The sequence below is a fragment of the Panicum virgatum genome, chromosome 6K, assembly GCF_016808335.1.
Source record: "Panicum virgatum strain AP13 chromosome 6K, P.virgatum_v5, whole genome shotgun sequence".
In the NCBI taxonomy this organism is placed as follows: Eukaryota; Viridiplantae; Streptophyta; class Magnoliopsida; order Poales; family Poaceae; genus Panicum; species Panicum virgatum.
In genome coordinates this window covers 38,590,371-38,660,646 of record NC_053141.1, presented here as the reverse complement: position 1 = coordinate 38,660,646, position 70,276 = coordinate 38,590,371, and the positions used below count along the sequence as shown (strand labels likewise).

Below are 70,276 nucleotides of genomic sequence, written 5' to 3'. Positions count from 1 at the left end.
CGTAGGCCCCGCTCCTGTTCACCGCCAGGCTCCGCTGCTTCTCCATGCCGCACAGCTCGAGGATGGCGCGCACGACGCCGGCCTCCTCCTCCGCCTCCGAGAACGGGCACCCCATGAACGCCGCGATCTTCCTCAGGTTGCCCGCGGGGTCCCGCAGCATCTCCTCGTACCTGAGGCACAGCACGCTGCCGGGGCGCCGCCTGCTCGCCTCCCAGTACTCGCGGGCGTGCTCCCACTGCGGGCCCAGCCCGTAGCGGCCCTGGCAGAAGAGCTCGAACGCCTCCTCGAACTTGGTCTTCTCCGGTGGCGGCGGCGCGCCGTTGGCGTCGCCGCCGCCTGGCGCCGTCAGCACCACGCCGGAGTTGAAGTGCCAGAGGGAGACCAGCGTGTCCTTGGGGTCCCGGATGACGTACACGATCCGGCACCCGGAGCCGTCCTCCGCCGTGGCGCGCGCCGGGAGCAGGGAGTAGGGCAGGTGAGTCCCGAGGAGGCGCGGCGCCTCGCCGTCGTCGTCCCCGCCGCCTTGCAGGAACCGAAGGGTGTCGATGGACCTGACGCAGTCGTGTGCGTTGCGGCGGAGGAGCGGGTGCCCGCCGTCGAGTGGCGGGTGGGAGGACCGGCGCGCGGCGGCGAAGCAAAGGGACTTGAGCCAGGTGGTGCCGCACTTGGGGAAGCTCGCGACGAGGACATCCGTGGGGCTCAGCGCGAAGCGGGCGTGGACCTCGGGGAGGCTCAGCAGGCTGATCTCCGGGATCCAGAAGCCGCGGTAATGGCGGAGGGAAGGAAACATGGAGCACTGCGGCCCTTGGGGAAGGGAGGCCACCACCTCGGCGAAGTTGGCCGGGAGGACGCCGCCGCCGTTTGTCGGGGTGGACTCGTCGCCCTTGCCGGCCGCCATCCCCTCACCTTTGCTCTCCTGGTGCTCCTTTGGATGCGTTGCCATGCTACGCGACTAGTTCACCGAATTTTTTTATGAGTGTTTCAGATCACTGTGAGAACTGGAGCACTGCGTTGATGCCTCATATAGGCCCGCAGCCCGCGTGATAGCGCGCAGACCCCGATGCTGGTTATGCGCGAAACGCTCGCAGCGGTCGACGCGCTGCTGGAACGCAAGTGGATGGACCCCATAGCAGCCACCCATTTACTCCTTCGGGAGATTAGTTCTCATCCAAGATTTATCCTTTCGTGTGTGGTTGGCGATTTCGATTCGGTGGCGACGAACACGTCCTATTCCTGATTGCCTTGTTGGGGTTGCCCGGTGTTGATATATGAGAAGTGCGCTGGAGATGGCTCGGCTCTCACCGTATGAGAGCCCGGCGGGGCGCCCACCGGAGAAATCGCCGGATTCTCGCCGGAGAACCGAGCGATGGGGGAAGGGGGCGCGGGAGATGCCGATGGACGGAGCGCAGGAGAGGTCGGGTGTTGGGCTGGACATGGGGGCCTATGATGCGGGGTTGGGCCGTCACTCCAATGGGCCTGGTCGACCATGGAAGACGGAGAACAAGGAACCTGCTCGGCCCAAGGGGGGCGACAACTTGGTGTTGCTGCTGACGAATCGCTCCCATCCCGTGCCTAATTCCACAGCGGGGGCGGCGCCGAACCCTAGCGGGGGATCTCGGGGGAACCCTCTACATTCAACCGAAGAGGCACAGGTGAGTTCGATCCCGGAGGATCCTTTGCAGTCACTGAGAGAGGATTTGGATTTGGACTTGGACTTGTGGAGCGCTTGGAACATCTGTGGAGGCGGAGCTGTACTGTGGGGGCTTGTGAGGCTGTTCAAGTCCCTGCATCGGAGATCAGGAGCAACGGACCCGTTCCCCTTTGTGGTTCGGGATCCAATCAGTGGTCTACATTGGGAGGAGACACGCGATCGTTCGTGCAGGTTGTGCAATCCAATACTAGGAGAATGGCTGGAAGAGGAGGTGTAGGGGATTTCAGAGGGGCAGGGAGAGCTGGTAGAGGGGGTAGAGATGAGCGATGGGATGAACAGCAAGACCATGGGAATAGGTTCATACATAGAAACTGGGCGGATCACAGAAGGGGGCAGTTCCAACCATCTCAATGGAGGTACAGAGAGGTGAACTGGCAAAATTTGCCTCACCAAAATAGGGGGCACAGTTCGACCTCAGGGACAATCTTAATCAGGGAAGAGAGCAAGGTAATAGGATGAAGGAAGAACTAAGGAAGCAGGAGAATATAACCCAAGGTGAGCGCAGGGAGAATGTTGCACAGGAAGTTGGTGGGACTCCTGAAGGAAGCAATGGAAGGGACTCTGATCAGATACTACAAGATGCAAGGCAAGAAATATTGCTGAAGAATGTTGAACACAAGCGAGCTGACGGCAGCTGTAACAGATGTGGCAAGATTGGACACAGGCCAGAGGCATGTCCATCACCTGTGATATGCGCCAGATGTCAAAAAGAGGGTCATGTCCCAAGGGTCTGCTCTGAGATCATGCCTTGGGAATGTATTGCTCCTTTCTGTGGTTTCACTGCCCCTGGACAAGGATTCCACTACATACACAGTGACAATGTGGATGTGGGGACTAAAGAAATGGCAAATTGTGGCCTGATAAAAATTACCAAAGGAGAAGTTAGTGCAAGATAGCTGGAAAATGAGTTCAAGGCACAAGCTGGTCCTAACTCAACTTGGCGGTGGTTTGCAAAGAAAATCTCTGATGGAACCTTTCAGATGAGATTTTCAACAGCAAAAAAAATTGAGGACTTGGCTTTTTCCCCTAGAATGCAAATGGCCACTGTGCCACGAGCTACCTTCAAAGAAGAGCATTGGAACGCAAATGTGGGGGCAAAAGCAAAGTTACAGACAGCTTGGTTCCGAATCTCTAGACTACCTATGGAAAAAAGAACGGTAAGGAAGGTAAGCTATATAGCTTCCTTTGTGGGATTACCTCTAGAAGTAGACACCAACAACCTAAAGAGATGGAGCTATGTTAGAGTCAAGATTGGATGCAGGGATATCACAAAAGTACCAGCAGTGGCTGAAGGGGTTTTGGACATGCATTTTTATGACTTTGTATTCCAAAGAGAAGTTCCTCAGGAAGGGTTCACAAATGCTGCTGGAAATATATGGACCAGGAATAATGACAGGGCCTCTGATGATAATCCTTCCCCAAAGAAACAGAAGCGGGATGAACATGGCACAGGGGAGGCGAGTGGGAAAGAAATGAAATCAGGGGAGGGGCCTAGTGATCATGAAGCTGATAGAGGGGAAAAGGTGGCAGCTCAAAAAGGAGACTTAGAACCAATGGATCATGATGATGACATAGGAATGCAGAACATTATAGACAAGGGGAAGCAAAACATGAACATGACAACATACAGTACACAAGAGAAATTTTTTTGTTATGGGTGATAAGATGGATGGTGAGGATGATGATAGTGAGGATCATGGATTATGCTTTGATGATATAATTTCCCCTGGGGGAGAACATTTAAACTTTGGTACCTTTCAAAACATGGAAATCAAGAAGTTGTGGGCTGTAAGGATGCCAGACAACAACTCCGTTGTTATCAATGAGTATGGTACAAATCTATTCAAGTACAAATCTGACTCCCTCTCCACTATTGAAGCAAAGCATGTCTTGAATTTTGGTACTGTACCAAGCATGCCCCATCCTCCTAAATGGGGGAGTGGTGTGGATACTGAAAAAACAGAAGAATGTAAGGTAAAGGAGTGTGATACTGCAGATGTGTTTATCCCTTCCTTCCCTAGTCCAGACATTGGGTCTCAAGAGGCACCGCTCGGGGACCTGTCCAGTCAGGAGGAGCAAAATGGCCTAAAAGAGGATCAGGTAGACACATAGGAAACTGAGCCTGTGAGGACACAGTCAGTGGGGGTTGGAGCTGGGGTATCCACATCAACTGAACTTGGCATGGGAGACCAAAATGAACATACCAGACAAGAGAAAGATATAATAAATGCCCTGGGAGAAATAGAAGCAGGGGACAAAGATGAAACGGAGATATCTGATGTGTATGAGCAGAGTGAACCGCAGCTGCTAACAAAGATAGTGGACCAAATAATCAAAGAAAACAATACAAGACAGAGTGAAAGGATCAAGAACCAAAGTCAGGGGGGCTTCAAGTCAACTGGAAAAGCAGCGGATGTGATCAAGAAGGGAAGCATGGAAGGTAATTTTTCCCTATCTGAAAACTCCTTTGCAGTTTTTAATAATGATGATCTAATGCTTAAGGCCCAAAAGATGGGTATTAAAACTGATAACTTAAGTTTGCAACAATTTGACATTCTCAAAGATCTAGAGCTAGCAAGGGCTGGTCTCAACATGAGAAATGACTCGGATCAAAATAAAGTTAGTACTGATACAAGTCTGCACCTCCCCTCTGAGGAGATAAAATTCATAGAATGGCAGTCAGATGAGTCTGATAGTGATGGATTTACTATGGTGTCGAGCAAAAAAATGAAAAAAAAGGAAAGTAAAAAGGAAGGTGAAGGTGGGGGAATCAGTTGAGAAGGGAACCCATCCTTTAGATGGGGGAGTCCAAGATAATATTACTGCTGGCACTCTAAGCAGAGAAATAGAGGCAGAAAAAGATCCTCCTGATGGGGGGAGACAAGGAAATGGAAAAAGGCATACTGTTATGGTAAGCACTCCTAAATACAAGGACTCCCAACCTCTAGATGGGAAGATCCAAAAAAGTGGAGAGATATCTAAGGTTTGCCCTGGATATAATCTCAGAAAAGTTTGGAGAAAACAAAAAACTAAAAAAGTTAATCAATGTTAGGAATTATATGGAATTGTGGAGGTATTAGTAAGAAGGGGATGGTCACTTGTGTTAAGAAATTTTTTTTATCTAGAAAGGCAGATTTTGTGGGTCTGCAAGAAACTATGAAAAAAAACTATACTGACAAGTTTTTTAGGCAAATTGACCCAGGCAGAGAATTTGAATGGCATTGGATTCGATCTGTAGGCAAATCTGGTGGGGTCCTCTGTGGTGTAAGAATTGAAAGATTTGAGGTCAAAAAAGTTGTGGTGGGAGAGTATACTCTGGTGGCTCATGTGTATGATAAAAAAATAAAAAAAGAAATGACCATAGCAACAGTTTATGGGCCTTCCCATGAAGACAAAAAAGAGGCCTTCATCACTGAGCTCTCTCAACTCTGTTCTTCTCAAAATCAGGCTCTGCTGATTGGGGGTGATTTCAATATTATGAGATTTAGTGATGATAAAAACAAAAGCTTCCTAGGAAATAAGTTCACTGATTTATTTAACTGGGTAATAAACACCCATGGAATGAGAGATGTGGACTTGAATGGGGGTAAATATACCTGGAGTAATAACCAAGTTGATCCTACTTTGGAGAGGTTGGACAGAGTTCTCATGAGTGACAAATGGGAAAAAGAATTCCCACTTACTAATTTGAGGAAAGCGCCGCGAGAAATGTCAGATCATAACCCTCTGATGTTATGCACTGATTGGGGGGTGAAAATGAATCTAGACCCTTTTGCTTTGAGACTGCTTGGATTCGACATTATGAGTTCTTACCAAAAGTCAGAACTATCTGGGAGGAATAGGTTACTGCTAGAAATGCTGTGGAGGTGTGGAACATTAAAGTCAAGAGAGTTAAAAATTTTCTAAAAGGCTGGGGCATGAGTTTAAAAGGGCACACTAGGAAATATAGGAGAATTCTGCAGGAAGAACTGCTGGTGTTGGAGAGGATGGAGGAGGATCAGATATTACCCAGTGATGCTCTAGAGAGGAAAACTTTTATCCAAAAAGAAATGATGAGGCTGCTGGAGGAGGAGGAACTATACTGGCATAAAAGATCAAATCTTAGGTGGCTCTTAGAAGGGGATAATAATTCTGAATTCTTTCATAGAATGGCCAATGGGAAGAAGAGAAAAAACACTATCTTCAGCATGGAAGGTGAAGGACAAGAAATAATGGACACTGATAAAATTCTAGAACATGCAACAAGTTACTACAAGACATTATTTGGACCTTCTGAAAATAATAATTTTACCCTTGATCCCAGTGGCTGGGGGGAACATGACTGTCTCACATGAAGATAATCAGAAGCTGGTTGCACCTTTTAGTCAGGATGAGTTTAAGAAGGTGGTTTTCTCAATGGAAAAAACACAGCCCCAGGGCCTGATCATCTACCTGTGGAATTTTTCCAGGCTTGCTGGGATATTATAAAAGGAGAGTTGGAGAACATGTTCACTGAATTTTAGAGTAATCAGCTGAAGTTGGAAAGACTCAATTATGGTCTGATCACCCTTTTGCCTAAAGTGAAAGAAGCTAATAGAATCCAACAGTATAGACCTATCTGTCTTTTAAATGTGGTGTACAAAATTTTCACCAAATCCTTGATGTTGAGGCTAGAAACAGTGATGAGCAAGATCATTAATAGATGCCAGACAGGGTTTATCAAAGGTAGGAACATACTGGAGGGTATTATGAGTTTGCATGAGATCCTTCATGACCATGTTATTAGCACGATAAAACGTTGAAACATTGGAGAGCAGATTTCGTCTTGTAAATGTTCAAACGAACATTTAAACGTCGTGACAAATAATATAGAAAAATATCAATATAAATAATTAATTCACACAATATACTAAGTTTAATACCAAACAACTAGTTAAATATCAAACAACCAATGTAGGTTCACATAATAATAGTTCCAAAATAACATGTTCACAACCAAAGCAATCAAGCAAACAACAAAATAAAATAATAGAATGACAAGTCCACAAGCACAAGTGCATAAGCAAGCAAATCAAATCCACAACCACAAACACAATAATAAGCACACAAGCATTATTCAATCTCCCATCTATGAGAACTCTCTGCAGATGCATTAGCTCGTCCAACATCGCCACTACTTGCCATCTGGACAGCACACAATAGCAGCATTAGTATCTCTCTTGCTGGACACATCAGGGAGGGCCGGGAAGGCGCGTACCTGTACCGGAGCCGGCGCCAGTGCGGGCCTGCGGGGCTTGCGGCAGTTTGCGCCGGGGTGAGCGCCGTTCGCGGGCGACGACGTCGCGTTCCCGCGATGCGACCGGCCGCGGCGCCGGAGCAGTGGAGTAGTGGAGGAAGGAGGCGACCGGGAGGAGGCGGCGCCGCCCGGGCAAGCAGAGAAAGGAAGGAGGCGGCGCCTGGGCAAGCGCAGAGATAAGAGGAAGGAGGCAGCCGCTAGCCTCAGATCTAGATCGTGAACAGAGGGGTGGAGGACTGGGGCAACTCCTAAAATGTCCATGTAGCGCCGTTTTACCAGATTTCACGAGTAAAAACGTTGAAACGTCTGAAACGAACGTGAAAACGGCATAAAACGTCATTTTTTGCGATTTTGGCAAAACGCTCGGGCGTTTCAACATCCTCCGGTGTTTACTCGTTTAAACGTCGTTTTCACGACGTTTTCATGACATTTTAATAACCATGCTTCATGATTAAAAAATCAAGAAGAAAGATGGCCTGGTGTTAAAATTAGACTTTGAAATAGCTTATGACAAAATAAGTTGGAAATTTCTGTTTTATTGTTTGAGACAGAGAGGTTTCTGTGAGAAATGGTGCCAATGGATAGAAAAAGTTGTTACCTGTGGAACTCTAAGTGTGAAGGTCAATGATAAGGTGGGGGCATACTTCAAATGTGGTAAGGGGGTTAGGCAGGGGGACCCACTATCCCCATTCTTGTTTAATATTGCTGCAGACACCCTAGCAAAAAATGGTGACTCTGGCTCAAGAAAATGGATTAATTGAAGGCTTGGTGCCTGATTACATCCCCAATGGTGACTCTAGTCAAATGGCTGAAAATCTGCCTCCCAAAAAGAAAAGGGGGCCTGGGAGTAGTGGACTTGAGAAGAATGAACCTAAGCCTGCTGTGTAAATGGTGGTGGAAGTTGGAAAGGGAAGAAGGCCTATGGCAAACAATAGTGGGACAGAAATACATGAAGAAGGACTGTATGTCTCAGCTACGTCCTAAGAATTCCAACTCACCAGTTTGGAACGACCTGCTAAAAGTAAGAGACATATATATGAAGAATAGAGTGATGGTTATTGGAGATGGAGAAAAGACTGACTTCTGGAGAGATGCTTGGTGAGGGAGCACTCCACTGAGAAGTATATTCCCAGATATGTTTGATATATGTAATGAACAAAAAATTAAAGTGGCCGAGGTGGCCAGGAGAGGGTGGAGGCTAACCTTCCGAAGATGGTTGGATGAGCGCAAACAAAACCAACTGAGAAAATTGTATGATTTATTATCACCTTTCTCAGTGTGTGGGGGTAAAGATACTCCAAAATGGCTAAAGGGAAAAACAGGAACCTTCTCTGTGAAGTCCGTCTAAGAAAGCTTGTGTAGCAGAGAACCAGAAAAACACATGAAATTCATCTGGCAGGCAAAAATACCCTTGAAAATCAAAATCTTCATGTGGTTGATTTACAACAACGCTATCTTGACAAAAGACAATCTAGTGAAAAGGAATTGGGTGGGAGATGAGAGATGCTCCTTTTGCTGTGAGCCTGAATCCATCTCGCACTTACTGTTTGAGTGTACCATGTCCAAATATGTATGGAGTCTTGTAGCCATAGTTGTAGGTGCCCTCTGCCGCCCCAGTTCGATTGATCAATTCTTGAGTTGGATCAAATTACACCTCCCAGGTGGAGGAAAATATTACATGCCGGGGCTTGCAGTGATTTGCTGGAGCCTTTGGATGGCAAGGAATGGCGTGTGTTTTGAAAATAAAATTGTTCGATCTCCTACTGAGATCATCTGCTCAACCAGCTCGCTACTATCTTATTGGGCAGGGCTACAGGAAGAAGGCGACCGGGAGCTGCTGGAGAAAGGGGCGGAAATCCTCAAGAACACAGCGCTACACTTCCCTCCTCAAGACGGGAGGGGGGGTGTTGACAGGATGCTCCTGCAACAAGGGTGATCGATCAAGAGAGCTAGGAGACATTCAATATGTTGAGGCGTAGTATACTTACATCTCGGCCTTGTCTTTGAGAAGCTGCAAGTTAACTTTTGTAGTCGTTCTAATCTTCGTTAAACTCTATGTAGAGGGTACATGATGCTGGCCCTCTGTGATAAATCCTTTCTCTGCTTTCGTGCTTTTTTGTTTTAGAACTCTGCTAGAACTAGCAACTGGTCCTGGACACGTGTGTAATTTCGTTGCGTTAAGTAATGAAATTCAGGGGATACCCCATGGTGGAAAAAATGTACTCCTTCGGGCCATGTTTGGTTAGAGTGTGAAAAAGTTTTTAGCAGCTTTGATCACTAATTAAAGATATTAAATGAAGTCTAATTATAAAACCATCTCCACAATTATGATACTGTAGCAGTTGTTGTAGCTAATGAAGCCTTTGACCGTACGATTAGAGGATGATTAGAGTATGGTTATTGTAGCATTACTATTGCAAATTATGGATTAATTAGACTCATTAGATTCAGCTTGCAAAGTTGCACCTATCTATCAAAAGGTTTCACAAATAAACTTCGTTTAGTACTCTATGCATACATTCGTCTTTTTGTAAAAAAAAATTATGGGGCAACCAAACATGGCCGTGGGCCGTGGCGGCTGGAGTGGAGGCAGCCACGAGAGAAGTATTATGGTGAGCTATAAACATGCTGAATGATGAGGTGGAGGAGAAAGAAGAGGAGAGAGAGGAGAAGTGCGTTGTAAGCTTACAGCCAGCTTTAACACAAGAACCAAGAAATTTTGTGAGATAGACAAGTAGATCATGTATTAATGGTGGGGAGCTAAATCACTATATAAGTGGACTGAAAAATGAGCTGTAAAGAGTCTTGCAGCCAGCAATGAACTAAATTAAATTATTAGCCTTAGCTCTGAGACGCACGGGCCAACGTGGTGGAGCACATGGGGACGGGGCATCTTCTCCGGCCCTGGAGTGGGGAAAGCTCTGATTCACGAGCTTTGCCTCCCAGGCAAATGACGATTGGTGCGGCGAGCTGCCCACGGTCTAGACGAGCTCCGCCAGACCATGGGGCGAGCTTTGGACCTCAGGGCGAGAGGCCCGGTGTGGAGAGGTGCGGCGGCCCGACGGTGGGAGGTGCGGTGAGTTCCAGGCTCTCGCCGCCGCCGGCGGGAGCGCCCTCTCCCCGGGCGCTAACCTACAATGGGGAGCAGGGTTTTTTTCCCCGACCGGAACCGATCCGGTTACCGCGGTAACTGGTCTGGACCGGTTCCGGTACCGGCCAGTTGCAAGCCGGCCCAAATTCAAATTTCAAGTTTGAATTCAAAAAAATGAAAAAATCCCAAAAAATTCTAAAAAATACTTCAAGTTGCGACGAATCTAATGGTATTAAAAAAATTTAAATATTCATTCATTTAGTATACTTTGCGATCATTTAAAAAAAATGGGCCGGCTCATTAAGTCCCAACGCAACTTGAAGGGCACTTAACCCACTCCCACGCCCCCAGAACCCTCAGACCGCTCCCCCCCATTTCGCACTCCCTCTCCCTCCATCCGCCGCCAGGACGCCCGACCGGCGCTCACCGCCGGCCAGCCGCTCGATGTGCGCGGTTAGCCGGCCGATAGCACCGGTAAGCCGGACAGGGCGCGGATCTGTCGGCACGCACCGGTTAACCGGCCCGGAGCGGCAGTAAACTGGCCGGGAGCACCGGTAAGCCGGAGGGGAGCGGCGGTAAGCCGCCGCAAGGTATGGTTTATTTTTTTCCTATGAGTTGATTTAGAATATTAGATGATTTATTTTAGCATTTAGGTAAGATTTAGGTGTATGACCTAGGTGTAGTTAGGATTTAGATAAGATTTAGGTGTATGACTTAGGTGTATTAGATGATTTTTTGCACTATGACTTAGGATTTAGGTAGATTTGATTTATGTTTATTTAGGATTTAGGTAGATTTGAATATTAAGGTGCATATATGTTTTTAGGATTTACGTAGATTTTATTTATGTGATTGATATGTTTTTGTTGTCCATTTATGCAGATAGAAAATATCAGGCAGAGATAAAGATGTTGTATGGGAACATGGCGAAAATCTTTATCCCGAATGGCGATGCAACTATTGTAATACACAGAAAGGAGGAGGTGGTGCGACTAGATTGAAACAACATTTGGCTGGGCGCGGGGCGGAGGTGGTCCATTGCAGGAATGTGCCACCAAATGGGCGGGAGTACTTTCAGCGTGACCTTGAGAGGGCTAGGAAGGCAACTGCTGATCGGGCTCGAGAGAGGTTGAGACGGCAGAAGGCTGCAGCGGAGGGAAGCAATCCCGGTGAAGAAGAATATGAGGAGGCTCAGCTGCAGCGTGCCATGGACCTATCGAGAGCGGAAGCAGAGTACCGACGGGGGGGGGGGGGGGTGGAACAGAGAGGAGGTGCGTACGAGCATGGAGGGGGTAGTGGTTCGACGAGGGGGAATCCTATGCAGAGGATGTTTCGAAGGGCAAGTTCGCATATAGAGAGTCCTGCAGTGGAGGACTATAACTTGGCATCCGGTGGGAGAAGAGGAATGACACAACCAAGGATTGATACAGGCTCCTGGATGCAGAAGGGTAGGAATGCAAAGGAAGCTATTGGAAAGCTTGGTCAAAGTTTTTCCATATTGCAGGAGTACCTGGAAGACAGGCTAACAATCCATACTTTGTCAGCGTGGTCAGAGAGACACAGAAGTGGGGTAAGTTTTCTTTTATTCGTATGACACCTATGAGCTTACATTCCCATATCTCATGCTTTCCATATGGTTGTAGGTGAAGGTATTGCATCACCCACTGGACGGGATATTGATGGCAAGTACCTTGATCAGAATGAGCAAGACTTAAAGACGAGGTACGTAAAGTTTTAGAAAGACTGGCCCTTATTTGGTGTCACGTTGATGTCTGATTCATGGACTGGGCCGACGAGGATGAGTGTCATCAACTTTTTGATATATTGCAATGGGGTCATGTGGTTCCACAAGTCTATTGATGCGAGTGGAAGAACTCAAGATGCCATATATTTGCTCAAGGTAGCCCCTAAACATGTTCCATTCACTTTGAGTATGTTTTGAAACTTACTATAGATTCTGCCTATTTTGACAGGAGATTCGAAAGGTGGTGGACGAGATTGGACCGGAGAATGTCGTGCATATAGTCACCGATAACGGCTCGAACTACAAGAAAGCTTGCAAGGCACTAGGAGAGGTGTATGAACACATTCTTTGGATACCTTGTCTAGCACACACCGTCAATTTGATGTTGAAGGATATAGCTCGAAGGCCCGAACATTCTGCTACGATCAAGCAATGCAAGCGAATTTTAAATTGGTTACACAATCATAGTCAGTTGAATACAGTGATGAAGAACGCAATCGGTGGTGAGTTGGTCAAGTGGAATGCCACTCGATTTGGAACCAACTACATGTTCCTAGAGAGCATCTATCGGAAACGTGATCGTTTCATGCAGTAGATGGCATCTACTAAGTTTTTACAAAACAAATGGGGAGATACCGAAGATGGTAGATTTACTCATTCCAGGTTTTTTCAAGTTTGGAGTGGTGGGACGGATTGAAATATGTCATCGACACAGTTCAAGCAATATACAAGTTCCTTCGCTTCGCTGATTAGGACAAGTGGCCCAACATGTGCGAAATCGTGATGGCCTACCAAAATATGAGACAAGAGCTGGAGTCTTTCTTTGGAAACAATGTTTCCACTCGGACGGAGTATCTTAAGGTTGTGGACGATAGGATGCGTGACGTGTTTATAGGCACGTATGTGGGTCCAGGTAAGACTATATGAGTCATCTATTTTGAAGCTCTATTGAACTTATGCTTATTTGAAGTGATTTATATTTTGCAGCTGTTGTCCTAAATCCGAGGTATTCATATACGATGGATCTAACTCAAGAAATGTTTCGTGGACTCAAGGATACATTTGAGCGCATAACGGATGTCCAAAGCGCCGTGCAGGCATTGCAGGAGCTTGAGGTGTTTCGGCAGAAGGTTGGCGAGTTTGGCAGTGAAATGGCAATGAGAATGGCGATGGACCCAAAGACATCCCCATGTAAGAGATTGTTGTTTTCTGTATTCGAATATATTGTTTACATACTCGGTTGCACATGCAGCGTCCTGGTGGATGATGTTCGGATCAAGCATCCAAAGCTGCAATACCTTGCCATGCGGATTGTTTCACAATGTTGTTCGTCCAGTGGATGCGAGCGGAACTGGATTACTTTTGCCTTGCTACATACAAAGGTTCGCAATCGGTTGTCGCACAAGAAACTTAACAAGCTGGTCTATGTCAACTACAACCTTCGAGGTCTCCGGCCCATCGATGCGTGAAGAAGGTGATTTTATTCACCAGCTGGCCCATCTTTCATTCTATGATGAGAATAATCCGGTGCAGGAATGGATGGAATATGGTAGATCTAACCGGGCACCAGTTCTGGACGAGGATGATGATGACAGAGACGTCCCTCTCTCGTCCCATATTGTGAGCGATCAAATAAACCTCTTAGGTCTACGTGAGGCTACGGGGGATGATTACATCAGCGATTGGGCACGTAGATATGTGGGTGACACTCATCTAGGGAAGAGGAAGTCCCTGAAGGGGACTACAAAGGTTGACCCGAAGCGTCAAAACGAAAAGGAAAAGCAGTAGCAAAATCAGTGAACAGCGACACCTCCACTGATGATGGCGATGGTGAGCGTAGTCCACCATATCAGGAAACTGGGTAGTAGCTCGGCTGATGATGGTAATGACAGTGACGGTGCTGATGCTGCTGGTGGTGGTGCTGGTGGTAGTGGTGGTGCTGGTGCTGGTCGTAGTCCCATTCGTTTTATAGGTATACAATGCACGTACATATGCACACATATTTCTGACTATGAGTACTAATTATGATATATAATTAATTGCAGGGGAGACTCAGTTCACACATGCTACTCAGGACCCCGACCATAGAGCACCGGAATCGCAGAGGAGAACGGTTGGACCGACAGACTACGACACTCCACAATATTCTTCTTCGTCATACAGCGATACCTCGCACTCTTTTCACTATCCCATACCTGACATCAGAATGCAGCCACCGACGAGATGGGTGTACGAATGGGAAGACCCCCATTTTTACACTATGCTAGTTCAGGAATGGGAGACAACATCGGCGTGGACAGGACAATCTTGGCAAGACTACAAGGCTGAACTGCTTAGAGTACGAGGTTTGAATGTGATGTCCACCGCCGAATACCAAACGATGTCCCAAATGGGGATCTTTCCATTCTTACGTTGAACTTTTATTGATGTGTATCAGTGACTACTGTATTTGTATGCACGATTATGACTATGATATTCGTATGCACGCTTATAACTATTGTATTTGTATGCATGATTATAAATTATTGCTTTGGTGTGGTATTTTACATTAACATGTCCATAGCTCATGCCAAAATTTTCATTTATTTCACACCGGGGAACCACTTTAAAATTGTCGGTTTTTTTGTTCACCGACCGGTTACCACTCAAACCGGACCGGTTTGAGTGCCAAACCGCCCGGCTAACCGGTCCAAACCGTTTGAACTGCCCAATTTGAATTTGAATTTAAGTTTGACCGGTTTTTACCAGTAATCGGTCAAACCGGTCCGGTTTACCGAAACCGGTGGCCAGCGGTTTGGACCGACCGGTCGGTAAGAAAACCTTGATGGTGAGCTCCCTGGGTACCGACGTCATTTTTTCTTTTTTCTTTTTATTTATTTTTTGGATGTAAAAATGTCGGGTACCACGATTAGGGACACCCTAATCGGGGTACTAAAATCACTCTAAAAAACGCAAACACATGTTAGGCGACTGAGCCCATGAAGGCCCACGGCCTCCCTCCAATCTGGAAGAAAGGAAAGGACTCAAAGAAGCCCAGCATGCGGCCCATCTGCAACCCCCTCGGACCCGCGGGGCGATCTCCGCCTCGCTCGAGGGCTCCCATCGAGACCCTCGACTGCGCCTCGCATCTCCGCCTCGCTCGAGGGTAGCGAATCTCCCCTCGAGCGGGCAAAACATCTCCGCCTCGCTAGCTACCCTCGAGCAGGCGACTCACTTCCGCCTCGCTCGAGGCCACCCCTTGGCATATAGGACAAATGGCCCTGCCGCTCGCCCGCCCGTCGTACCGAGGCATTAAAGGCCAACCACTCCTCCTCAGCGCCCAGGACAGATGGCATCAGGCCGCCATTCCTCACAGTGGCTGTGACCGGAGTCCCGTCCGCCAACTCCGGTCACTGCTCCGCCATCCCGGACGCTGTGGCAGCACTGTGGAACCTGTGACGCGGGACAAGATAGACTCGGCACTGCTCCCGTTACTATTCTGCCAACTCCGGCCATCCGGACTCTACCTCATCACACGTATGGCCCCGGGCCCACCTCCTGCTTGGGAGGGGGTCCGGTGTCGCCACGAACCCCTCAAAGAGGGATGCCCATCACTCGCAGTCGGAGTCCCGGATCTCCCCCCTCGAGGGTTCCGGGACCTCCACGTGTCTCCCGGACCTCCTAGTGTGCACGCCAGCACTCTGTCCAGGGGGTCCGGGGCCACCGCGTGCCCCGCCGTCGCCGGTGCACGCAAGACCCTGACCTGCAGGGCCCATAAAACGCCATCACGCAACGTCTGGAGGACCATACACCCAACACCGACGACCACGCCGCCTGCAGGGGCTGGCAGGACGCCGGCGCGATCTCCGCAGGACCAAGGACGATATCCAGGACGACTGCCACGCCCGACGCCATGCCCCACAGTGTACTTCCTACAGTGTTCGACCACTGCACCTCCGCGATTCGGGGGAAGACGACGACTTCCACGTTCCCCTGCGCATGTACACCGCCCCTCCTTGTGACTATAAAAGAAGGAGGCGGGCTTCCTTAAAGGGGGGTTGGAGACGTTCTGAACGTTAGCTATCATCACCTACATTCGCAATCATCAGCACTACAGAGCACTCACCTCAACCGACTCCTCCCCTAGCAGAGACCTGGGAGCTTCCCTCCCTCTCTCGCTTCGCTTGTACCCCCTACTACAAGCACTCCGGGTGCAAGATAATACAGTGCCCTCGCACACCCCTTTGCTGGACGTACGGCCCCGCGGCCGGAACCAGGATAAACACGTGCATTACTGTGTTGCCTCTTGCATCAACATTTGGGACGAGGAAACACGCAGTATTTACTAGTTGGGATCCGGACCCCCGGGTCGGGACACCGACAAAAAATTTTTACAAATACTTTTGTCTCTTTTTGGTTTTAGGTGTAAAATTTTTTTCTTCAGCATTGTTTCAATTTTTCTTAAAACTCTCTTCCAATTTTTTTTCTCATTAAAGCTTTTCCTTTTTTTCTCATTGAAATATTTTTCTTGAAAAAGTTTCTCATTAATGTTTTTCTTTTTTTCTCGCCAATTTTTTTTCTGAAAATTTTCTCTAAAAATATTTATCAAAAAACGATAAAATTATTATCAAAAAGAAAAATATTAACCTTGGTTGGAAATCGATTACGGAGTGTGTCGTCCGTAAATTAGATAGCCCCCGCACAGACAAACCAACGATCGATGAAAATTCTAAATCTCTCGGTGAAAATGCAATATCTAGATAAAAACACTTGCAACATAGTGTAAAACACATGCAACATGGGTGTAAATCGCCGGAAGAGCCTCGTCGCCGGAAGAGCTCGCCGCTGGGGAAGCTCGTGCGGCCTCATGCGTCGGCCGCCGCCCCGAAGCTTCACCGCGGCGTCGCTGCCGGCAGGGCGAGATCGAGCTCTGCTGCCATAGGGCCGCGCCACCGGCAAGGCGAGTTGGAGCTCCGCCGCGGGCCACGCCACAGGTTGGTCAAGCTCTGCCCGCGCCCACGTCCGGCCGCGTGAGCCCCCGTGTTGCCAGGGCCGCAACCGAGCAATGGCAAGGGTGCCGCAGCCGGCGGGGAGCTACGTGGGAGCAGCCGGCGGCGGATGGCAGAGCAGGTGCGGAGCGTGTTGCACGGTAGGAAGGGTGTCCAGCGCATCGGACGTTCTGTCTCTAGCATTTCTAAAATATTTCTTTTTCATCTTAATGCTTTTGTGGCTCCGCGCGAGGTCCCCTTTTTCCACGTTAGTCTCCCCAAGCTTTTATAACCGAAACAAAAACATGTTGAAGATACGAAAAGTTATTTACACAACTTATTCGGTATAAGCAAAACTCAAGCAGGTGTAGAAAAAACTCTTCCTATATATATACATATAGCTTATACGAACGAGAGGAAGCAAAAGTTATAATTTGTTCAAGGGTGGGGAAGGGACCATCTTGTCCTACCTGGATGCCTAAATTAGCCCAGCAGGATTGTGCAAAAGGACAATGGATGAAGAGATGCTCTAAAGATTCTTCTACTTGGTTTGCAAAGCACACAATCTTACGAGAGATATGAGAGTGAAGAAGAATGGTGATTAGAATGTTGAAAGGAAAGAGGAGGGGAGAACGGGATCACGTGGGTCTCGTGTGGATCCCCTTGCCGGGACAGCGAGTGGATAGATCCGGAATTATTGCTGCTAGCGATGGATCGCTGAATTGAATTTGGAGCATGAATGCATGATAGCGTTTCTTTTGCTGATTGATAACTTGAGAGGCAGTAGCTCTCCTTATGGTCGAAATGAAAAGAGAGAAAAATGGATAGGAAAAAAATCTCTATAGTAGCCCACAGTGTATAAAAACCAATGCTTGGTAAGGAGGATGAAGATTGAAGCATTGGTTATTGCACACTGAAGGCTGGGGGATGCATGAAACAAAAAGTATGATAGCCTCGATGACTCTTCTTGCATCGATACTGGATAGAAAGCATGCCCAAACGCATGCACGCAGACAGGAGCGGGACAGACTGACGAGGCACAGTGTGGAGGGACACGATGATTTTCATATGGTTGGTTGGTCCCATGTCGGTAATCACCTCGTTGGCCGTTGCAACACACCAAAATGCAACACATGGCAAAATCAATGCCGAAATATCATCAAATGTGGTCCAATTTCGGGGGGGCATTGATGTTGACACGGTGGCTCCTCAAAATAGCACCGAATCTTAGATAAAACATACAAACCCTTTTTCAATCATGTTTGCAATACAATAGATATGTAGTGACTTCCTCAATTTCGAGAATATGTTGGCTAAGTCTCTCGAAGATGCACATAGAAATAGAATTGTGTGCATGTGTACATAAAGGTGAGCGGGCGTGCGTATATATGAGCGTGTGTGTGGCTACACTGTGTTTTGTAAAATAAATTAAAAACTACTCCATCCATTCAGTTTTGATAGATATATTTCTATATAGCACAATGATCAAGGACATCAAGTGTGCTTATCAATCTAATAAATGCAACGAACTTTTCATTGGTCCTCCAATATTTTAACTAGAAACTACTCGTTACTAGTGCTATTTATTGTCACAATCCATGCCAATAGCAAATATAGCGCTATTATTTTTGAACATTTAAGTTTTTGAAATATATCTATCAAAATTGGATGGAGAGAGTACTATAATAGAGGTAGTTCGAGCTATATGAGATGGCTTGCTACAAAGGAATTTTGGAACAATTCTACTAGCAAGAGGTTGCACCGTACTATAAGTTTCACTTGTCTCATTCCCTCTCTCATTAGATTCTTATGTTTTCCATATACTGCTACCATTTTTTTTCTGTATTTCTGTTTTTAGAAACATAGTACAAGCATGGACCCTCATGAACACGCACATAATCCTACCCCAATGACCATCTTCGAGAATTGTGCCCGCCGAATTTCCGAGATTGACGAAGTTACTGTGGGCGCCTCGCTGTAGTAGATGGGCATGTCATCTACCATTGAAAAAATAGTGCCGACTGAATTCTGTAATAAATCCAGAAAAATACGGACATCCGTGTCAAGTCTAGGGACCGAATTGGCTGGATCCACCACGAAGAACCTTACCAGCTAATTCAAGATGTTATTAAGCATTCATTTTTTAAGACATAGTACCCACGGGCCAGAAGCGAACCTAGGCCCTGGCTTGAGACTTGGGCAATAAGTGTGGGGTGAGTCCATGGAAGTTGTGGCCTAAGGCTATCTCCAATCATTCCCCCCATCCAACTCCTCCCAAACGTACTATTTACTATATTTTACTACATCCCTCCAAAAGATTCCTCCCCCTATAACTCCTTCTCTCCAACCATTCCCCCCATATCTATTCCCTATATATACTATCACTCATTAACTAACTATTTATTTATTGTTTTTGAATTTAAAAAAAATCATACAGTATTTGTACTGTTATAATACGCATTATCATCATGTTACGGGACTCAAACGAGATTAATATCATGATGAAACGATGTGATTAGAATATAGGGGGAGTTGAAACTCACCCTATATATGAGGGGAGTTTCAACTCCCCCCATATATAGGGGGAGCAAAGCTCCCCTTACATAGGGTGGGGGGCGGTTTACAGGGCTCCGTTGGAGCAATCCTAAGGATTCGAGAAATAGAGAAAAATAGCTCTTATTGCTGCTGTACCTAAGACTTGAGTACTTTTTTTAAAAAAAAATAAAGACTTGTGATAGTAGGTTAAAAACAACTGTACAAATAATAATTGTGAACGGTTTCTACAGCTAGTTTTCTCTATTATACACGTGATTAAATCCGTTAATAGAAGATAAAATATAAACATCTCGTACTCACAAAATTTATTTGATGTTGTGTGTAGTAGAATGATTTGCACTAACTTGAAATTGACGAGAGGTCTCATCTATCCAGTGCAACGCGATAGTGAAAGGCTTCCCAAATTTTCTCCATCTAGGCATCTACTCCCACCAGCAAGTTATTTCCAGGTATCCGCGATTTGCGCTAGGGCTTGTGTTAGGGCTTGTGTTGTGCAACCAACCTTGCTCAAATCATACAATGATTTCTCTCTTAGTTCACTTGCTCGCTTCATCATCCTTTCAGCTTCCTGTCCTTCCATAACACGATGAATCGCACTCGCAATCTCCTCTTTCGTTATAAACCGATGCGGCCCGATCTTGATCCGAGTTGCCACCCCAACCTGAATCTCTAGCAATGAAGCGTTCATATGTTGCTCTGCGAAGAGTGGCCATGCAATCATAGGGACAGCATTCAGAATACTCTCTAGTGCCGAGTTCCACCCGCAGTGCGTGATGAAGCATCGGACTGATGCGTGGGCAAGTATCAGTGGCTGCTTCGCCCATGCTTGGATCACCAGCCCTATCCCACTTGTCCTCTCGATGAAACCCTTGGGAAGGTAATCCATGGAAGTCTCCTCTCCTTGAGCAGTTCCAAAGAACGATCCACTTGCTGTGTCTTGATGCGGCTTCTTCACAGCCCAGATGAATCTATGCTGACTGCGCTCCAGCCCGAGCGCCAGCTCAGCTGTTTGCTGCCACGTAAGCGTGCCACCGCTGCCAAACGACACGTAGACCACCGATCGATGTGGCTGTTGGTCCAACCACCTTAGACACTCGTGGTCCTGGTCCACGCGGGCCGGTCGGGTCATGACCAATGGCCCGACCGGGTGAACCGGCACCTCCAGACCTTCCAGACCGTCGCCAACCGCGGGCTCAAGATCCCGGAACGTGTTCACAAGGATGCCGTCGACTCCTGCTCTGAACTCCTTGGCCATGGCCAGCAATCCAGTGTACGACTCGCTGCTCCGATCGGCGAGCATGGACCTTGGCAGCTCGTGCGCGTGGATCGGAGCATACCCAGGCAGGCAGATCGGCTCCGTGGCGTCCAGCAGGTGCTCCCCGGAGCGCGAGGCGTCAAGCTCCGGGAGGTGCAGGAAAAGGGACAGCATCATCCACGGCGAGGTGAAGAACACGTAGGACGGGACGCCGAGCTCCGCCGCGACCTGGCGCGCGGGGGTGCCGATCATGTCCACCATGAGCGCGGCGAGGGGCGCCGCGGCGGCGAGCGACCGCGCCACCTCCCGGACGCGCGGGACGCTGGAGACGACGGCGTGCGCGGCGCGGACGCGGACGGGCGCGGAGGGAGGGAGCGCGTCCGCCGGCGGCGCGGGCAGCGCGACGAGGTCGACGCCGTCGGGGGCGGACGCGGCCAGGGCGAGGTACTGCGCCGAGGGCGGCGACGTGGCCGCGGCGAAGAGCAGCGTCGCGTCGAGGCCGTGGTCGGCCACGAGGCGGCGCGAGAGCTCGGCGAAAGGGATGAGGTGGCCCATGCACGGGCTGCACAGGAGGAGCACGCGCCGCCGCACCGTCTGCTCCTGGCCTTCTTCCCCCATGGCGCGCGGCGCGAGGCTGGGATGCGGCCGCAGGACGAGAGGACGGACGGTGGTGCTCCGGTGAGAGCTTGGAGTAGTGGAGTGATTGGGGCTCGGCGGCGGTCCTCGACTTTTGTAGTTTTCTCTACACAAAACGACGACGAGTGTATTGATCATCTCGCCTTACAAGTCAAACTGATATACATCATTGCTTGCATCATGAAATGCAGTTATTTTCGTGCCTACTGTATCATTGAGTGTAGATCGATTTAATTTGTTCCAAATTTCCCACCACAGTCAAAATGGTCATCACAGAAGCCAACCACACAAGTGGCCGTCGGAGAACGCTGAGTGGAATTTTTTTTTATAAAATGTATCTGTATCACTGGATAAGGAAAACGTGCAAAGATACATATGAATAGATATATGGGAGTAGACAGCTGTCCCAGCAAACACGCAGAAAAGCCCATAGAGAAAAATAAAAAAAATACAAGAAGGTCCCTGGCCTCCGTGCGCACCATCCTCATCGGCGAACTCCGTCGCTGGTTATCACCGGCGTCAAGAGCACCCGAAGCCCAGATCTGGAGAAGCCCCACCGCTAGAAAGCTTTGAAATGAGCCGCAGTTGTTACCCATCACCATGGGCGGGAAGAAACCATCGATGAAGACACATTGGCTGAGGATGCACCCCGAGCCTCTCCAATCTTGGATCAGCACTCGTCGTCGACAAACGCTGAGGGAAGGTCGAGGTTGATCCACTCTCCAAACTGCCGCAACACCCATAATTGTCACTACCCTTATGACGAAACACGCCGCAAGCACCGCTTCGTTGCAGAAACAATGCTGACGCGGACTTCTATACATGAGAAACGTGCTCATCGCCGACGCCGAAGTAGAGCGTCGCCGAAACAGGGAAGAGCACGAGAGGACCTTATTCATTAGCGCCGCCGCCGCTTTGATCAAGGAAACCTAACCCTAGATCTACTAGTACTACCCCTGACCGGCGAGAGACCAGCGGTCTCCAGCACCCCGCGAAGCTCTTTGAGCCATCGGAGGCGAGGAAGACCGCTAGCTCCACCGACGGAGACTGATGCACTCGGCTTCTCCTCTCTCAACTATAGCTGGGTGAGAGAGTTCAAGAGAGGCAGAAGTCGGGCTAATCAGCTGAGTAGAATATGGTTTTGAGAGCCCCAGTTTGAGGAAATTGCATTGGGTTCTAAATATGAGTATATCAGAAAAATTTGTACCAAATGATACGTTGGTAAAGTGGAGAGGTATTTTCTTATACATATGGGGCAGGTTCATTTGGAGCCTAGGGAAATTTCGGCCAAAAAAATTCAACCTTTGCACATTTCTGCAAATTGGGGCTAAATGGGCTGGCTGTCATGACGGCGTGGCGGCCCAAGCTCAGGCCCACGAAGGAACAAACCGGCTGGTCTTTGACTTGCATCGGACACTCTCCTGGGGCTTCTTCCTCTGCCTCCGCGTCGTGCCGTCGCTTCCCCCTGCTGCCCAAGCGCCCGGAGGCTCCAGCGGAGCAGTTGCAATTTGAGATAGGTTGACTCTCCAAGATTTTTAGAATGACTTATAATTTAAAACGAAGGGAGTAGTTTTCTACACAAAACGATGACGAGTGTATTGATCATCTCGCCTTGCAAGTCCAACTGATATACATCATTGCTTGCATCATGAAATGCAGTTATTTTCGGGCCTACTGTACCATTGAGTGTAAATCGATTTGGTCCAAATTTCCCACCACAGTCAAAATGGTCATCATAGAAGCCAACCGCACAAGTGGCCGTCGGAGAATGCTGAGTGTTTTTTTATAAAATGTATCTGTATTACTGGATAAGAAAAACACATACGAATAGAGATATGGGAGTACATGATACAGCAGAGACAGTTGTCCCAACAAAGACGCAGAGAAGCCCCTAGAGAAAACAAAAAAACTACAAGAAGGTCTCTGGCTTCCGTGCGCACCGTCCTCGTCGCCAAACTCCTACTGCCGGTCATCACCGGTGTCGAGAGCACCCGAAGCCTAGATCTGGAGAAGCCCCATCGCTAGAAAGCTTTGAAACGAGCCGCAATTGTTACCTGTCACCATGGGCGGGAAGAAGTCATCGATGAAGACACATTGGCTGGGGAAGCACCCCGAGCCTCTCCGATCATGGATCATGATTCGCCGTCGACGAACGCCGAGGGAAGGTCGAGGTTTAGGATTTAGAGTCTAGTGTTTATGATCCATCCACTCTCTAAACCGCCGCCGTCGACGAACACCGAGGGAAGGTCGAGGTTTAGGATTTAGAGTCTAGTGTTTATGATCCATCCACTCTCTAAACCGCCGCAACACCCATAGTTGTCACTGCCCTTATGACGAAACGCGCCGCAAGCACCGCCTCGTCGCGGAACCAATGCTGACACGGACTCCTGTACATGAGCCGATGAAGCCGGACTCCGCCTCAGCGCACTCGTCGCCGATGCCGAAGTAGAGTGTCGCCGATACAGGGGAGAGCACGAGAGGACATTATTCCTCAATGCCACTGTCATCGCCTTGACCACGCCGACGGAAACCTAACACTAAATCTACCAGTACTACCCCAGACCGGCGAGAGACCAATAGTCTCTACCACCTCACGAAGCTCCTTGAGCCATCCGAGGCGAGGAAAACCGCCGGCTCCGCCAGTGGAGACTGATGCACTTGGCTTCGCCTCTCTCAACTGTAGCTGGGCGAGAGAGTTTAAAAGAGGCCGATGTCGGGCTAATCAGCTGAGTGGAATATAGATATGAGAGCCCCAGTTTGAGGAAATTGCATTGGGTGCTAAATATGAATATATCAGAAAAATTTGTACCAAACGATGCGTTGGTAAAGTGGAATATGTACATCCTTATGCCCGAAGAAATCCCAGCGACGGGAGCAACTATGCCGTTTCCCCCTATCGCCTCTTGACGCGTGTATCGTTGCGTGTCTAACTTTTTTTACCGCTACCGTATAACCTTCTTTATGGCCGAACAAAATCGTGACCTCCCAAGCCATCTATCTACTGTTCACCCCTTCTTATCTTATCGTCCATGTCTGGTCAAGATTTTGGGGGTAGACGCTTTGCGTGCCAGACTGCCAGTGCCACCCCTCAAAGCATTCATAGCCCACACAAGCGTATCAATCCCCGTCCCCAAACCGAAGCCTAGATGGATAGATGACAAATATTTATCCTGAGGAAAAAGGAGGTACGGGAGTCATCCTGCCGTTAGCTGCTGCCATGTGCCCTAACCTTTTTTTTTACCGTCCTCTGCTGCCTGACATGTCTGTTCACGTTTTGTTGTGGTCATATATGGCCCGTTTTGCAGGCTGCTGCCTCGGTGTTGGAGTATCCCCGCGATCGAACTAATCCGGTCATCGTGTAGGATGTTAGTGTCTCTACCATTTTTGCTGTCGTTCGCCTCTGTACGAAGCCTACAGCAAGAGAGCCAGACAGGTGGTAGAAGACCTTTTACACCGCTATCAGGGTATTGGTATAGGCAAGACATGTTACTGAAAATTTAGTAACTGAAGTGGATGAATATCATGGAAAGAAACTCCTATCTCATCTCATAAAACTCTCTCTCTCTCTGCATAGTGACCTTACACTACTAGAAAAAGAGCTCTTAGCACCGGTTGAAAACAGACTTCAGTACCGGTTCTCCAACCGGTGCTAGCAAAGTGAGACCAATAGAGTCGGCCTTTATCACCGGGTAAATCACCCGGTGCCTATGACCTCTTTTAGTACCGGTTGGAATACCAACCGGTACCAAAGCCCGCTACGTCCGTTCCCCGTTCCACCATCCTCTCCCGTCCGTTCCCCATTCCCCATCCTCTCTCGTTCCCCATCCTCTCTCAGTACCAACGATTCATTCAAATGAATTAAACACAAAATATTGAATCCACCAATACACAATACTCATAGATCTCACAAATTGTTCAAATAATTGTTCACAAAATAGATGCAATCCATACAATCCATACATCTCTATTTCAGAAAAAAGCTCTTGAGAGCCGCAACACCAAAACACCAACAACCAGGAACCAAACCGAGGGGATGAAGAGGAAGCTCATCAGAGGTCGCCCACCACGAACACATCATCCTCAGCTACGTGGACGAGAAGATGATCCCTTTCATAAAGATGAAACGCTCCCTCCATTAGTAGATGCTCTGCAGCGGGAGCTCACCGAAGGCACCAAAGGATCTGCAACGCGGCGGCGGGAAGCGGCGGACCGGCACCGGCGGCGGCAAGGCAGAGTTGGAGCAGAGGAAGCTACGGCGCGTCAGGCTCCCCTTCTGGTCCTGCCCCCCGAACCGGCCTCCAGGCACCTGAGCGCGTGCCTGTCCCCCACGGCCGGCTCCCGGCCAGCCCCGCAGACACGCAGCGTTGGCGCCGGCGGCCGGCTCGCGCGCCCCACGGCGCCGGCGCCGGCGCCGGCGGCTAGCGGCCCTCGCGCCCCTCGGCTGCGGCGGCGGCGGCGGCCGCCTCGCACGCCCCACCGAGACGGCGGCGGCCGCCTCGCACGCCCCACCGCGACGGCGGCGGGCGGCGGCGGCGAGCGGCCCGCGCGCCCCATGGCCGGCTCCCGCTCCACAGATTTTTCGTTGGGCTAGCTGCTTGGATAAGAGAGAACTGATGAGAACGAGAGGTGGAGAACGAGAGTGTAAGAGATAAGAGAGATGAGCTGATGGCCATGTACTTAAAATATCGAGGGAGAGAGTTCGGCCATCTTTTTTGGGTACCGGTTGTTTGTTTCAACCGGTGTCAATGCTCATGTCTTTGGTACCGGTGCGTGCTGTCACCCGGTACTATTTTCATTGGTCTCGGGTAGTGGCATCGTCCGGTGCTGATTCTTAATCATTGATACCGGGTTGTGCTACTACCCGGTACCAAAAGTTTTTTTTGGACACCTCGAGTTATTGGTTGCAATGACAGCTGTTACTTTTAGCCTGGACCGAAGGCTCGTTCTCTAGTAGTGATTACCATGTCAGCAAATTTGTAGACGTGTGATATAAAAAATAATAGCTTTGAACCACCTTGTGAAACTCCCACTGAAGATTGGTCTGAACATCGTATAAATTTTTTTGAAAGAACAGGAGGGGGAAAGCCCCTACCTGAACATCATATAATAATCAATTGATTATTGTCCCTACGATGCCTTGCCATTATTTCTCACCCGGGAAGGTCATCCTTTCAAGTGGGGGACCAATCATTCCTACTAGGATGTTTGCACCATTTTTCGAGTTGAATAGCATGAAGATTGACTCTAAAATATAATGCTTCAACTTCAAAATAGTATATTTCAATTATGTATGTAACTACAAATAGGAAGCCTCCTGTTTATTTTTTTTCTTGCTATGAAGCAATATATGATACCACCCAAGGTCTAAGTACCCTCTATAAAGAAATCTTCCAGCATAGAAAATCGGTATAAGTTATTTTTTATCTAAAAAAATTATGGGTATGATCTATAGTCTTAGGGGTTGTTTGGTTCCAGGGACTTTTTTTAAGTCCCTGGAACTTTTTAGTATTTAGAAGTATTAAATAAATGTTAATTATAAAACTAACTGCAGAACCCTGGGGCTAAACTGCGAGACGAATCTAATGAGGTATCCTAATCTATGATTAGCGAATGGGTACTGTAGCATCATTGTAGCAAATTATTAATTAATTAGGCTCATTAGATTCGTCTCGCGAAAAAGCACTCAGCTGTCAAAAAATATTTATAAACAGATTTTATTTAATATTATAAAATAGTAAAATTCCTTTTGATGTGATTGGGACTTTTGAAAAAAGTCCTGGAGCCAAACAGCACCTTAGTTGATTCATATGTATACTTTGTGTTACGATGCTACGCACACCTCAGGTTAGGCCAGTCCTATCCCATTTTCACTCTTAAACCTAATTGCTCTTGATACATAACTTCACGGGCGCGGCAAAGCGCGTAGCTCATCCTAGTACTCTATATACTATGCGGCCTGGAGGGGGAGCGACGGAGCGCTCAGCTGCTCCCTGGGCGACACGTGCCGGGAGAGGACGCCCGACGCGGCTCATCGATTCATCGTTCCGTCATTTCGTGGGGCCCGCGCGTCGCCTGCTGCGTGTGGGCAGCCCTGCTGCCGCACCGCCTCGGGAAAAAAATTCGATGGACTCCGCGTCCAGGGGCGCTCTCGTGCACCCCCACGCCCGATGTCTGCCTTTTCAATCCGACGCCTGCTGCCGTTCGGCTCCCGCGTGCTTCCGCGCAAGGCGCCCGCTCGGCTTCCGCCTGCGCTCGCTCGCTCGGCTCGCCTCCACATCTTCCACATCCATGGCTGACGGTGGTTCTGGTGCTCCAAATTGCCGCCGATTTATTACATGAGGGACTCGAGTGAGTGGGGGGAAACGAAGAGGAGGCGGAGGGGGTTCCGTTCGCCGGGTTTATCGGCGGCCGGGGATCTTCAGCAAGGTGGCCGGAATCTTGGCCGGGAGGAGACGCCGGTGGTCTGCTCGGAGGCGGTGGCGATGTACTGCTCGGGAAGATGGAGCACTGCCTGCTGGTTGCTGTGTGAGCAGCACAATGTAGGGCGGAGCAGGGGGGTCGCGAAGGGCGCAGGAGGATCGCGAAGGGAGCAGAAGGCACAGGCAAATCGTCCTCATCTCTCAGCAATGGCTCACCTGCACCCAGGTCACGGCTACCAGGCTCGGCTCCCTCCCTCGCGGGGCAGGAAAGGCTCGGCTCGGCTCCCTCCCGCCCAGAAGCTGTCACCGTCTGATTTAGTTCGTGGGCTGGTGGCGTCAATCGGAGATGGGGTCGCACGGGGGCTCCCATGGACCCCGTGTCCATCCCATTTTTTCCCCACCGGCTCCGCTGCGCGCCGGCCTCTCCTCGCCCTTTGTGTGTGGGCCTGCCTCCTGCCGCAGACTCCACGAGCCAGTCTAGGCGCAGCGTAGCGCGCACTACCTAGTATACATATGGGGCAGGCTCATTTGGAGCCTAGGAAAATTTCAGCCAAAAAAATTCAACCTTTGCACATTTTCGGCAAATTGCGGCTAAACGGGCTGTGGCCGTCATGACGGCGCGGCGGCCCAAGCCCAGGCCCACGAAGGAACAAACCGGCTGGTCTTTGACTTTCATCGGACACTCTCCTGGGGCTTCTTCCGCTGCCTCCGCGTCCTGCCGTCGCTTCCCCCTGCTGCCCAAGCACCCGGAGGCTCCAGCGGAGCAGTTGCAAGTCCCGCGGGCACCGCAGAGGCCTCCGCCGGCGATGGCCGGCCAGGAGGCGCCGCTGGGCGCGCTCAACCTGGCCGAGTACGCCCCCGCCGGCGCGCGCACCGTCGACTGCTACAGGCGCATCCGCAAGATCGGCGAGGGCACCTACGGGTAAGCGAAGCTGAACCGAAATCCCCTTCCGGCACGCGGTTGGCCGGCTAGAATTCCTCCCACATTCCTTCCAGCTCCGCCTGGATTGTTAGCCGCGCGCCGCGATTGAGCCGTGGATGGTGTGTAGCGTAGCTGTGGGATCGTACGGGCGGCGGCGGCGGCGGCGGCGGCGGAGTGGTGATGATCCGTTTGGTCCGTGGTCGCACGATTCACGGCGCGGTTGGAGCCAATTGTCGGCGGAGGCTTTGTGTAGTGTAGGGCGTCCCTAGTGCTTGGATCAGCGGTGCTTTTGTTGCTTCGTCCTAGATGCCGTGAGTTATTGGGACTCATTAAAGCTGTAATCATTTGGTGATTTCTTTAGCTATTTCTTAGGGTTCCTTGTTGGGCACCAGGTGTTCCTGCCAGCATGCCTTTGCAGGCTCCTTAATTGTTAGGAAGATATTGTAGATTAAGTTCTGATGTACAGCAAACTTGGAAACTTGTAATCTGTGTACACTGCAGTTAGGTAATGCCATTTTTTTAATCTGATAAAAGGAATGATAATCTCCTACTGTTTGGTACTAACCTGATTATATGCATTTCACTAGACATTTCACTTTTATTATGCTTACAACATCACACAGTTACATCGTCTTGCATCTTACCAGACATTCTGATGGTGCTGTTTTCTCCATTGTGATTTTCTTAGCTAGGCCTCCTTCTGTTAAAGTAGGTTTCCTGAATTCCTGTATCAATATTTTGGAGCGCTTTAGGACCAGCACAAGCATTTCATTCGGTAGATAATGTAGATATATCGTGCAGTTACCCTGTTCGGCCAATGCTTTGACAACTTATGATGGAGAGTTGGAGGCATCGAGGTTTACATGATGACATGGTACAACTATGCAAATCCTTCTGTAGATAAGAAAGAACCGATATTTCTTTTATTGTGTAAATGATGTTTTACCTCTGGGCAATAGTTCAGGCTAAGGAACAGGCACTGTTAGGGTTTAGCCCGTATCCCTCCACTTGGTTCTTTGGCTGTTTCACTGGAAAAATAATAGTTCAATAATTGTGTTTTCTCCCTTTGGCCTTGGAAGGAGTTTTTCACTCTTGTAAGTGACGTAACTGTTTCTACCTTAACCTTTAGGCTTTACCGCTTTAGCCTTCCTCTTCTCTCTAAAAATTCATAGTTTACTTAACAGAAAAGAAATTTAAACATTCATACTGAATCCTAATTTATTGCAAGAATTCTTTTGCAATTAATCGCCAACTCAAGTTTATGCTTGGTTCCTGACGAGCGTCCCGCCTCGGTATTTCGCAGATCAGTAGCCCTCTAAAACCTGCTTCGCTTTGCAACTTGCCCGCTTGGGAGATGGTATCCTTGCCTGTGCATACGAGCCAAATAGGCTCTCCTGCACGAGCAAGGCTACGCAACGGGCCGCCTTCTTGAGCAGTGTTACCTCAGTAGCAGCACATGGCCTCAAAACATGAACTGAACCGAAAGCCCTATAGCACAAATATGAACCAAAATGGGTACGCAGCGGAACTTTTTCCACGGGACCTTTAATCACAGTGCAAGGGAGGAGGTGGAAGGGATAATGTTAGGGTGCTGGCAGATGGCACATGGCTAAGGAGCGATCGTGGTCTCAAAAAAAAAAGCAAATTAGTTGACTTCAAAGAAGCTAACTGGACCGATTGCCTGAAAGAATTGGAGTTATGGATCAATTGCTCATGGACTTTGGACAATGCATTTCCTTTCTCCTTTTCTTTTCCTTATTTATTCTTTCCACTTGTTCATATGCACAGTGATGGTTACTAGAGATAAGTAATGAGCCCATCTCCTTGTAATTGTTGTTTATATTGCCAATTATAGCCGATATGGCAGCGTGGCAGTGGTTTTTGACAAGGAGGTTGAAGGAAAGAAGAGGAAGATGGAATCTGGAGTAGTAAGCAGGAGAACCAAACTCCCCTACCTTTCCTTACCTAGCCTTGGTCAGCTAGGCTGGGAAATTCTTGCTCAGCTAGCCTGGCCTAGCAAAAGATCAAGCATGCTCTCAATGTTTGGATGTTTTAGGAACTGAGCCTAGCTCAATTGATGGGAGGTGTGGTTGTGCACCCCGGCACTAAAGTTCAAGTACTCTTCGTTACGAATTTGGCTCCCTATTTCTTGTTATTTACAATGCCACCTAGTTCCTCCTTGGTCGGTTGAGTTTTCTGTTCGAGTATTTAAAACTCGACCTGTAGGGGGTAAGACAGCCCCCACGTATTTTGCTAAGAAGACTTTCTCACGCAGGTCGAGAAAACTCCTGAACCCCTGCCCCACCCTTACACAGCGGCACCATAGCTCGTGTGAGGCGACCAACGACCAGGGCCGGGCCATAGACCTATGCTTTGGAGTGGGACAGACAAGGGGATGTTTTTAACCCCAGCCTGAAATTCGCTCCCATGGGGAGTCGAACCTAGGATCTGAGGAGTGCTACTAGGGCCACCTAACCAGTTCAGCTAGAGGCCCATCCGCTCTATTCGAATATTTAAATCTAAACTTGTCTTACCCTCTACTATGTTGACCACTGTAACTCCTCCCTATTAGAGGGTCTAATATATTCATTGGAAAACAATTAAAGTGTGTCTACTTTTTTTTTCTTTCTATATCTATAATGGGTATTTGATGCAAGCACTTCAATTGCAAACATGAGTATGCATTGGTGTGATATATAAGGTGTATGAAGATGCAAAAACTAAACTTTCTGAGAAATTTGTAGGGTTCACTAAAAGGAGCCATAAGGTAGTATTTTTGTACTAACAATAATCTATAGCCCTTTCTAGAATCCTGTTCTCACTGAATCAGGTGGGCTATAATGATCTCCCATTGTGTCTTGAGCTCCCTGAAATAAAAATGCTAACTTTCTAGTTTTGGTATTCTTTCTTATGGCTAGTATCATTTTCTGATGAGAAAATAAAATAAAAGGAGTTGTCCACCATCCTTTCCATAGATTGTATTTCATCACCATCAAACTTGAAGCTGGCAAAGCTTTTGCTATTATATACGCATGTATGATCTTTGTAACTGCCTAATCTGTCACTCCCATGTCTTTTTCCTACAAATCTCAGCGAGGTGTTTGAGGCTGTGGATATTATTACTGGGGAAAGAGCAGCACTTAAGAAAATAAAACTGGATGATGGCAAAGAAGGGGTAAGTTTTATGATCTCAACAAAGCTATTAATATTCCTTTTATGATTTGCAAGCATATTGTAGAGCCATCTAAACTGTTCAGTGCCTCTGTAGTTTCCACGCCAAATCTTGCGTGAGATTAAACTATTAAAAAAGCTGGATCATGAGAACATCATCAGATTGAAAGAGATTGTAGTATCTCCTGGTAACAAATATTCATCAAATCATTTCTAGATATGCAATAGAGTATTATGGCATTGGTTAACCATTTTAAAATTTTCTCAGGTTCTGCACATGGAACAGGAGGATCTGGTACGTCACTAAGTTCTCTTTTGTTTGGTTGCTTATATTCTTCATTTATGTGGTTCATGATGATTAATTTATTTGCCCTTTTAATTGATTTAGACTGCATATATTTTATCCCGTGAACTGTGTTAAACATATACAGATAATAATCAGATGTATAGGGGAGATATCTACATGGTTTTTGAATACATGGACCATGATTTGAAGAAAGTATTGCACCATAGTACCCCGTCCCAAGTCAAGGTACTCTAATGAACTTACTCAAAAAATAGAATTAACAGGGAGATGTGTCATTGCTGCTCTTCTTAAAATGTATCACTGACAAAATTCCATTTGTTTAGGTTTATATGGGCCAGCTGCTAAAAGGATTGCACTACTGCCATGTCAATAATGTACTTCATCGTGATATCAAAGGTTTACTCTATTTGGATTTAAATTCAACCTTTACCTCTCTGATATTCTTATTTCAGAATTCCTTATTTGTTTTCTTATTTCAGAATTCCTTATTTGTTTCTAGGGGCTAATCTTCTAATAAGTGGTGGTAAGCTTTTGAAGCTCGCTGATTTTGGCCTTGCAAGGCCATTTACTAGAGAAGGAACTTTGACAAATCATGTCATCACTTTGTGGTACCGGTAAGTGGAATGAGGAATAAGGAAAATAGCCTCATGACATATTTCTCTTGCCCAGCATATTTTGGCCACTTTTTTCGCACTTATGCCAACACAACTTTGTCATCATTATAGACCCCCGGAGTTACTTCTTGGTGCCACAAATTATGCTGAAGCTGTGGATATTTGGTCTGTTGGCTGCATTTTTGCTGAATTTTTGCTTAAAAAACCATTGTTTCCTGGCAGAACCGAGGTATGATGTCTATTGTTTCTCTCTCTTTTCTTCTGCTCTTGCTCCTGGTGCTATTTACGATATAATCAGTGAACTATTATTTACTAGATTTTGAATTTTGAACTTTATATGTGAATGTAGTTAGGTTTGTCTTCATGCACAAACTGAACTTTTAGCTCCTGTGTGTTGTTATTACTGGATTAGTGTGATGATCCCTATCTGTCCTATTTTGTACTGTCATCCCTTTTCCATTACCACTGGTATCCCTTTATTAGTTTCGTAGAATATGCAGCTAGCTATACCAATCTTTGAAAGATTAGATATGTTTCTTTGATCTATCAAAGTTCAGTACTTTGGACCAATTTTAAACAAATTGGATGTTAAGAACTTGATATTATGATCTTGTATTATTTTTGACTACCAATTCGTAGAAACTATGCCAACTGGTTTGCTGTTCTATAATATTTGAGAAAATTCCCTCAAGTATAGCTTGAGTACTTGTGCATGAAACCTTGACAGATACTCGTGTATTGTTTCAGCAAGACCAGCTGTCCAAAATATTTGAACTCTGTGGATCTCCAAATGAGGAAAACTGGCCAGGTGTATCCAAGCTACCATTGTACAAGACTATGGCTATCCATCCTGTGACGCCTACCAAACGACGCCTGAGAGATATGTTACAGAAGTAATCCACTTACTATTTGTTTACACCTATGTATTCAGTAGTTATTAGTTTTCTTTTAAGGTTTCAATTTAATGTGGTAAAAAATTCTCTACAGCTTCGACTGTCATGCTGTCGATTTAATTGAACGCATGTTGATCCTTAATCCTACACAGGTATGTTCTATTTCACACAGATCTATGTTATCAGCATTTAATTTGTTGTCTGAGGTTCATATGAAACACGCTAACTGATGGAACATCATATCAGCTTTTTTGTGACCGTGTTTAGTAGTGTGATTGGACCTGCTATATGGATGACACCTTCTTTGAAATTTGTTTACCAACTGTCCGATAATTGATGCTTTTCTTTGTTTGCAGAGAATTTCTGCACAAGATGCTCTTGCTGCAGCATACTTCATCAACTAAACTTATGTGTAGATCGAGTTTTTTTGACCTTATCAGACCTTGTCTGGTGATCTCATTGGTGTAAGTACTACATGAAGACTGAAGTCTTGTTTCTCCTGCTGACCTTGGGTTAGGGCTAACGAGCAGTTTAACTTTGTCTGTTTTAGCTCTAAACACATATATATAGATTATGTACATTGTTACTCGTGACAAACTGTAATTGATCATCAATTCATTACAAGTAATGCTTCTTGGTATAATTTCATCTGACAGTGTTTATTGAATGCTATTTGGAGTGCATCTGCCTCGACTAATAGAAACATGTGCTGGCATGCTAGTTGGTTCATCATCTGAGGCATAAGTGAAGAACCAATTAACAATGCATGATTCTGCACAATGCTTGTGAGTAATAAAGTAACCACGAACAACAAATTGAATGATATACATTCAGATTGGTGACCTCAGTCTCTTGCATGCTTAGCATACAATGAGTAGCTATGAGCTATACATGTATACCTGTAGTAATCAATGCCTGTCTGAGAACACACGGCATATTTTTAGTTTTTTACCCTTTCATTTTGTTAATAAAAATGCTTCTAACTACCCCCTGCCTTATACTATGTACATTTACATATGGTGTAGAGGGTCAGTTTGCATCTGTGCAAAATTTGTGGCTGTTTTATCTGTATCTACTAACTATGAAATTCAGGAGTGCATTCTCTATCAGAAGTACTCCTTGTGAAAATCAAAGCGTGTTCCCGTTCTGTGGCTCATGTCAAGTGACAGTTTCTTCAATTCTTTGGCAAGTGTAGGTCTCCCACAGTAAAACACCCCTGCATCCATAATACAATCTTATGATCAGAATTATAATCCCTTGAGGCATGCTAAATTGCTAGTGGTTATTTGAGGGAGAGAAAACGAAAAATATTACCAACTGTGGAATTCGGGTGCTTGGAAGCGATTCTTGTGAAGACTTCTTTCCAGTTTGGTCTTGCAAAATGTGTCCTGACCTGAAACGTGAGTACAAACCACATGTTCAATTTTCAATCATTTATTCATGTCCATCACATTCCTCCCAGATTGATCACGATTCTCTGTTTGCTCAAATAAAATATGTTTACCCTTGTGCCTGATACAATGTCTACACCATGCTTCGCATGGTTCAGGGCTTGTACCATTGACAGTAGTGTCGTCCTTGCATCACGCTCTTCATAGACGCTTGTCAGATAGTTGTGCAGCTCAATGACACCCTGGTTGAACCATCAGGAACCCCATGATAACTCATAAATACATCAACATTTGCAGGGTCAAGGCACACGAAAGGACAGAGACTTCACCTTCTTGTCCATCTCAGCGACCTCGTTCATCACCCCTTTGAACCACTCGAATGATCCTGGCTCCCTTGTGACCCAGTAGAAGTGCGCACAGCTTGTCCGGTACGCCCGCCTCTTGTTGCTGCTGCTCGCCGTGGACACGCCGAAGCTGTTGGCACTGTCCTCGGACCTGCCAGTCTCCATTGCCAGGTCCTGAAAGGTTCAGACAAGAGTGAAAAGTTAGACAAGCAAGATTTGAGTCGCATAAAGCTGAAACTGGATTCTGCACGCGAAACAGTACCATCAGCTCATCAGCCAGCTTGATATTGTTCAGCAGATCTCTCAGGATGCTGATAAAAGGCGTGGCGCCGATCCCAAGGCCGACGAGGAGTAGCACGTCATAGTTCCTGAAATCCTGTGCAGGGGCGCCATAGGGGCCATCGACCAGCAACCTTGGCGGACTGCATCAAAAGCAAGGCGTTGCTCAGTTTTATTACATCAGGCTGGGATCAAACAGACAAAAAGAGGAACAGGATCGGTTGGAGAATGCGCGGAACCTCTTCTGCTCTGCCGCGCCTAGCTCCCCAAACGCGGCTCGCCTCGGCACACTCGGTGTGAAATAGTTCTCAACAAAGATGCGCTTGAGCTCTTGAGTCCAGTCTCCCCTGGTCTGGATGTGGACACTGATGTAGTCATCTCCAGGAGCTGAAGTGATGGAGAAAGGATGCCTTGCAAGTGTGAAAAAGTGTCAGGGATAACTGCACCAATTACCAAATGGCGGATGTTGGCGGCAAGGGTGGTTGATGAATGAAGAGTCAAGCATACCATTCAAATGGAGATATTGTTGGACACTGGAGAAATATGTACTGCCCGCTTCTGTAGCGAAATCCGCAAGGTTTCGACATTGTTATGGTCAAGACGTTCCCCGGTAGAAGGCACACCTGAGTGAATAAGAGAGCTGTAAGAGCATGCATAAACCTCGTTATCTAATTCCATCTACCAGGTATTTCAGTATTTGTTCAATATTTGTCATCTGGTTTCATCTTAAAATGATGAGACTTTTGATATGAAGTGACTAGCTAGTGATGGGCAGTCGTTCTAAATGAGACAAATGTTCAATTAAGCCTACATGACCTCATTACATATCCTAGTTGCCACCATGACCTAGCACCATATCCCCACCTTACTGTCCACATGCCAGAACCTTTCATATGACTCTGAAACCTTCCATTCTCCAAAGGGCAATGGACCATGGTGGTTGCAACAATTTGCAAGAGACAACTGACGACTAAACCAAATCTGCACATGCCCCGGGTGCATATCATACTCTGCTTGTCTTTTGGACCAACTGACGATGATAGGGTGATCGTTTTTGTCAGTGAGTGTGCCGACTGATGCTTGACATCCAGTGATCCAGATAATGAGATGCTAGATGAGCTCTTGGATGATTCAGTTACCTTGAGGATCTTAACAGCGTACGCCTTGGATCTGAAGGCCCGTAGTGTCCGCTCCCCAACGTAAAGCACCAGCGGTACAGAAATGTACATCCATGTCTGGAGATGGCCAAAGAGATCACACTGTTAGCATCAAGTTTTTTGTAGGAGAATTGTTCCGTTACATCAAGAGAGAATAAAGAGTTTCAGATAAAGTGAAGACTGTGTCACTACATTTCATGCAAAAGCACTGCATGGGTGAAAAGAGGGTGCTGAAAGCAATGTTCAGTTACAGTACTAACGTTTTAGCATAGAACATTGTTCCAATATCCAAGTAAAATACAGGTTAATTTGAACTGAATCAAGAACATTCAACCACTCAACAGTTTGGCAGCTGTCAGATTCCCTAGGAGTGTTCATTCCGTGTCAGGCTATGGGATGGAATGGCGGTTGTATACTTGTATAGGCGAGCGAGAAAGTTGTATTCGTCTGCATTTCATTAGCGTATATATTATTAATAGTTTCTTTGACGGAACTGATTCCCAGCACTTTTCTTTTTTTTTGTGCGAATCGATTCCTAGATACCACATCCGTGACAACTTCACATCGAACACTCCTAGCTCGGTCTGGTCACTACAATCATTGCAGCATTGTCCAGCCAACATGTGGCGATGCAAAAAGATTTTTTTTCTGAAAAAAAAATCAGGTAATTCACAGTCGTTGCTGATTGCAAGGGATCAGAAACAGAGCAATCAAAAGCCAGATCAGCACAAGTCTAAAGCGCTTGTGCTCTTGGGACACATGTGGAGGAAGGCCACATTGCCCATGCCATGGGTGTCAACCATCAAGTCCACATGTCGTTGAACAACGATCACATTCACTATTTGTGGGTGATGTTCTAGTCAAAACTCCTGCTTGTGTGGCCATGTGGGGTCTAGACTCTACAGACAAAACAAAATAAATATTCCGTAATATAACCCTTTCTATTTAAAACAATATTATATCTATGTATTATATCGTTTCATAGATTTTATGCTTGGCACCCAGGACACGCATGCCTGCAAGTGCTGGTGCCTCCATCCGTTAACCCAAGGTTGATGCGAAAGAAAGTGATTGATTGGCCAGCTGACAAGAAAACTGCTGGCTTAATGCTTAAGCAGATACGGTCCAGGTCCGATCCGACCTGAACAGGCCACCAACCAGATCAACCGGCAGGGATGTTGGAAGGGGAAGCGAGAGGCTTACCGTCCTCTGGTACCACCTGTCGGCGAGGAACATGAACCAGCCGTGGACGAGCAGCAGGAGGTAGACGACGATGAGCAGGTGGTGCGAGTACCAGAAGGCGTTGAACCCGGCGAGGTGGCCCAGCGGGAACGGCCGCCGCCGCCCGCCGCCCCGCTTGGCCATCGTCTCCTCCCGCTTCCGGAAGGGGCGCGTGGCCAGGGTGAAGGAGACGGCCATGAGCGTGACCATGACGATCCCCGTGACCCCCTCGGCGCCGGCGAGGAGGCCCCGGTAGGTGGGCCTGTCCCGGCCGAAGAAGCGCGCCACGAGGCGGTACTCGTCGGGCCCCGACGCGATCAGCCGCGGGAAGTCGCACGCCAGGTGGTTCCCGGCGTGCAGGCAGATGCCCAGCGCGATCGCCGTCGCGATGATCTGCGTCAAAACTCCCAGTAATGGTGGTTCAATTTCGGCATGATTACTACTAGTACATGGTAAAAGTAAAAAAAAAGTAACAACCTCAATTTTTTTCATTTTTGTACTCTTTCGACCTGATTTTATTTTTATTTTAAACAAAAATAATGAAGATCTATCATGAAATAATTAGTCATGAAAAGATGATTATAGTCGGTGGATATTCGCTTTGTGTCGCCATGGTTGATCAGCACACGCTAAAACGAGATACAATGCATCGTCGTGTAGGGGGCTTCGCATTCAGAAAGGAATCGAGGCGTTAATAACGCGGCATCAATCAGAGGGGCCCAGGAAATCTGCTTCTCCACACTTGCCGTCTTGTCAGGCTAATCGCTGTATTTATTAGGAGTAGCAACTGTATTCGTTGGTCTAACCACTAATTGCAATCAGGAAATACAGTTCTCCGACTTTTTTTTGTTGCTTTTAACATGCTGAAAGTGCTTTTGAAACAGATATATCAATAGTTTTTTCAAAAAAAATCAGAAAATAGCAACAACAAAAAATAGTGTAGACTTAAACATAGTTATTTTTTTTATCAAATTAACTGTTTTTTAGGTTGGAATTTTACCGGTGAGGCCCTGTTTAGTTTCCAAAAAATTTCCTATAGTACCCGTCACATCGAATCTTTAGACACATGCATGAAGCATTAAATATAAATTAAATATTATTTATCAAATAATAATGAAATGTGCTACAGTACCAACATCCACATTTTTTCATCAACTGAACACACCATGAAATGGCTGAAGTAGAGGTGGACACTGAACACACATGTTGAACACTGAAACCAACATTTAAGCTTGGCATTCTACTAGTTAGCCCGACCAAATCGTAGCATAGCAAGCTCGATCGACCAAATGGCAAATGCAACGCGACGTAGATCAACAACGCCTGCTACGCGCACATTTTCAACGCGTTCTGCTCGCACGAGTGGTGGACGCGGGCCCACCTGGCAGTGGAGAACCCTGTCGGTTCGGCGACTTTCTTCGGGCCTGAATTTTTGCGAGGGCCCACCGCGAGCCCAAAGTACGCTGGTCCTACGCCACGGCCCGCCCGGGAGAGGCCGGAAAAAGTCACGCGGCAATGCCGCCGCACGAGATCCAAGCCCGCCCGGGCCGGCCCCACGCGGCAGCGGCCCAATGATTGGCCGCCCGACGCAAGGCGACGGCGACGGCGACGGCCGCCGGCGCCTCGCCACCGACGGCGACCGCCCAACGACCGCCGCCCCCGACACAAAACAAAAAAGAAACATTACACGCTGCCGCGGGGCCCACGTGTCAGCTGCAGTGCGCAGAGACCAGAGAGAGAGAGAGAGAGCGCAAGTAGTGTTACCTTGTGGAAGGCGATGGCGTCGTCGAAGGGGACGAAGTAGCGCGCCCAGGTGGAGCGCGCCCACGTCAGCGTGTTGCGGCAGACGGGGAGGAGCACGAGCGCCATGTTGAGCTTGAGCGTCTCGGCGGCGCCCTTGGCCGTCGGCAGGCAGTACCCCATCACCCGGAACGCCGCCGACCGCCGGTACTCCGCGAACCGCCACGCGAACAGCGCCGCCATCGCCGCCGCCCACAGCGCCGCCACCCACGCGCGCCGCCACCCCTCCGCCGCCGCCGCGCGCGCCCTCGCCGCCGCGCGCCGCGGGCTCCACCGCCGCCGCCGCGCCCGCGCACCGCAGCCCTGCTGCTGCTCCTGCTGCGCCGCCACCGGCGGCTGCCCGCCGGCGGCGTCGCTGAGGCCCTGGCTCCACTGCGCCGCGCTGCCGCTGCTCATCGGCCGGCTGTAGGTCATGTACGTGTCGCGCTGCAGGAGCAGCGCCTCCAGCTGCCACAGCTGCGCACGTGGCAGGTCAGCAAGAGGTCCACCGACACGTGGCGGCGTACGGCGACAACGGGTGGGTGTACGTATTTGCACGTGCGTATACAGTGTATACCTACCTCTATGTAGCCGAGGTTCTCCGGGTCGAGCTCCTCCATGATGAGCGCGGCGTACTCCTCCGCCTGCTCCTTCAGCTTCGACAGCTTGTTCGCCGACGCGCTCAGGACGATCAGCTAAGGAAAAAGTAAAAAAAAACTTTTAGATCAAATTAGGCACAGTGAAATTCCACGCGTAAACTCTCCCAAGGTGATAGTTACAGCAGTGCCAGTGATACTGGCATGTTACTTTCAAGTTTCAACTACTGATAACCAAACTCTGTCAACTGGTTAATCATCAAGTGAGCCCAACTCGATTACCTCTTGCACTTCCTCCCTCGTGATCCTGCCGTCCACGTTGGTGTCCACCCTGAATTGAAAAGAATTAGATTTTAAGAATTAGATTTTTCATGCCAAGAACGCCATGAGCAAGCAGCAAGGACTTTGTTGATTGATAGGGTGAAGGAGCTCTAGGATTCATGAACAGAACAGAGGAACAGGATTGATTGTTGAGTGGTAGGGTAGTAGAGAGGCGGACATGTCGAAGAAGATTTGGAGGCGCGCGTCGAAGCTCTGGTCGGAGATTTGGAGCCAGAAGTCGTAGAGCTCCTCCTTGCTGATCCGCTCCAGGTTCTGCCGCAGCCGCCGCGCCAGCGCGTCGAAGATGCCCACCGCGAAGTCCTTGGAGTCCACCATCCCTGCAGCCAGCCGCGGCAATGGCGTCACGGCGATCGCGCCGGCAACAATCCCGGCCGCGGACGGCGGAGGATCGATTTGATTCTTCGCACGTACCGATGCAGTCGCCGAAGTCGTCGCGGGCGAGGAGGCCGTCGCGCGCGAGCGCGTTGAAGCGCTCCTCGACGCGGCGCCAGAGGTCGCCGCCGGCGGCGGCGTCGGCGGAGGAGGACCCCGTGGTGCGGCTGATGAACCGGAGGCCCTTGAGCGCGCGCCGGGCCCCGGACCGCGACCGGTTCAGCCGCGCCTGGGCGCGCCGCCGCTCGCGGGCCGCCAGCGCCGCCTCCCGCACCGCCTGCTGGTCGGACGCCGCGGCGGCGGCGGCCGTCACGGGCGGGTGCCGCTGCGACGTCGACGGCGAGCGCAGCCACGCGAACTTCCTGCGTATCCGCGACGACGTCGACGAGCACCGGCTCAGGCTCCGCCCCGCCGCGTCCGGCGCGGGCGTGCCGCCGCCGGCCAGCGACGTGGGCCCGTAGAGCGCGGCGGCGGTGGGCGTGACGCTGCGCACCACCATGGACTCCTCGTCCAGCTCCAGCATTACCTCCACAAGATCGCTCTGGTCCGCGAGGAACGCCGGCAGCATTCCCTCCCCGCCGGCGCCAGCGTCGCCGCCGCCGACACCACCCCCCGCGGCGGACGTGGACGCGCCGAACTCGTCGCTGTTCGCCGTGATGAAGGACTCATTGTCGGACGCGTCGGTCTGGTCGTCGGCGAGGTAGTCCGCGATGCGCCGGCGCCAGGTGCGCCGCCCGCTCCCCGACGACGACCCCCGCGACGGCGCCCACATGGCCTGGCCCCCTAGCTAGGCTTCTTCTCGGCGCCCCTGATGCCCCCGCAGCATGTCCCCGCGGCCTGGAACGCCGCTCTGCTCGTGCTCGGCCGGCCTCGCCGTGCTCAGCTCAGGTGATCACCTGCTTGTCGCGAGCTGCGCTGAGGTGGGAGGCGAGGAGAGCCGGGCAGGAGGGCGATGTATAATGCCCGGCCGGGCGTTCGGCGCCGCGACCGGTGGTTGGGATTCGGTGCGCCGAGTCGCGGACGCTGCCAAGCGGACCGGATAAAAGTACAGAGGCCCTAGAGGGGTCTGTATTTTGCAAAACCATGCTGGCAACGCTAGAATTTTATTCCCGAAAATCCGACCATCTTTTCTCGAAAATTCGACCATCTTTTCTCGAAAACTTCGCGATAGGATTGCATCAGGGGTAGCTAACTGACATGGCTACCTACTTGCTTGGTATGTATCTGTTCTTGTTAGCAACTGAATGGGCAGTGATCAACTGCAGCAGCCGGCGAGGCAGCGAGCACTGAAATCGACCCGGGCAAGTTGGAGGATCAGACCAATTTGCGCACTCTGATCTTGTGTCAGCTCCGGGAATTTGAAAAAAAAAATCGTGCAGACAAATTAGCCCATGTTACTCTGCAGATTGCACTATAATTTTATTTTCAGGTTGCAAGAGCAACTGCAAGTCTACAGCATACAAGACTCAGGTCTGAAAACGTGCAGTGCTTGGGAAGAACGGTGGGCCCCTGCATGACCGCACCCGTTGAATTCTTCGCAAGTGCTGTCTGGCTGTCTGCAGGATGATAAGCCGAGCTGCCAGTGTCCTCTGGTTTGAGCTGAAATGGTGAATCCAGCAGGTAGCGAGCTGCTTGGCTGCATCTGCTGCAGTTCTGCACTGAACTGCTACGCCTGTAGCCTTGCCTGCAGAAGCGGCTAAAATGCGTGCTGCTCCCAGCCCCAGCTCGATCGGCATGAACTTCGATGGCGCCCATATGTCGGAACAGGGAGGCATCAAAGCGCAGTGATTAAGACCCTTCAGCGTGTGATAGTAGGGGGTGAAAATTGGTCATAAAGATGCTAATAAAATACTAATGGTTAACCTTTTTTTTTGCACCTATAACCTTGCAAACATGATAGCCTCGCCGCTGGAGCTGACAGCGGCCAGCGTCTCTGTTATGAAAGCCACGGCGTAACGGACCGACGCTGATGGAGTGACTAGGTAGCAATAGCATAGCAAAGGCAGCGTGAGGAGCACGGTTGCCATGGCCGATAGCAAATCTGCCTCGATCTCGACAGGTGCTTGCATTTGCAGATGACATCTTCCTTTTAGCATCTGAAGAGAGAACTATGGTGCTTCCTGTCTTCAAGGGCAAATTGGCCATTACAGTTTGTTTGCCGCGTGTTCAGATAGGCTGCACGGCGTCGCCAACCTCATGAACGATCGATTAGTTGGGTCACACAGATACCCTATCCCTATAGCAGGGCAGGATTATATGCATGAGTCCTCTAGAGAGAAAATGTGCATGACTTAACAGTGACATCTGGGCTTGTTCTGAAGAGATCCTTTGGAAGTGACTCTCCGAAGGAGTCCTTACGCTAGATGAAAGTAGTTCTCTAAGATAAACTAAATGAATCACGAGAAACTAGCTTTTTTCACTCCCGTGGTTCATCTCAGAGAATCTATTCGGTTTCTTGCAAGCTACCATTTGGCAGAGTTTCCTGGAGTCATATCTGCTTCGAGAGCTCTAAACACTACCAGAATCGAGTAGTTTGCCGTGTGCCTGGGGCACACGGCAAAGCCCATATTGCACACGGCATACTTCGGCCGGTAAAGTGCTCATGACACACGGCATAGTTTCCGACACACGGCAAAAATAAATGAACAGTAAATAAAAAAATTGGTCCGGCCACTGCCCCACCGCCGGCCGCACCCCCGCCACTGCTCCCTGCCGGCCGCCGCACGGCGCCGCCACCACTGTAAGCCGATGCCGCTGCCGCCGCCGCCGCCGGAGCCATCTCCCCCTCCTCCACCGTAGACGTCGAGCACCGAAGGAGGTGGTGGCCGGATCCGGCCTTGCCGCCACACCTAACGGTGATGGTGCGGCCACCCGCCGGGGAAGGAGGATCCGGGGCCGCGCGCCGGATCCGGGGAAGGAGAGGGAGGACCCGCGCGCCGGATCCGGGGAAGGAGAGGGAGGGGCCTCGCGCCGGATCCGGGGAAGGAGAGGGAGGGGGCTGCGCGCCGGATTTGGAGGAGGAGCAGGGGCCGCCACGCCGTGCCAGAGGAGGAGGAGCAGGGGCCGCCGCTGCCGGACCTCACGCCGCACCGTCCGCCACCGCTGCTCGAGCTCGAGCCGAAGTTCACGCGGCGCCCTGCGGGCGGTCCCGGTAAGCCGCCGCCGCTCCTCGCCCCGCTGCTGCTCCTCACTACCGGTGAGGGGCGAGCGGAGGGGATGGGAGGCACGGGAGGGAGACGGCGAGCAGGCAGGAGAGTAGGGGGCGGCGGCGGATCTGAGGGAGGAGGGGGAAGGGAGGGAGGGAGGTGGCGTATCGATCTGAGGGAGGAGGCGGTGTGGGTTAATAATTATGGGTAAGTGGGGGTGGGAGAGGTTTTTGCCGTGTGCCTCAGTTCTAGACACACGGTAAATATTTTACCGAGTGTTTTTGATTTGACACACGGGAAAGGTTAAGTTTGCCGTGTGCTCAAAAATTTGCACACGGCAAAAGTCCAGACACACGGCAAACTGACCTTTCCCGTAGTGAAAGCATTCAGGACTTGCCTTTCCCTCCGAAAAGAACGATACATTTAATTAATTTGCATGCCTTCTTGAAGCAATGGGGTGTACTTTGCATGTGAACCTGGATTTAAAGCCCTAATCTATCCTGCTTTTCTCCATGGGGGCATGACAATCATCATTCACATGGCCATACTACAACACAGGCCTTCTTTAGTTGTTGCCACATGCTTGTCGATCTTTTCTCTATGGTTAACCAATGAAATCGAAGCCATTCATGAGCACGAAACCCACAGCTGAAATCAATTAATCGACCAAGAATTAATGTGGCGATTCCTTCTGTTCAGTTGGAGAGAAATAGCGAGCTAAGGTACTCTCTATTCACTTTTGATAGCTATATTTTAAAAATTTAAATATTAAAAAATAATAGGTATATTTATTATTGGCATGGTTTGTGGCAATAAATAGAACTAGTTACAAAGAGTTCCTAGTTAAAACAATAGAGAACCAACAAAAAAGTATGTTGCATTTAATAGATTGATAAGCACACTTATGATGCCCAACAAAAACTGAATGGAGGGAGTAACAGGTAATGATCATTTCTGGAAAAAAACAAGCAAAGAATTCTCTGAAATCTTATCGGGCGTATTTGTGTTCTGAAATGATGATGACCCAATCCATCGCGATTGGGTGATGATAAGTACTAGGAATCTGTGCATGTATATCCATACGTATGCACGTATCCAGAGTACGCAAACTCGGTGGACAAGCTGCTAACGTGCTACAAACGGACAAGCTACTTTAATTTCTTGGCACAAGACAATGAACAAAAATTTTGTAGGGCACACAACCAGACCAGAGGCACGTACGTGGTACTTTTGGGATCCATGGATAGACTCGAGCCTCAATTTTTTTCACAAAAAAAAAGAGAGAGAATATGATGCCAACTCGAGATTAAATTGGGCTTTGACTTCACAATGATAGGCTTAAGGCTCATACTGTGCTTACTTCGGGTTGTTTAGTTATCTCCTGGAACAAGTTTCATTATTACTACCCTGTGTTTTTTGCTAATATTAATGTAAGGCAAAGCTTGCATGACCAAGCAAGCATGGTTTTTATTTTTCCTCGAACATAAATCTATCCCTTTGTTTAGTTCCAAGGATAATGCACTTTTGTTTTGAAAACATGACTATTATATAGCATAACCTGCTACTGTCACTACCGGAATTGGCTAATTCGCCGTGTGCACCAAGCACACGGCAAAGGGTTAGTAGGCACATGGCGAAGTTTTCGCCATCGGTGGCCGACGGCGAACCCCCGACGACAGCGCTAGGCACGGCAAAGGTCTAATTTGCCGTGTGTCATTTATCGGGCACACGGCAAACACATTCGCCGTGTGTATCCAAGGGTACACGGCAAAAAAAGGCATTGACGTCGTGAGGACGGTCTAACGGCGTGACAGAAGACTTCGCCGTGTGCCAAGAAGTAGGCACATGGCGAAATTTCCCACTTCGCCGTGTGCCACCTGGATAGGCACACGGCGAACTTGGTCACGCGGGGCCCAGCAGCAGAGCTCTTCGCCGTGTGCCTTACTCCAACATACGGCAAAGGACACAACATCCGCGGGCCGTTAGGAACACATTAACGTGGCCATCACGTCGCCGTGTGCTACGTAGAGGCACACAGCAAAGAGTTGTTTTCGCCGTGTGCTAGCCTCTGGCGCACGGCGAAGGGTGACGGCGTTGAGCGGCCGTTAACGTCGGTGGTTGGCCGGCGCACGTGGAGCCCGCTTCGCCGTGTGTCGTGGCTGTGGCACACGGCGAACTGTGGCTTCGCCGTGTGCCCGTACAGGAGCACACGGCGAACTGTGGGTGGGTTCGCCGTGTGCTTTTGGTTCGCCGTGTGTTTTATTTTCTACGCACGGCAAATTGGCTCTTCGCCGTGTGCCCGATGAATAGCACACGACAAACCTTAAGGCACACGGCGAACTCGCGGTTTCCGGTAGTGTGTTACCGATCATCATACACGTCTCATACATAGGTATGACTTTTTGTGAGGGGGTACTTCTGGTATATCAATTTTTATTAGGTACAAATTATACCAGCCTCGAGTCTCATGCCTCACTTAATTATTTGTCACCGGAATCCACGTACAATTGACACTTCAAAATGCGTGGGCAAACACGTACGTACCGGAGTAGTTGTAGGACGGCAACGTGCCAGGCCAAAAGAGTAGTGATCACATATGATGTAACCTCCGGCCGTGCAATATACTACGTATCACACACGCATACACAAGATGATATAGCTAGGCTGCCGAATGCCGATCGACCGATGCACAGACTGATAGCAATGGTGATGCAGCGATCGAGATGGGTGCTCTGATCTGAAGAGGCGAAACGTCATGACCACTTCGGATTGGGACATGCATGGGGCACACCATGAATTGTGCTTTGTCGTACGTGTAGAGTGTAGACAGCACACAAGATAAAGTTCGTCTTCGTTTCTAGTTTCTAGCTGCACCGCTGATCAGGTGGGTGTCCTTGTAGCAAACTGTTTATATTAGGCTTTGGGTTTCGGCCGGTCGATGATAATAGTTGTGATCGTGAATCGTGAATAATAAGATTAGTATAATAAGTTGATGAGCCTGTTAGTTCTATCTTCCATTGCTTTTCTCTTTGATTCTTCCGTGGGCACTGGGCACACCAATGCACCTTTCATGTACTTCTTTCATTTCTAAATATTTGTCACCCTTAACTTTTGATCTTATTGTGTTGGCGCAGAACTAGGGCCAACACACGAAAACGCTTGAACGCGCAGCGAGCGACTGCACAATGCAGCGCCGATGCTCAAACCGGTCGGACCGGTCGGGTATACCGGTCAGACCGGTTGTCGCCGAGCAGGCCGGCGGTGAGACCAACGAACGTCGCCCGGGAAGGACCCGTCGGGGCATGCACACGTAGAGTTGTTCTAGGATCGGCAGGCCACCTAGAACGCCCTCAATCGACGTAGAAACGACGGAGGAACAGCAAATAGTAGATTGGAAAAGCTAAGGCAAAAGAAAAGTAAAAAGATAAAAGTTGTATTGATTTGATCGATTAGATACCTAATCGGCCGTGACCCTTTATATTTATGGCTCAGTTGGATCCATGCCACTACAATTTCTTGAAATTGGATTTCATGTTGAAATTCATGCCATTGAGTGGCATGATTTTCAACATGAAACCCAATTTCACGGAGTTGTAGTGGCATGAATCGAATTTTCCCTATATTTATAGGGTGGGGTGGACTTATCCCGCAAGAAATCCTATTACAAGATCTAAATCTATTAAAATCCCTAGTTGTACTCGGATTCCACTTGGACCGGTCAGACCGGTCGACCCTACCGGTCAGACCGGTCGGCTGCTGCCGGACGGACTACAGCGTCTGACCGGTCAGACTGCTAGGGCGTACCGGTCAGACCGGTCGGTATTGTCGAATGCCAATTTTGGTTGTCAACATATGCCCCTATGTTCTTTGGCAAAGCTTGTGTGCCAAAGAACACTCTTCTGAACCAAAATTGTCTAAGGGCGATAACAATTCATCGGCCGTATCTTGCTTCTTCCTCAAGTTGATGATGAAACAACTTGCTTGGGCTTCCATACTTGCTTGATGGTCGCCGACCTTGTTGGTATAACCTCTGCTTGCTGTTCCATGGACTCTTTCTTGCGCATCCTTTGCAGCCTTCTCTTTTGGGTGTGAGACAAACCTGAAGGACACCACTTCGGCTGTAGATATTTTGAATCTTGTTTTATGTTCTTCTCACACTCCTTGTTGCAATCAATGTTCTTTTTAACCAGGTTATCGCTAATCGGTCTTTGTGAAGCAAAGCTTGGATATATAGGAGGATAATAAATATAATATGACTGCATGTGCATCCTACTATAATCCAAAGACATATAACAAGGATATCAGCAATACCATGGAGCAATCGGTCCATTAAATGAATTACCTTATCTCAAACTCGATTGCTTTTGAGACGATGACGGATTTGTATCTTTGACTTTGTCCGGCCGTTCCCTCTGCCTCTGGACGACTCCTTTCTTCTCATATTTGTCCAAGAGTTCTTTAAAACTCGGCCTTTCTTTTTCTTTCTTGTTTCTGGAATTCTTTCCAGGAATTCCAGATCGACCGGTCAGACCGGTCTCCAGACCGGTCAGACCGGTCTGAGCAGACCTGTCGCCCTTCTTTTGTTCTTGCCCCCCGAGCGTTGAATTCTTCAATGAATCTTCAGAGACTTCTTTGCTGGAGCTTCCTGATGAGATTTCGAAGGCTCAGGCCTTTCTTCACCAATGATTATATTTTTTGCTTTTGTTGATTCGGCTTGATTTGGCCGAATTAACACTTTAGGATTACTCAATTCAAGCACATGTGTATGTGCAGGAAAAGGATTCTGATCCACCTTCATTTGTGGAACAATTATTCGGCCTTCATTAACAGCCGATTGAATCTGTCTCCGAAGTACATTACAATCATTAGTCGCATGAGAGAAAGTATTATGAAATTTGCAATAAGCTCGCCGCTTTAATTCTTCAAGCGGCGGTATGACATGCGACATCTTGATGTAACCATTCTTATTTAATTCATCAAATATCCTCTCACATTTGGATACATCAAAAGTAAATCTTTCTTGCCGATCTTTAGGAATCGGCTTAAGAGAACCGCAAGCGCAAAGTTTATCATTAGAGGACCAAACAAATTCAGCGGTATAAACATCTTTAGCTTCATCGTCCGAACAATTGGAATCACATCCGATCACATAAACAGGACGATTAGGTTTTTCATTGGACTTTTGAGAATCTCTAGCTTCTTTAGCTCGGCTTTCATTAGCCAGAGCTTTTTGTAAGACTTGACTAACATCTAGAAATTCTTGTCCCTTTAGCTTTGCTTTATGAAAATCAAGTAAACCAGCAAAAGCTAGATCAGCTAAATCTCTATCAGAAATTGTCAAACTATAACATCGGTTTCTAGTATCTCTAAATCTTCTAATATATTCAGAAACACCTTCATGTATCTTTTGCTTAACCGATGTGAGATGTGACAATTTCAATTCAGTTTCACCACTAAAGAAATAATCATGAAATTTTTGCTCTAAATCAGCAAAAGTGAAAACTGAATTGGGTGGCAATGAAATAAACCATGTAAATGCAGCACCTGATAGAGACAAAGGAAATAACCTTAATTTGTAAATATCATTAGTGCTAGCTTCACCACATTGTATAATAAATTGACCTATATGCTCCAATGTAGTTCTACTATCATCACCAGTGAATTTAACAAATTCAGGAATTTTAAACCTTTGAGGATATGCAACATAATCGGAATTCTCAGGGTATGGCCTTTGATAAAATCGGCATTTGGCTTTAGGCTCTATACCAAAAGTTTACCGAAATATCTTAATCACCTCCTCTTTGATACTACCTGATCCAACATCATCGGCGTTAAGCCGATTTGTGATCGGTGTACTAATAGGTTGAGCAAAGTTCGGCAGTGTGGAAGGTCGCAACGAACTTGCTGCCCCATATGGCACATTGGCATGAGGTGATGCATTATAATTAATTCGGCTTTGCTGATTAGCCGAATTAGTCACAATAGCATTATTAGTTGGAATTGCCGAACCACGAATTATCTTATCGGTATTAGATGTAGACGCATTATTACTGACAGACTTCATACCAAGATGTATTTCAATTAGGCTAAAACGGTCATCAAATATATCATGCATATTTTGACCAATAAATTCCAACTTATTATTCACATGAGAAGAAACAGCATCATCTATAACATTAGCTATTTCAGAATTAAGAACGGGCTGTTCGCTCTCATCGAATTTTACCTCAAACTGTGAAGCATCGAAGCCGGCATCCGTCATGACCTTCCCTTGTCGGTCGATGGAGAAGTGCGAGATGTACTGCTTCATGGCTTCTTCCTCCAGCTTCTGGATCTACTTCTCCTTCTCCTCTCTGATCTTCTTCTGGATGTCATCGAGAGCCTTCTGTTGTTCGGCCGAAAGTTGCTGAACAGTCGGCCTTTGGATGTTGGCGGCATCAACATCGCTAGGTTTAGGAATTTTACCGGCCATGGCAGCCGATTGATTCTTTCCCCAGCGGAGTCGCCAAAAATATGTTGGCGCAGAACTAGGGCCAACACACGAAAATGCTTGAACGCGCAGCGAGCGACGGCACAATGCAGCGCCGATGCTCAGACCGGTCAGACCGGTCGGGTATACCGGTCAGACCGGTTGTCGCCGAGCAGGCCGGCGGTGAGACCAACGAACGTCGCCCGGGAAGGACCCGTCGGGGCATGCGCACGTAGGATTGTTCTAGGATCGGCAGGCCACCTAGAACGCCCTCAATCGACGTAGAGACGACGGAGGAACAATAAATAGTAGATTGGAAAAGCTAGGGCAAGAGAAAAGTAAAAAGATAAAAGTTGTATTGATTTGATCGATTGGATACCTAATCGGCCGTGACCCTTTATATTTATAGGGTGGGGTGGACTTATCCCGCAAGAAATCCTATTACAAGATCTAAATCTATTAAAATCCCTAGTTGTACTCGGATTCCACTTGGACCGGTCAGACCGGTCGGCTGCTGCCGGACGGACTACAGCGTCTGACTGGTCAGACCGCTAGGGCGTACCGGTCAGACCGGTCGGTATTGTCGAATGCCAATTTTGGTTGTCAACATATTGTTTGACTATTTGTCTATTCAAAAGCTTAGTGCAAATACCCTAAAGTGTAGGTCATGTTTAAAAATATCTTTAGTGACAAAATAATACAAGAACTATATATATTGACATAATAATTTTTAAGGATAATACGAATGGTCAAACGTCACATCCAAAAGTCAACAACGATACTCTATTCTGCCGGCAACCAGTAGCGGTACTTTTCTCTCACATCAAATCAGCATTAGCCACCAGCCAGTCAGTAGTACTTTTCTCTCACAGCAAATCAGCACCAGCCACTAGCCACAGTCAGCCGAACAGAGTGAAAGAACATGAAGAGTAATTTATTTGTCAATATACTACATTTAATATTGGGTACGGGCATTTCTTTTTCACAAAAAAGAAGGTATGGGTTCAAATGGGGAAATGATTGGCTACTCATGCGGTCAATGCCCATACACTGATACACACATTGCCCATGCCCCATCTAATTGTATTACCAATACTCATGCGGGTATCCCAATGGGTAAAGAAAAGTGGATAGGGTTTGCCAGAAAAATTATATGTAGGTTTATTCACGCATGCATGTTTGTTCATATCCACGTAAATATATTAGCCTCTATACCTATTGTAACATCCCGGAAACTCACTAAATTAAATCGTGCGCTAAAAATGTTTCTCGTCGTTGAGCTCGACCCCTCTTTAAAACCCTAACCCCAACTTTCCGGGAACCTCCCTGTTCCGATCTTCCGATCCCCGAAGGACCTGACCCGACACCCGTATCCAGCACCCTGTTTCTCCCTCGACCCGCGCGTCGCGCTCACGCGCGCCCAGGCGCCGCGCGTGGCCGACCGAGCGCCGGTGACGCCGCGAATCCTGCTCTCTCTCTTTCTCCCTCTCTCCTTTCTTTCCTTTTTTCCTTTTTTCCATTTCTTCCTCCCTTTTTCTTTTTCTCCCTTTCTTTCCCTCCTCCCTCCTCCTCCCTCTCTGCTCCCGTGCGCCGCCTTCCGCGCCACCCCCCCCTCCCCGCTCTGCTCCGCCTAGCCAGGCCCCTCCCCTTCTCTCTCTTTCGCCTCCTGCGAGGCCGCGCGCACGCCGCCCGGTCCCCGACCTCGCCCCACGGCCGCGCGCGCCCCCGGCTGTGCCCCGCTTGCCCAGCCCGCACACCCCGACCCGCCACGCATGCGCACGCACACGCCACGCCGCGGTCTCGCACGCGCGCGCCCGCCGCGTCGCCACTGGCACCGCCGCCTGCCCCGCACAACCCTCCCTGGCCGACCACCGCGCCGCGCCGAGCCGACCCCGAGCCGTGCGCCCGCACGCACGCGCTTGCCGCGTCGAGCCGTGCCACGCCACGGCCACCGGTCCCGCGCCACGCCGCGGCCATCGGCCCGCGCGCACCGCGACGCGCGCGCACCCGACCGCCCGCGCACCCCGTGCCATGCCGCTCGCCCGCGACCCGCACGCACGCACCGACGCCCTGGGCGCACAACGCCGGCGACCTCGGAATAGCACCGCCTGCGCACGGTCACCGCCTCGCGTCACCTCGCCGCCCACTGCCGCTGTTGACGCAGCACGGTCGCCGCCCGCCCGAGGCGTCACGTCGCCTCGCCACCGCCCAGCTGCCGCCGCCCTCGCTACGCGCCGAGCCGACCCCCACCGCCATTAAGGCCGGTCGCGGAGTCCGTCGGCCCGCCACCACCGCACCCTCGCCTCCACCGCCTTAGCCGCCTATAAAAAGGGCCAAGGGGCGCCTCCGAGCTCCGCACCCACCACCCCGACCACACTGACCCCCACGGCCCTCCTCTCCTCAGCTGCAGCGTCGCCCCGCCGGACTCCGGTGGCCGCTGCCGCCCGCTCTCGAAGACCCGCCGCCTCGCTCCACCTCAAGTCGAGCCAGGTTGGGGAATCAAGCCGTCGTGCCCCCCCTGCTCCTTTTCCCCCTCACCCCCGGCCGCCGCCGTGGCCCAGAGCGGCCGAATCGGCCGCCGCCGACGAGCGCCTCCCCCTCCCCTGTTTCCTAGTGCGGGGGAAGGAAGAGGGCAGGGCAATATGCCCAAAACCCCCTAGCTTTTCCCCTAATTAGTGAAGAAACCTCCCACCTTTTGACCTTTTTGCAAAAATAACCCCTTCTTTTATTATATTTCAAAAACAGACCCTCCCACCTTATGAAAATATTTATAAATAAGCCCCTAACCCTTTTTAGAATAACCCAAATAATTTCTAAATTACCAACCAAGCCCCTGCATCCTCAATTATAATTACAAATAGGTCCCTGGACCCCTGTTTAACCCCTAACCCTTATGTAACCTATCATTTCATGCACCAATCGAACTCTGATCGACCCGAAACTCTACCACGCCTTTCTTAACCTAGTTTCGGCCATGCCATTAAGAAACCACCCAAAAATACTACTTCGAACTCCATATCTTATTTACTTCCGATTCGAGCTCAACGATAAATCTTTTATTTCTTTCTCCTGATTGTGTGTTTGTTTGTGCGTATCGTAGACCACGGTGTGAACGGAGGAGAATCCGTTGACGAGCAGTACTGTGAGCCTGTGAACGAAGACCAGATCCGCGACCCCGAGCCCGAAGGCCAGGACATCCCAGAAGGCTTTGAAGACGGCAAGTTCAATCCCATCCTTTGATGCATGTTTCTGTCCTAGTTTTTATAAATACAACCCAATGGCCTGCTTTATAAAATTGCATATGTTTTGCTTGCATGAAAACACGGTTGGATAGCCACCCCTTGATTTGTGATAACCATTCCTTGACCACCTAGATTAATGTCTGATTTTGGTTGAACGTTAATCGATATTAGAACGCTTAGGACTTTACTCATAATACGATGTATTTTTTTATAAAGAAAATGTGTGCGTGTGGGATGGGATAAATGTGGTGTTTTTGTAAAGAAAGTTTAGACGGGATGGATGGCATTTCTACGGATTTGCCATTGGGTGTGCTCGTGCCAATGTGGCAGGGCAAAGAAGGGAGATATCCATCTTGTCGTGTCTAAGGACCGAGTTGGTGTGTCATCTCACCTAACTCCACTCTCATGCAAACCACTCGACCGTTGAATGGGCAACGGCTTAGCATAAATCCCACTAGTTAATTTGATAGCCATCAGGAGAGCTGAGAGCAACGGGTGACTAAGGAGAAGGGATAAGCCCCGAGTGACTTATGCCCGGTTATACCTAAGTGACCGGTCGATGACCCCTTGGTGCATCCCGTGATGGCTAGTCAGGTTTAGCTAAGGTGGGTAATGGCTATGTCGGGATCTACACCGACACTTCGGTGCTCGTGTTGTGGTACCCGCTTGTGGGTAAAGTTGCACACCTCTGCAGAGATAAAAGCTATTCGAATAGCCGTGCCCACGGTATTGGGCGAGTTACGGTGTGGTCACATAACTAGTGTTTCTTTGGGATGAGTTAGCGTGAGTTGTTTTGGAATTGTGTCCGGCAGTTGTGCCGTGTGCTACGACGGACGGGGAGTCCGGTAGCGGCTAAAACTTGAACTCCGTGTTACACAATACAAAAACTGGTTTCTGAAATGTTTCTGCTAAATAAACCCCTGCATAAAATTTAGTTTTCTGCAAACTAAACCGTAACCTTACCCTTGATTTACCGTGCATATTATTCTGATATAACCCCCTCCGTGGGTGTGGTTGGACTTGCTGAGTACGTTTGTACTCACCCCATTCTTACTTTTTACAGAGGAAGACCCAGACTTCGTACCAGAAGACGCTGAGTAGGGTTATCGTTCTACACCCAACCTTGCCTGTGGAACCGGCCCTGTTCGAGATGTTTTCGCTGACGCAGTACTCTGAACCCGAGCTAGACCCCATGTGGGTTGCGGTCTGGTGTTATGTTGTAGCCTGGTTACTTATTATCATTATCTGTATCGAGTGTCCTCCATGGTTTGTACGGTTATGAACCATCTGATGTAATAAATGTGGCATCAGCCTCCTAGGACTAGTGTTTTGTATCACATTTAAGTTCTCTCTTATGAGGGGACGCTTCACCTATTGACTCATCTTACAAATTTTTAGTTGATCTTGTGAAAATTTTTGTGTATGAACATGAGTAAGAAATTTTAAATACTGGAATTTTGTACAAACATTTGAGGTCCACCTAAAGCATCTAGTTCCAAACTTAACACAAATGAGATCCTCAGTAACTTAAATCATCACCATGAAATTTTTACTAACTTTATGAAAATATTATGAGATATGAACATGAGCTGAATGTGGGGCCCACATAGTGTGCCTATTATGTGATATGAACATGAGCTGAATGTGGGCCCACATATTGTGCCTACTTTGGAAATTCGCACGAACTAGCTCCTCAACAAATACAAGCACTCCTGGCAGTTTTTAGCCAATATCATAAATATTTTATGGTACTTTTTTCATGAATGCTAGATATTTTATATACCTCAATATCGAGCTTTGAAGGTACTTGTTTTCTAATGTTTCTAAGTCAAGTTGATTTTTTGTAACTTAGCTTAGAGCTTCTAACAAGTCGAAAGTTTTCACTAATTGAAATTATTTTTTATTTGGAGAGGGGGGGGGGAGATAATGCAAGTCGCTCGCCTGGCCTAGAGTTGATCCATCATAGAAGGCGGGACATTATTTTATTATGTTGGAACAATTGTTCTAACTTCACACTAAAATTGTTCCACATTCAGAAAAAATGTTCGAAAAAAATCATCCAAATATATTCAAGTGTGATCATATTTTGTAGATTTCGTCGTAAAAAACACAATGGTGCATTCAGATTTGATTTGCGTATATGGTTATTTTGTTTATGGTTTCTTCTTGGGCCATGTGCGCGGCCTATTCTTCCTACTGTAATACTTTGACGGCTAGTTACACATGTGGCCTTCTAATTAATAGCTGCGGGGGTGGGGGCTGGCAGTAAATTTGGTCGAATCTATTCAAGATTCTAGAACTCTCGGAACGGTTCAGCCTTAAGGAGTTACAAGAATTGGTGATTTGGAAACTTTTGGACCGCATCTCAGCTTAAAATGTAGCTGCATTTAAAAGGATGCTTGCACAGCCACTTGATAAAAACATGAGGCATGTCCTAATCGTTAACTGCGTGATCATATCAACATTGAGAAAAGAACTATTACATGTGCTCGTCTGATTGGCACGCCTGCATCGCGTGGCTATGCTCTGACCACACGTATCCACAACAGCAGAAAAAATAAACAACAAACAAAATTCAGAAGCGCCAAGTTCAGGCTTGCAAGCAAATGAGTAGTTGGGCTCTTTGCAGGGTAGTGCTAGTCATAATCCAACAGTAGTGAGTGCCATAGATTAGGGGGCGGCCCCTAACCCTATCCATAGTTATGTTTTCTTATGTGTTTTGATCAAGATAATGCTTGATTAAGCCGGTTAATGGAAGACCATTGCTAGTGCCGATTCGTTCATAAGGTCATCTGTCGTGGTGCTGCAAACCACAGCCGGGTGGCGGAAGGCACCCGCCCTAGCCCAGAGGGTGTGTACTCGGGGGTTAGCTAGTCTTAGATCAATCTTCCTCAAGAACTCGATGAACACAGCAAGATTTAGAGTGGTTCGGGCCGCCGGAGCGTAATACCCTACGTCCACTGTGTGTTGTATTGCCTTCCCACGAGAGTGAGAAGGTGCGAGAGTTTCAGCCTGTCTGGATTGTGGAGATTGTCCTGTGCACAGCGGGCACCTCCCTTTTATATCTCAAGGGGGCGCGTACACGGCTGTTGGATCCCCGACAGGTGGGTCCAACGATGCGATATAAAATAACGGGGTGTTCATACATTATGGCGTTGCAGGCGAAGGAGATCTCTCTCTTGGATTCGCTCGCCTGCTCCCGGAGCCCTCCGTCCATCATGTCTTGGCGCTGTCTTGTCGAGACGGAGCCCGACGCAGCTAGTAGCATCGCCTGTTACGTAGCTGAGCGGCTGTGTAGGGAGCGGCGTAGGTGGCATGATGGAAAAGTGCCGAGCCGTCGCATCCATTTAACGCGGTAGACGGGCTCTGCGCGGGCGCGGCTCAGGCGGCTCCACTGTGCTCCTTGGTAATACGCGGCGTGCAGCGGGGCCTGACAAAAGGCTGTCTTGTGTGCCGCGGCGGCAGAGCACGTCTTGTCCATCGCATTAAATGCGGTAGGTGGGCGAGTCTTCCTGCGGAAGACTCGCGCACAACCTCACGTCTCCGGGACACGCGGCGGCTCCGGACCCCTACTCGGTGAGGGGCGTCCGGACGGGCGCAGGAGGTCCCGGACCCCTCTGGGGGTCCGAGGCCTCGGCGGTCAGCTCGGAGCTTCCCTTTTGTGTAGACACGTGGCGTCACCGGACCCATCCTCAGGCGGGGAACGGTCCGGGGCCGTTGGCCTGGTGAGGGAAAAATCTGGCCTGTGGGGCCTGGCTACTCCATCTTTCCCGCGCAGCTACGGGTAACTGCGCGGGTCCTGCCTTGCTGCAGTAAGAGTGGGTATCCCTGTTACAGGGTACCGACAGTGGCCCCCGGGCCCACCTTGGGAGAGGTACGAACCCACAGGTGGGGCCACTTCAGCGATTTGGCTCTGTATAGCTTGAAGCTCCTTTCCGCAGGGGTCTTGACCGGCTTTGACCGCCCATCGGGTTGGTTGCTGCTTCATCACGTCGCAACGGATTACTGACTATGGGCCCCACGATCAATGGTTCACCTAGTCACACGCGCGACGTTCGGCATTGCTGCGGCCGGAGTAAACGGGTCATTTACCACCGGCGCAGCTCCCGAAAAGCTCGGCCACGCCTACGATTAATGCGCGCACGTCAGCTCGGCTTTCGCCTTGCTTCACGCGCGCAGGCGACGGTTCGGATCCCGCCTTCTCGCACCCTCGTTGATTACCCACCCTCCCTGACATGTGGGCCTGGGCCCCCACGTCATGGACTGGGCGGCCAACTCCGGGTGCGGGCGTCGCTTGAGTTTCGGCGACGGTTCCGGGGCGCGCCGGTTGAGTCAGGCTTTATAACGGGGCATACCGCATTCCACGGTTGCTTTCCCGCATTCGTCTTCTTCCTCCAGCCTTTGCGCCCCTTTGCCTCCGAGCTTTCCTCGCCCTTCTCTCCCCCTTACACAGGCTCCTTCCTCACCCACCAAGAGATGGCATCCCTTGTTCATCCCCGTCGCTTCCAGACCGAGGGAGAGCTGAACACAGTGCGCCGCCTGCTTGGGTGGAGTGCTCAGGAGACCGGCTGGGGGGTGCGAGCAGGCTCGGTTCCCCTTGGCAACCTCCGCGCCGGGGAGTTCGTGCTATTCACCTCGCATGTCTCCGCCGGCGTGGGACTGCCGATTTCTTCATTCTTGCTGCTGCTGCTGCTGGAAGACTTCGGCCTCCAACTTCAGCATCTGACGCCGCACTCCCTCCTCCTGACATCCATCTTCGTGCACCTATGCGAGATGTTCGTAGGAGTTCGGCCCTGCGTCATCCTCTTCCGCTACTTCTTCATTCTGGTGAGGTCCGGAAGGAGCAGGGACGAAGTGGGAGGGTACTACTTCCAGATAAGGAGCGACCTGCCGACTCCTTACATTCCCGGCCTTGCTGGCGGAAGGTGGGAGGAGTGGCGCAGGGATTGGGTGATCGCCACCACCGAAGCCAACGAGCGCCTTGCCCTGCCGATCGCGGGGCCCGCCTCCGACAAAGCATCCTGGAGGGCCAAGCCGTCGCTGCAGCCGGAGTTCGACTCCGTGCTGGATAAGATCAGGTCACTGGCGGAGAGCGGCCTCACCTCATGGCACGTGCTCGGCGACTTCGTGAAGCGGCGGATCGCCCCCCTGAAGCAGCGGCCACGACCGGCGTGGAGCTTCACCAGCCTCAACGATTGCAGCAGGACCCACCGCGGGGAGGGAAGCGACCTGACCCAGGAGGCCTTGGAGGTCCTGGTGCGGAACGTGACGGGAGACACCTTCATCCCGGAGAACCTGATCCTTCCGCAGGGCATAGTCCCCCTCTGCGAGGACTCCGCGAGGGTGGCGGTGCTGGCAACCCTGCCGACTCTGGACGACGGGGGACTGGCCCCACGCCAGACCGGAGGCGACGCAAACCGCGGGCTCCGGATCCCTGGCACGTCCGGGGATCAGGCTACGCTAGGCGCTGCGGGGTCCGGCGTCACTACGAAGGGAAAACAGGCCGCGGCTAGCAGCGCGGCCGCGGCCGGTTCTAGCCGGGCTCAGAGCAGCTCCGGTGCGTCGTCGGGGGACGCAGGCCGGCGGAGGCTACTCCGGGGCGACGGGACCCTGGTCTCGGAGCCCGCCGCGAAGCGCCAGAGGTCTTCTGAGGGCGCAGGCCAAGGTAGCTCCCGGGCTGCCGGCCCCCACGGGTCCTCTGGCGCAACTGGACCACCACCATCGCCGCCGAGGAACTCATAGCGCCGGCAGCAAGAGCAGCAGCAGCAGGAGCAGCCGCAAGAGCAGCGGCAGCAGGCACGCAGGCGGCAGCAGCAACAACAGGTGCGACCCCGGGTTGCGCCCATGCCGCAGCCGCAGGAACAGCAGCAACGGGTGCAGGCCCGGGTTGCGCCTGCATCGCAGCTGCACGGGCAACAACAGCAACAGCAGCAGCCACAAGAGAAGAGGCCCGGGCTCCGGGGACGCTGGGTACCCGGTACTGCCGGGTTAGTGTCATCCTGCTCTCCTTGCCTGCGCCGGTGTTCTGTTTGTTTGTTTTTGTTGATGGCTTTTCTGCTTTGCTACCAGGGGTTCCCGCCCCAGCGGTTCTTCTACCACCGTTGGCACATCAGCAGGTGCCCGGGCGGCGGCGACCTCAGCATCGACAGCGACGGTGGCAGCAGGTGCGGGACCCTCAGGTACGGCGTCCTGCTGCTTACTCCGTGGCACATGATGCGATGCTGACTGTCATGCCATTTCCAGACTCTGCAGTGCTCAGTGCAGCAGCGGCGGCGGCGGTGGCGCCGGTGCTGGGTGCAGCCGCACCCGACACGGTGGTGGAGGTGCCAGTGCAGGGCGCAGCCGCTCCTGACGCATCGGTGGAGGGGGCACCCGATGCGGCCGCGTCCGCTACGGCGGCAGCGGGAGTGCCGGAGTTAGGCTCGGCCGCGCCCGACTCGGCGGCAGCGGGGGTACCGGAGTTAGGCTCGGCCGCGCCCGACTCGGCGGCAGCGGGGGCGCCAGAGCTGGGTCCGGCCGTGCCCGATTCGGCAGCAGCAGCGGGGGCGCCGGAACTGGGTCCGGCCGCGCCCGACTCGGCAGCAGCGAGGGCGCCGGAGCTGGGTCCCGGCCGCGCCCGACTCGGCGGCGGCGGAGGCGCCGGAGCTGGGCTCGGCCGCTCCCGACTCGGCGGCATCGGGGGCCGCCGGAGCTGAGCTCGGCCGCTCCCGACTCGGCAGCAGCGGGGGGCGCCGGTGCTGAGCTTGGCCGCTCCCGACTCGGCAGCAGCGGGGGCGCCGGAGCTGGGCTCGGCCGCTCCCGACTCGGCGGCGGCGGAGGCGCCGGAGACAAGTGCCGCAGCGGAAGCCCCTACCTCCAGCTCCGGTCCTGTTGCGGAGGAAGAGTTGGAGGTGGTGTTTGGTAGACGGCTCCTGCAGCTCCAATCCCCGGAGGAGGATGCGACTCCGCTTCCTCAGGTGCTGTTGCGAGTTCGGCGGTCGATCGAGGAGGCAACCTCCTCTGCCGAGGCGTCCTTCCGGCGGGAGTGGTCTGCGCTGGAGAGCGAGCGTCAGCGCCTCTCCGACTGGCACACCCGCCTGGAGGCGCTCACGAAGGCTGAAGCCTCCCACGCCGCGGAAACTCGGTCAAAGCTCAAGGCGGACCAAGAGGCCTACCGAGTCAACCTTAAGAAGGTGTTTGACCGAGAGCTCGCAGTGTCAAACCGAGAGAAATCCTTGGCGCAGCGGGAGCAGGACTTCACCCTGGAGGTTGTTGGCTTCGCTGCTCAACGGTCCGACCTCGAGGCCCACCTCGCAGCCCAGCAGTCAGAGCTGGAGACTCGCAGCGAGGACCTCGAGGTCCAGAGGCAGGAGCTCGACGTCTTCTCTACGACTCTGCAGGGATGGCGTGAACAACTGCAGGAAAGAGCCTGCCAGCTGGCTGCCGACGAGGCGGATTTGGAGGAGGACCGGAAATCTCTCGCCAAGCGGGAGGCTCACGCCACCGGCATAGAGAAAGAGCTTGGGCGCCAGCGAGAGTCGCTCAAGAAGCGGAAGGTATATGCGGAGCAGAAGGAGGCCAAGCTGGAGGAGCGGTCCCACGAACTCGAGGGGAGATCCCGCGAGCTCGAGGAGAGGTCCCGCGAGGTGGAGGTGGCCAAGGCGGCCTTGGACACCCGGGTGCAGGAGGCTGTCCGGGAGGCTGTCCGGAAGCATCAGGAAGACCAGCGCGTCGAGGCCCAGTGGATCGCTGACTGGGCAAGCGAAGCAAGCCTGGCGCTGGTGCCACTTGGTCTGAGCCCGATCCAGGTGGCGGTGCCGCCAGCTTCGGTAGCTGACGCCCTCCCGGTGCTGAGTTCTGCTTCGGATAGGCTCCAGCGCCTGGGGCCAGTCCTTGCTGGACAGCTTGAGTCCGAGGGCCGCGAGCTGATCCGGATGGTGGCGGAGCACATCCTGACCTGCCTCCGGAGCCACGACCCGGCCATCTCGCTGGCGCCCGTGGTCGATGGCCCTGTAGCAGAGACGGAGGCCGCCGCTCGGGACAGCGTGCGGGAGGTCGTTGACTTCGTCGCCGCCTACTTCAAGCGAGAGCCTGTGGACCCTTAGGCTGGGGATTGTATCTTTTTTCCTTTGCATTATGTAACAAACATTGTATTAGTTGAAAGTTTTTGAAATAGAAGAAACTTCAACTTAGCTGTTTGTCGGTTGTTGATTTGCGGTATGCGGCACCCTGGCGCCCTGGCCCCCTGGCGGATAGGTTCAGTTGTTTGGACCTGTCTGCCACGTGAGCCGTAGAAGATACTCCGGACCTCCTTGGCATGGGTGTCACATAGTTTGTAAGACGAGCAAGCGTCTTGTTCCCTGCGTAGCATACAGAACTACAGAGAGAAGAATCAAATTTGCTTATATGGTAGCAATGATACTGCAACTTAGCTGTTTGGCGCATGCAGAATCCATTCATGGTGTCTGGGACAAGGTGGATGCTCGGGCCCCCTGGGAGATAGACTCAGTTGTTTTGAGTCTGTCTACCATTGAAACCGGACCTTGGTCTGCATGAAGGCTTTGAAGCGGATGCCAGGACCCCCTGGTAGGTAGGCTCAATGGTTTGAGGCTGGCTACCACCCTAGAGGCGGCTTAACCTGTGTACCACTTCAAATTCACAGCTTAGTAGCAGGCCCGCGGGACTCATCCCTGACCAGTGCCAGGCTGGTACAGGGTCCGGGGCTCAAGACGCGCAGGTCCAGGTTGGTCAGTGCTTGTTACAGAGTGGTGGAGTGCGTAGGCTTAGGGTCGGAACCAGGCTAAAGCGCTACGCAGGGCTCCGGACCATTCCAGGAAACAGCACGATCTTTCCGGACCTGGCTTCACCGTCCCACACCCTTCGCAGCAGTGGGTGAGGTCACTTTGCTGTGCTCGATCCTTTGAGATATAGTGCTGGACATGCCGCGTTGGACTTAGGAAGCCAGCTCTTGAGTTGGGACGAGGTCCGGGCCCCTAATTACCCGGCTCCAGGTACTAGAGCACTCGTTACAGGGTGGTGGAGAGTGCAGGCTTTTGGGTACGGAACCAGCTAAGCGGCTACACTGGGCTCCGAACCGCCCCAGGAAACAAGTACCCGCTCCCCAGAGTAGGTCTCTAGGGGTCCGGACCCCTCTCCAGCAGCAAGAGGGTCCGGACCTGTACGGTAGTCCAGCAGCTCAATGCGGATCTTAGTTGCAGCAACAAGAGTGGAGGTCCCGCGGGGGTTAGAAAAAGGCGAAAATTCCGAGAATCGAAAAGCGTAATTTAGCTTTGACACAAAGATAGAACTAGGAGAAATTCTTTCCTTTGCAATCTCGATGTACATGGCTTGCACGATGGATGTCAGAGGCCGGGTTTACGAGGTCGGACCTCTACCGCTCTGAGCCGCGCGTTAGCCGACGGTGCGATGGATGCCAGAGGTCGGGTTTACGAGGGTGGCCCTCGACCGCTCTGGGCCGCACGCTGACTCTATCTTATTACAAAGGAAAAGTTATTTCCCTGCTCTGCCTAGGTGTAAAACTTACGCAGATGCTCTATATTCCACGGGTTGGGCAGCGGCACTCCGTCTTCTGTGGCGAGGCGAACGCATCCGGGCCGGCATACCTCCGTAACCTTGAAAGGCCCCTCCCAGCTGGGTGAGAGTTTGTGGACTTCTTCGCGGATGAAGTTCTGCCGCTCCACGGACTGCTTCCGAGGCTTCTGGCGCACCGGCGTGGCGTCAGGGTAGATCCTCAGATTGTGCTCGATCACTTCCCTGGGGATCCCGGGCATCTGTGACGGTTCCCAGGCGAACACGTCGACATTTGCCCGGAGGAAAGCGATGAGCGCGTCTTCCTATTTCTCCTCCAGGTTTCCCGCGATGCGGGTGGTCCTGGTGGGGTCTGTTCCAATCTGTACCGACTTCACGAGAACTTGGTCCGGGTCAGATGGTTGGACCTTGGGAGCCTTTGCAGGCGCCCTGGGTTGCGAGGTGGACGGATCCTCCTCGGAGCGTGCAGCCTCTGCCGCCAGAGTATGCAGTCTCTCAACTGCAGCGACGGCAGCGGTGCGGTCACCCTGCACGGTGAGGACTCCGGCAGGGGAGGGCATCTTCAGGACCAAATACCCATAGTGGGCAATGGCCATGAAGCGGTAGAGTGCCGGTCGGCCAATGATGGCGTTGAACGGGAGGTTCACCTCCGCAACATCGAACATGACGCTCTCTGTGCGGAAGTTCTCCTCGGTCCCGAACGTGACCGGCAATGTGATGCTCCCCAGGGGGAACACCGGGTGTGGGCCCACTCCGGAGAATGGGCGAGAGGGAGTCAGCTTGGACTCTGGGATCTGCAGCTGCTTAAATGCTGCATAACTGATGACGTTGAGACCAGCTCCACCGTCAATCAGCACGTGGTAGAGCCTCACGTTGGATATGACAGGAGCGGTGACTAAAGGTAGCACACCAGCTCCGGCCATATTCTCCGGGCAGTCGGATGGCCCGAAAGAGATGGTGGTGTTCATCCACCTCTGGTGCGGCGCCGCCCTCGGGACCCCCGGCTTCACCGAAAGGACCTCCCGGCGAAGGGTCTTCATGTCCCGCCGGGAGACAAGCTCCCAGCTCCCGCCATACATTACGTACAGCTTTTTGCGGCGGTCGCCGTTGTCGGAATCGGAGTCGTCGTTGTGATAGACGCCCTTTAGCTCTCGGGCGGGGGATTGGTACCCCAGCTCCTTCTCCCCGGCCGCGGCCCCACTGTCAGAGGCCTTCTCCTTGCCGGCCCGCTGGCGAGGAGGGGGTGAGCCATCCTTAGAGGACTGCTCACGCCGACCACTGACCCGTTTCGCGAGCTTTTGGATCTCGCGGCAGTCAGCGGCGCTGTGGCGAGCGGTGGGATGCACTGGGCATGAACCTCCGCTTCCACCTTGCGGGCGAGGGCGTTTGCCGTGGGTATTCTGGCCCCCAGCCGCTGCAGCCGCAGCCGGCGCCGCTGCTGGCGCTGCTGCTGCAACGACTGGTCCGCCGGAATGCGGCTCCCCGCGACCCCGGTTCTTCTTCTTCTTCTTGCCACCGCCCTGAGCGGTAGCACTGGAGCCACCAGCTTTGGTGTCTCCATCTTGGGGGGCTGAGTGCCATGCACGGCCCTCAGCGGCCCTGGCACACTTGTCTGCCAGGGAGAAAAGCGTAGTAACGCTTTCCACCTCGTGCGTCGCCAGCTTCTCGAGCATCTTCTCATCACGCACCCCCTGACGGAAAGCAGTAATAATAGATGCATCTGAGATACGAGGAATGGTACCCCGTACCTTGGTGAAGCGCGAGATGAAAGCCCGAAGCGTTTCCCCGGGTTTTTGCCTCACGGCGCGAAGGTGTGCCTCCACACCATGCTGCTGGTAGGCGCTGGCGAAGTTCGCTGTGAACCTCGCACAGAGCTCTTCCCAGGACTGGATCGTCCCGGGTGTGAGATTCATGAGCAAGGTCCGGGCTGGCCCAGACAAGGCTACATGGAAGTAGCTTGCCATGACGGCGCCGTTGCCACCAGCCGCTGTGATGGCGGTAACGTACACCTGCAGGAATTCCGACGGGTTAGTAGTACCGTCGTACTTTTCCGGCAGGTGGGGGCGGAACTTGGGTGGCCATGCCACGGCGCGGAGGTGTTCCGCAAGCGCAGCACAGCCCACCCCGGCCACCGGTGCGCCCGACTGAATCCGGGCGTTCACCGGAGGCCTGGGTGCCGCCGCGTCCAGATCAGCATTGAGGTTACGTCCCTCAAAGTTGAGGCGGCGCTCTCGCGCCCTCTCGACAGCGATGCGGGCATCCTCCCCCGCGCGCCGGCGGTTGAGCTCCGCCCGCAAGTCTTCTGTTCGTGCACCCCTCACGGTAGGGGAGCGCACAGATGCCGATGCACCGCCCTGACGCTGGTGGTAAGGTACCACCGCGTTGCCAGGCGGAGGTCGTTGCCCAGTCTTTGCAGAACTGGGGGAGGCCTGAGCCAGATGGAGGAGACGATCGACGTCGTCCCGCCACTGCCTCAGGGCGTCTGGCGAGGCTGCCTCAGCCGGGGGGTTGCAAAGCAACTCCCTAGCCGCTGTCAGCGCTCCGCCGCTCGCAGCCTGTGAGGGGGCCCTTGATGGGCGCCCTGACTCTTGCCGGCGGGCGGCGCGCGCCACCGCCAACGGTGCCTGCTCCACAGGCACAGTTGCCCCTGGAGCAGGAACGCGAGAGGCATGTGGCGTGGAGGACGCCACCCCCTCCGTCATCTCCACGTCGTCTACGCGAACCATGGGGACGAAGAAGATGATGGAATGCGACCAGCCCTTCCCCTACCTGGCGCGCCAAATGTCGTGGTGCTGCAAACCACAGCCGGGTGGCGGAAGGCACCCGCCCTAGCCCAGAGGGTGTGTACTCGGGGGTTAGCTAGTCTTAGATCAATCTTCCTCAAGAACTCGATGAACACAGCAAGATTTAGAGTGGTTCGGACCGCCGGAGCGTAATACCCTACGTCCACTGTGTGTTGTATTGCCTTCCCACAAGAGTGAGAAGGTGCGAGAGTTTTAGCCTGTCTGGATTGTGGAGATTGTCCTGTGCACAGCGGGCACCTCCCTTTTATATCTCAAGGGGGCGCGTACACGGCTGTTGGATCCCCGACAGGTGGGTCCAACGATGCGATATAAAATAACGGGGTGTTCATACATTATGGCGTTGCAGGCGAAGGAGATCTCTCTCTTGGATTCGCTCGCCTGCTCCCGGAGCCCTCCGTCCATCATGTCTTGGCGCTGTCTTGTCGAGACGGAGCCCGACGCAGCTAGTAGCATCGCCTGTTACGTAGCTGAGCGGCTGTGTAGGGAGCGGCGTAGGTGGCATGATGGAAAAGTGCCGAGCCGTCGCATCCATTTAACGCGGCAGACGGGCTCTGCGCGGGCGCGGCTCAGGCGGCTCCACTGTGCTCCTTGGTAATACGCGGCGTGCAGCGGGGCCTGACAAAAGGCTGTCTTGTGTGCCGCGGCGGCAGAGCACGTCTTGTCCATCGCATTAAATGCGGTAGGTGGGCGAGTCTTCCTGCAGAAGACTCGCGCACAACCTCACGTCTCCGGGACACGCGGCGGCTCCGGACCCCTACTCGGTGAGGGGCGTCCGGACGGGCGCAGGAGGTCCCGGACCCCTCTGGGGGTCCGAGGCCTCGGCGGTCAGCTCGGAGCTTCCCTTTTGTGTAGACACGTGGCGTCACCGGACCCATCCTCAGGCGGGGAACGGTCCGGGGCCGTTGGCCTGGTGAGGGAAAAACCTGGCCTGTGGGGCCTGGCTACTCCATCTTTCCCGCGCAGCTACGGGTAACTGCGCGGGTCCTGCCTTGCTGCAGTAAGAGTGGGTATCCCTGTTACAGGGTACCGACATCATCTGTTTCTGCATTGCAAACAGGAGATTCCTATCGTTTGGGCCAGTTTGCGTTTGTCTCGGTACAAGCCAGCACGACAACGCTTTTTTTTCCCTTTCCCCATAGCTTTTTTATGACATTCCTGTGGTGAGTGATCAGCATTTAACTAGGCAACGTGTGACGACTGACCTATATATTGCCTAATTTTTGCTCTTATTCTGTAACCTATTGCTTGATTCTAGTTACTACTCTGAATATTTGTTCTTATTCTCTGGCGTTACACTCTGACGAATCATCATAGGCTCTATCAGAACAAACTGTGCAGAAGAATTTTAGTACCACGACGATAATCTCGCCGCTGATTGATCTGATGGAGACCACTCGTGCATGAAACCGCGTCAAACGGATCTTGAAATTCTGCAGAAAAGAACAAGGACTTCCAGCACACTAGGAAGAATAGTCTACAACCATAGCTGAATCTAGCTCTAGACTATAGTTTCAGCGATCACTTAACTGCTAGTAGCATCGCTCTAGCTCGCACCGAAAATTCAGATCATGCAGAGCCACCGTATTGATTCCAAGATGATCGAGGAACGAGTCGGAATCGCGGTGGTTGTAGAAAGTTATTAGGCGTTGAAATGGTGATGTCAGTGGAAACCGACATCAACTCCCTCAATGGTAAAAGTAGTTCATGATCTTTACCTCCTTTTCCTCTGAAATGATTTCACCTTTTCGTTCTTTACCGGCAAAAACTTTTGGAGGGCCTGTGATGAGAGTGGTTAGCAGGGGATTTGGAGAAAGACAAATCTTGGTTTGTACGTCTTGTTAGGTCATTTGTTCTTGTTATGCCTCTAGAAGAAGAGAGGATCAGATGATGATACGGTCAGAAACCAACCACAACCAGCACCCAGCAGTAGCATGTCATCCAACAGAATGAAACGACAAGTGAAGTTGTTGCAGGGGTAATATAATTCATCGTTATACCAGTAACGAAAAGCGAAAGAAATCTTACTTTTTCTTGTTAGGAATAAATCGATGCCGGCACAATAATCAAAACCCTGATCATCGAGTCATGTTTGGAAAATTTTGTAGTTTTACTTGAACCAGACTCGATAGCGATAAAAGGTGTAAAAGGAGTATAGGGTGACTAAAAGTACAAATCATTTCATGTTGGTCACAAATAAAGGTGAAAGTTATTAGTTGCAACGACCTTGAGGTCACTCGTCGCATGGTCATACTCAACGCGTAGAAAGAAGTAAACGTAACCCGTCAGAGCCGTCAGGCAGGAACCAGCAGCTTGAGATGCAGATGTTATGCTGTGCTAGGATGCAGTGAACTGGACACTTACCAACCAACGATTGATGCATGATGATGCTGCAAGAGTAAAAGAGCAGTGGAGTCCATCACAACTTGCTGTGGTCCGGCACAGCTATTCTAATTGGCGTCTGAAAGAGCAGTTTCTGTTCTTTACCTTAGTCGAAAACGAAACAATCTGAACGAAATGAAAATTTATTTGACTCTGACAAGCGACGACTACGGTCGCCGGTGCTATGAAGAACATAGGACATGCGAGGGGCAATCGGGCTCGTCGCGATCATGGCGGCAGGCCTGTTTGTTTGGCGCGGACGACGAAGAAGTAGGCAGGCAAAAGTTGTGGCTACTGGGTAGTAGCTAGCAGGAACCCTAGAGTAGATCAGGAAGTGACCGCAATGTTGACATGCTCTGCTTCACAAGTTCCGCTGGTGGTCGCGCTGGAAGATGCAGAGCAGAATGTGCGTGCCGAACACTGGGGCCAGGTTCAGAGCGGAACAAGCAGAAGTGTTCGCGGCGCCCGTGATTGCTGCCGCAACTTCTGTCCCAGTGGGCGTCTGTTTGCCTGTCTGCTGATGAACCCTTTTGTACTCGCTCAACCCAGGATCTTGATGGAACAAGATGCAGATATTCGTATCAGTGAAAAAACTAACCAGTAGTTCCTCAAGCGGGTGCACAATTTCGGCAAAATTTTGTTGGAAAATCCGACATGTCGTGTTTATCGGTGGGGGCCGAAAAAATATCATACTAGTAATATCGTGATAATTCCTAGTAAAATCGTGTCAAATTTGTTTAAAAATCATTTGAATTTGTTCATATTTGTTTGAATTTGATCAGATGTTTTGTGTTTATCGGTGAGGTCCGAAAATTTTTATCTACATAAATTGAAAACCCTGATCCGATCTCAGTTTCTGGAGAATTATAGCGATACCAAATTCATCAGCAGGAACAAACGAACGAGATCGTGATGATCCAGCAAGTACGGTAGCATGATCAAAGTCCAGTTGAAACTGCAATTAAACTCAGAATGAATCAAGTGGGACCACATTTTACGCGGTGAGAAGAGGAAGCAGCCATGGGGACGGCGACAACCAGGAAGCTGGCGAGGCATGGGCCGGCCGGTTGGTGAGGACTCTCGCCCGTCAGCAATTGAGCGCCAAGAGGCAACCGGACCCGGTGTTCTCTCCACGGCCGGAGCCGACAGCGACGGCGACCAACCACGACCGGCGCGCGCGGCCACCGTGATCCCCCGCGCGCGACTCGGTCGCCGGAGCTGGAGTGGGGTGGAGACCGGAGAGAGCGGAACGTGCACGTCGTGGTGGTTGATCCAGGGCGCGATCCCGGCTCGACGACGGGATCTCTGAACGCCTAACGAACGGGATTGTCCGGTTCCGGCCGGAGCGAGAAAGGTTTCCTTCGTGCCAAAGAAACTTTTTTTGGGGGCCGAACAATTTGGCGATGGGGATTGGTGCTTGGGCTGTGGCTGGTGCTCATTTTTCTCAAATACTTACAGTATACTAACGATTTACAGCCTGCTCGGTTGGAATACTGGAGATGAATTCACCGGAGCTTTTGTCCCTCCAAGGCGGCTATGGTGGTTGTACCATTAGCTTCTTTGTGAGGTTAATAGACCACCTGTGGTTGGAATCGGTGTTCTTGGATCCCCCTTTGTGGAATTGCTGTTTAGTGGCCGGAGACTGCTGGAGATGTGTCTGGCGTCT

The 70,276-nt window shown here is 50.6% G+C and overlaps 4 protein-coding genes across 5 annotated transcripts in view; 1 reads left to right on the top strand and 3 right to left on the bottom strand.

Annotated features, from left to right (window-relative positions):
• The window catches only part of LOC120712538 (cytosolic sulfotransferase 5-like), a 1,486-nt gene extending 380 nt beyond the window's left edge, over positions 1-1,106 (bottom strand). The window contains exon 1 of the mRNA XM_039998337.1: positions 1-1,106. This exon is cut by the window's left edge and continues 380 nt beyond it. Within this exon, the coding sequence (XP_039854271.1) occupies positions 1-943 (943 nt within the window). The 5' untranslated portion in view covers positions 944-1,106.
• An 18,365-nt stretch (positions 1,107-19,471) lies between these two features.
• On the bottom strand, positions 19,472-21,315 carry LOC120712537 (hydroquinone glucosyltransferase-like). The gene has a single exon (XM_039998336.1). The coding sequence runs from the start codon at positions 21,215-21,217 to the stop codon at positions 19,784-19,786; it is 1,434 nt and encodes a 477-aa protein (XP_039854270.1). The 5' UTR covers positions 21,218-21,315; the 3' UTR covers positions 19,472-19,783.
• Positions 21,316-28,352: 7,037 nt separating this feature from the next.
• LOC120712536 (cyclin-dependent kinase C-3) lies at positions 28,353-34,209 on the top strand. Of its 2 annotated transcripts, XM_039998335.1 has the most exons (12): positions 28,447-28,576; positions 29,378-29,450; positions 31,670-31,751; positions 31,845-31,935; positions 32,016-32,042; positions 32,179-32,279; positions 32,378-32,450; positions 32,554-32,668; positions 32,780-32,897; positions 33,416-33,561; positions 33,656-33,713; positions 33,918-34,209. In XM_039998335.1, the coding sequence occupies exons 2-12, from the start codon at positions 29,440-29,442 to the stop codon at positions 33,963-33,965; spliced, it is 870 nt and encodes a 289-aa protein (XP_039854269.1). In that variant the 5' UTR covers positions 28,447-28,576; positions 29,378-29,439; the 3' UTR covers positions 33,966-34,209. The 2 variants fall into 2 exon arrangements, with proteins under 2 accessions (XP_039854268.1, XP_039854269.1); XM_039998334.1 differs by lacking the exon at positions 29,378-29,450 and having other exon boundaries at positions 28,353-28,576.
• A 145-nt stretch (positions 34,210-34,354) lies between these two features.
• On the bottom strand, positions 34,355-42,057 carry LOC120712535 (respiratory burst oxidase homolog protein E-like). Its single transcript, XM_039998333.1, has 14 exons — positions 41,082-42,057; positions 40,828-40,987; positions 40,611-40,659; positions 40,314-40,427; positions 39,718-40,209; positions 37,936-38,346; positions 36,715-36,810; positions 36,083-36,198; positions 35,815-35,985; positions 35,559-35,718; positions 35,282-35,470; positions 35,066-35,194; positions 34,876-34,954; positions 34,355-34,777 (listed from the first exon to the last, which is right to left on the bottom strand). Exons 1-14 carry the CDS (start codon positions 41,812-41,814, stop codon positions 34,668-34,670), a joined length of 3,009 nt encoding a protein of 1,002 aa, XP_039854267.1. The 5' UTR covers positions 41,815-42,057; the 3' UTR covers positions 34,355-34,667.
• Positions 42,058-70,276: the final 28,219 nt, after the last annotated feature.

What these genes read in the sequence shown, in the direction of transcription:
- LOC120712536 (XM_039998334.1), top strand. Translation starts at nt 28,461, where the DNA reads ATGGCCGGCCAGGAGGCGCCGCTGGGCGCGCTCAACCTGGCCGAGTAC. An exon ending in AGAGATTGTAGTATCTCCTG is followed by an intron (nt 31,936 to 32,015) that starts GTAACAAATATT and finishes AAATTTTCTCAG; the next exon opens with GTTCTGCACATGGAACAGGA. An exon ending in ACATGGAACAGGAGGATCTG is followed by an intron (nt 32,043 to 32,178) that starts GTACGTCACTAA and finishes AAACATATACAG; the next exon opens with ATAATAATCAGATGTATAGG.
- LOC120712535 (XM_039998333.1), bottom strand. Translation starts at nt 41,814, where the DNA reads ATGTGGGCGCCGTCGCGGGGGTCGTCGTCGGGGAGCGGGCGGCGCACC. An exon ending in ACAGGTGGTACCAGAGGACG is followed by an intron (nt 36,811 to 37,935) that starts GTAAGCCTCTCG and finishes GGCCATCTCCAG; the next exon opens with ACATGGATGTACATTTCTGT. An exon ending in ACATTGTATCAGGCACAAGG is followed by an intron (nt 34,955 to 35,065) that starts GTAAACATATTT and finishes CTCACGTTTCAG; the next exon opens with GTCAGGACACATTTTGCAAG.
- LOC120712537 (XM_039998336.1), bottom strand. Translation starts at nt 21,217, where the DNA reads ATGGGGGAAGAAGGCCAGGAGCAGACGGTGCGGCGGCGCGTGCTCCTC.